General features: G+C 44.7%; 1 protein-coding gene across 1 annotated transcript; it reads left to right on the top strand.

The window, feature by feature from the left end:
- The first annotated feature begins 33957 nt into the window (after positions 1-33957).
- Positions 33958-62835, top strand: LOC121286746 (inactive tyrosine-protein kinase PEAK1-like). The gene is made up of 3 exons (XM_041203775.1): positions 33958-34113; positions 48632-49323; positions 60267-62835. The coding sequence occupies exons 1-3, from the start codon at positions 33972-33974 to the stop codon at positions 61377-61379; spliced, it is 1947 nt and encodes a 648-aa protein (XP_041059709.1). The 5' UTR covers positions 33958-33971; the 3' UTR covers positions 61380-62835.
- Positions 62836-72089: the final 9254 nt, after the last annotated feature.

Raw genomic sequence — 72089 nt, 5'->3', positions numbered from 1 at the left:
CCACGCCAAGGTCCCTTTGTTCCTCAGAACTTCCTAGTGTCATGCTGCTCATTGAATACTTCCTTGTCAGATTACTCCCTCCAAAGTGTATCACCTCACACTTTTTAGGGTTAAATTCCATCTGCCACTTATCTGCCCAATTGACCATCCTGTCTATATCTTCCTGTAGCCCAAGACACTCAACCTCACTATTAACCACCCAGCCAATCTTTGTGTCAGCCGCAAATTTACTAATCCAACCCCCCACATAGTTATCTGCATCGTTTATATAAATGACGAATAATAGGGGACCCAGTACAGATCCCTGTGGCACGCCACTAGACACTGGCTTCTAGTCACTAACGCATCCTTCTGTCATCACCCTCTGCCTCCTACAGCTAAGCCAGTTCTGAATCCACCTTATCAAATTACCATGTATCCCATGTGCATTTGCCTTCTTTATAAGTCTCCCATGTGGGACCTTGTCAAAGGCTTTGCTGAAATCCATATAAACTACATCAACTGCACTCCCCTCATCTACACACCTGGTCACCTCCTCAAAACATTCAATCACATTTGTTAGGCATGACCTCCCTCTAACAAAGTCATGCTGACTATCCCTGATCAAACCTTGCCTCTCCAAGTGGAGATAGATTCTCTCCTTCAGAATTTTCTCCAATAGTTTCCCTACCACTGACGTGAGACTCACTGGTCTGTAGTTCCCTGGCTCATCTCTATAACCCTTCTTTAAATAGCAGAGCCACATTAGCTGTTCTCCAGTCCTCTGGCACCTCCCCCGTGGCCAGAGAGGGATTAAAAATTTGGGTCAGAGCCCCTGTGATCTCCTCCCTTGCCTCCCTCAGCAGTCTGGGACACAAATCATCCGGACCTGGAGATTTGTCCACTTTTAAGCCTGCCAACACCTCCAATACCTTGTCACTCCCTATATCAATTTGCTCAAGAACCTCGCAGTCTCTCTCCCCAATTTCCATACCTTTATCCTCATTCTCTTGGGTGAAGGCAGATGTGAAGTATTCGTTCAACACTCTAGTGATGTCCTCTGGCTCCACCCATAGATTGCCCCCTTGGTCCCTAATGGGCCCTACTCTTGGCCTGGTTATCCTCTCTCCCCATTGATATACTTATAGAATATCTTGGGATTTTCCATACTTTTACCAGCCAGAGCTTTCTCATTTCCCCTCTTTGCTCTCCTAATTGCTTTCTTAAGCTTCACCTTGCACTTTCTGTACTCCACTAATGCCTCTGCTGATTTGCTCCCCTTGTACCTGCTAAAAGCCTCTCTTTTCCTTCTCATCATATCCTGAATACCTCTGGTCATCCATGGTTCTCTGGGCTTGTTACTCCTTCCTATCACCCTAGAGGGAACATGTTGAACCTGTACCCTCCCCATTTCCTTTTTGAACATCCCCCCCACTGATCCTTTGTAGATTTCCCCACAAGTAGCTGTTCCCAGTCTACCTTGGCCAGATTCTGCCTTATTTTACTAAAATCCGCCCTCCCCCAATCCAAAACATTTTTTTGTAACTTGTCTATTGCATTGTCCATAACAAATTTAAACTGTACCATGTTGTGGTCGCTATCACTAAAATGCTCCCCCACCACCACCTCAGCCACCTGTCCGGCTTCATTCCCCAGAATTAGGTCCAGCACTGCGCCATCCCTTGTTGGACCCTCTACATATTGACCTAACAAATTCTCCTGTACACATTTCAAGAAATCCACTCCATCCAAGCCCTTAACACTATGTGTATCCCAATTAATGTTGAGAAAGTTGAAATCACCTAATATAATTACCCTATTGTTATTGTTTTTACACACCTCTGTAAATTGTGCACATTTTTGCTCCTCAATTGCCTGCTGACTATCTGGGGGTCTATAATAAACACCTAACAATGTGGCTGCTCCTTTTTTATTCCTAAGACCTACCCACAAAGTTTCATTCAATGCCCCCACCAAGGTATCATCTCTCCTTACTGCAGTAACTAATAATGCAATGCTGGGAAAAAAAACACCAAATAAAGAGTTCAGTGACTGGGAGAAGCAGCAAGAGAAACAACTGCAGGAAAAGGACAGCGCAGGAAAATCGCCAACAGAATTCAAAGAAAGATCATAGTGAAGGGGAGCCATGGAGAAAATCCTACCTTTAGCAGAACGCTTCAATCACATGGAAGACCTGGACCAAGCCGAGACATGGCAGGTCTCACATCACAGATTTACCAGGTACAGAACAACTTCAGGACTAGCAGGGGAGACTAGAAAAGGAACAGGTCGGCGGTACCTTACTCTATCATAGGCAGTAATGCAGATGACATAATGGTCTGATAAGGCATAACTGAAGACATGGCGATACACAAAGAGGTTATCAAAGCCTGTGATAACTTATTTTAGTCTTCGAAGGAATGTGATTATAGAAAGGGCAAAGTTCAATAAACGTACCAAAGATCAAGAGACTGCATAAATTTCTTTATTAATGATCTGTATCGACTAGCTGAGAATTGCGAATATGGAGACCTGAAAAACAAATTAATTTGGGATAGCATTGTTGTCTTAGAAGAGACTTTATCACATTTTCTGCAGTCGAGGAAGATTTGGCCCTGTCGCAAACTGCAGTTAGCAAGGCAGGCAAAAGTAAGAGAGCAAAATCAGGTATTTATTTGAGGCGACAAAGAGATCACATAGAGAACCACGTCTGACCCAGTGCAGTTTGTAGGACACAGAAGTCGCAGCGCACCTAACCCAAAAAAGGAAAGAGTGAAGAGGGCGAGGTAGCCGCCATTATTTAGTGTTCTCGATGTGATGGGATGAGGCTGCATCAGGGTGAAGAATGTCCCACGTGCCGTTCCTCTAAGAGGAGAGGTCATTTTAAATCAACATGCTGCTGCAAAACTCTCCTAACAAAAAAATTAAAGGAAAAACAACTTACATCAACTAGCATTCAAGAAGTTGAAGACGAAAGAGACAATGGTCAACATAGGTTCCACTGGGAGCTTTTGGAGCACAGGCATTATGGTGAAAGGACATAAAACAAAATTCAAATTAGACACTGGAGCAGGAGTTTCAATCCTTTCAGACACAGAACAGTGGCTAAAGCAAGACTTCCTCCATCCATCAACCATACGACTCTATGGTCCAGGAGACATTCAGCTGAATACACAAACATAGGTATGAACAAGAATATGAATTAGAAGCAGGAGTAGGATAATCAGCCCTTGAAACTGCTCTGCTATTCAATTAGATCATGGCTGATCTGACTGTGGCCTCAACTCCACTTTCCTTCCTACCCCCTATATCCTTTGACTCACTTATCAATCAAGAATCTATCTAATTCAGCCTTAAAAATATTCAATGAATGTGCCTCCACTGCTCTGTTGTGAAGAGAGTTCTGTAGGCTAACAACCCTCTGAGAGGGTCATTACTTAAATTGTCTTAAATGGGAGATCCCTTATTTTTAAACTGTGTCCTGAGTTTTAGTCCTCCCCACAAGGGAAACATCCTCTCAACATCCTGTCAAGTCTCCTCAGGATATTATTTGTTTCAATAAGATCACCTCTCATTCTTCTAAACTCCAACGGATACAGGCCCAAGCTGCCCAAACTTCCCTTATATGATAACCCCCTCATCCCAGGAATAAGTTGTGTGAAACTCCGATGAAGGTCAAGGGACAGCTGACTGCTGAACTTCATTACAAAGAGAGACAAATCACGGAAACTTTGTATGTGACCCAAAACCAAGAGTGTTCCCTGTTAAGTTGAAAAGTGTGCACAGATCAACAACTCACCTATAAAGTATGAGTAAAGGGAGACAAGAAAAACCAACAGAATTCAGGGCAGAATTTCCAAAACTATTCAGAGGTCTGGGGAAGCTGAAAACAGCCTATTGCATCAAATTGAGACCAGATGCAAAAGCAGTGTGCTTGTTTACTGCAAAGAAAGTTCCACGCCCACTTTTACAGAAGGTGAAGCAAGAAATTGAGTCAATGCTGCATCAGGGAGTAATCACACCGAACAACAAGTTGGTTTAAAAACAGAAATGCTGGAAAAATTCAGCAGGTCCAGCAGCATCTGTGGACAGGGAAACAGAGTTAACGTTTTGAGTCCGTATGACTCTTCTCCAGAGCTGAAGAGAGGTTGAAATGTGATTGATTTTATACTTTTGAAAGAGTTGGGGGGGTTGCACAGTGGAACAGGTGGAACAAAATAGGAGGTCAAGGATAGGGGGGAGCTCAGGAGAAGTTTGACGAAAATGCCATGGACACAAGACAAAGGGAGTGTTTAATGTTAGTGTTAAAGATTAAAGAAGGTGACAACAGTGGCATAGAGGAGATGTAGCAGAATGTGTTAATAGCAGAACAAGGATCAGTGCTCTGTGAAAGAAAAGCATAAGAACAAGTTACGGATGGCCCTGTGGGGGGGAGAGTGTTAGGACAAAAATTTTAATAAGATCAAAATGGAGGACAGAGTTCAAGTTGGTGTTCAGGGCTCATTCCAGTACAAAAACAAGGATGTATTAGAATGAATCTGTGTTGGCCTCACATAGCTAAACTGAGCAGGGGAGAGAGACAATGGTATTTGTGGATGAGAGTCTGGCAAAGCTAGAAAAAGCACAATTTTTTTACAAAATTGGATGCAAACAGTGGTTTCTAGCAACTACCTTTGGTTGAGGAATCCAAACCACTGACTACATTCATCACACCGTTTGGGAGATATTGCTTCAATCGACTATCCTTTGGAATTACATCAGCACAAGAGATTTTTCAGAGAATGCTGAAGCATTTTAGAGGGATTGGAAGAGGTCAGCTGCCTCATTGATGACATCTTGCTCTCAGATCCACCACACTGGAGCATGATGCAAAAGTAAGAGCAGTTTTGCAATGTTTGGAAGAAACAGGACTAAGTCTCAATAATAAATGTGAGTTCTCACAACCAACCATCACATTTCTGGGATACATCGTTCATTCATCAGGCATCAGGGCTGATCCCCAAAAGACCAAGGCAATCAAAGATTTTCCACCACCTCACAATGTTGAGGAGCTTCAACGCTTCATGGGGATGGTAAATCAAGTAGGGATGTTCTGCTTAATCTGGCACATGTAAATGAATCACTAATACAATTGCTCAGGCAAGACTATGATTGGCGTTGGGGAGAGCATTAACAAATCTCGTTCCAAAAGTTAAATGAGATGCTCATTTCACCAGACATATTGGCACAATATGACCTGGAACTGCCCACAATAGTTGCTATGGATACATCAGCGACTGGGCTGGGAGCAGTACTCTTTCAGATCCAGAAAGATGGAACACGCAGACCAGTATACTATGCATCTTGAACATTGACGGAAATGCAACTAAGATACGCATAATCCAAAAAGAGGCATTGGCAGCCACATTGGCCTTTGAGAAATTTGCTGACTACATCTTAGGCCTGCAGTTTACCATTGAGACAAACCACAAAACGAACTAACAAAAATGCCACTGAGAGTCCAGACATTTCAGTTGAGGCTCATGAGATTCAATGCCACAACCAACTATGCCCAAGAAAAACAACAAACAGCAGACGCATTGTCATGCATTCCTGTTAAAAAGCCTGAACAAGAGGTCATAAATTGTGTTGAGCATGTACAGTCATATAACTCATTGACCACAAAATTTCGAGCAGCAACAACAGATGCTGATGAAATTCAGAAGTCACAAAAAACAGATGAAGAGTGTGCTAAATTTAGGGAATACTGCATCAATGGATGGCCAGAATATGTTCCAAATAATCTCATCCAGAAGCGATATTTCAAGCCTTGAAGACATTTCAGTATCATGCATGACCTACTGATTTATGATGGGGTATTGCTCATACCTAGAGTCCTCAGACTCAAGATCCTTCAGAGAATACACCAGGGACACCTGGGCATTGGAAAGTGTCATGCCAGAGCGTGAAATTCTGTTTGGTGGCCAGGAATCATTAGAGGAAATGATGTGCAATCCATCACCAGGAGCAAAGAGAACCCCTGAAGGCATCTTTATTTCCATCCAGACCCCAGGAACATCACAGAATAGATCTTTTCGAGCTCAGGGGGAAGATATTCCTCTTAATTGTTGACTATTACTCCAGATGGATTGAGTTTAAACACCTTCATGGTACAATGCCAGAAGCAGCCATTATATCACTAAAAGAATTTTTTGCCAAACATGATATTCCAGATCTAGTTATTTCAGACAATGTCCAACAGTTTGCAAATGAATGTTTTAAGAAGTTCATTGAAGATTATGGTGAGTTGAGAGTGACTGCCCTTGACATCAAGGCAGCATTTGACCGAGTGTGGCATCAAGGAGCCCCAGCAAAACTGGAGTCAATGAGAATCAGGGGGAAAGCTCTCCACTGGCTGGAGTCATACCTAGCACAAAGGAAGATGGTTGTGGTTGTTGGAATTCAATCATCTCAGCTCCAGGACATCACTGCAGGAGTTCCTCAGGGTAATGTCCTCGGCCCAACCATCTTCAACTGCTTCATCAATGACCTTCCTTCCATCATAAGGTCAGAAGTGGGGATGTTCACTGACTGCACAATGTTCAGCACCATTCATGACTCCTCAGATACTGAAACTGTCCATGTCAAAATGCAGCAAGACCTGGACAATATCCAGGCTTGGGCTGACAAGTGGCAAGTAACATTTGCGCCAAACAAGTGCCAGGCAATGACCATCTCCAATAAGAGAGAATCTAACCATTGCCCCTTGACATTCAATGGCATTACCATCATTGAATCCCCTACTATCAACATACTGTGGTTTACCATTGACCAGAAACTGAACTGGACTAGCCATATAAATACTATGGCTACAAGAACAGGTCAGAGGCCAGGAATCCTGCAGTGAGTAACTTACCTCTTGACTCCCCAAAGTCTGTCCACTATCTACAAGATACAGGTCAGGAGTGTGATGGAATACTCCCCACTTGCTGGATGAGTGCAGCTCCCACAACACACAAGGAGCTTGACACCATCCAGGACAAAGTAGCCCATTTGATTGGCACCACATCCACAAACATTCACTCCCTCCACCACTGACACACAGTAGCAGCAGTGTGTACCATCTACAAGATGCACTGCAGGAATTCACCAAGGCTCCTTAGACAGCACCTTCTAAACCCACAACCACTACCATCTAGAAGGACAAGGGCAACAGACATGTGGGAACACCACCGCCTGCAAGTTCCCCTCCAAGCCATTCACCATCCTGACTTGGAAATATATCACTGTTCTTTCACTGTCGCTGGGTCAAAATTCTGGAACTCCCTTCCTACACCACATGTACTGCAGAGGCTCAAGAAGGAAGCTCACCACCACCTTCTCAAGGGAAATTAGGGATGGGCAATAAATTCTGGAATAGCCAACGACACCCACATCCCGTGAAAGAATAAAAAAATAAGTTTGTCCAAATTTTTCCAGGTACCCACAAGCTAATGGAGAGGCCGAAAGAGGAGTAAGAAAGGTCAAAACTTTGTTGAAGAAAATGATGAGATCAACTTAATACTGTTGAGCTACCATTCCACCCACTTCAGAAAGTCTTGTCTCCATCAGAACTGCTGACAGGAAGACAATCACGTACTCAAATTTCTGTTCTTCCACATATGCTTATGGCATGTCTCAAAGCAGCAGATATAGAGAGAGAGTGAGGGAGAAGGAGGGTGAGTATTGTGCAAATAAACCCTGAAACTCTAATCAACGCCATGGAGTGCATGATTTGCCAGACTCCAACCAGGTGAATCAATCTGGATTCGTGACCAGAATTCCGAAGGCCCAGTATTGGAAAAAAGCACAAAATCCACAATCGTATCTTATAGGAACTGAAAATGGAACAGTGAGAAGAAACAGAAGGGCACTTACATTCACAGGAAGAAGACCATCAATAACCAGCCATGTGTTCGGGAAGACAACCTGAACAGAGAACCAATAGTCTCTGATGATTCACATCCTACTCTGCAGGGTTCAAGAGAGAACATGGAGAACTTGAATCCTATCCGACCTCTGAGAAAGCTGAGAACAACTTAGGGGAGATTGGTGAAGCCAGCACAACAGTCCTCTCTGTGAATGAGGGACAGAGGCAGAGGCTTCAGGGGCAGGCTTGGATGATGTAAATAATGTATTTAAGGGAGTCAGAGACTTGGGGGAGGCATTGTATAAAGAGTTAATTTTAAATATGTAATAGATAGTTTACATAATCAGTGACTTAAGATCACAAGACAACATAGAATGCTGAAGGGTAGTTCTATTTAGAGCCTCGTACTAAGTCTTTACTGTCCATAGTTAGTATAACGTTCAACAAAAGGTAAAGTTTACCAACAGCCTTATGTCCAGGAGTATCTGTAAATCCAGACCATAGACAACTCCATCTAAAACCCACAACAATGATAACTGGCTTTTGGCCACAGCAGAACAACACATAGGATGACTAGTTAGTGCCTGGGCCTTAAAGACAGAAGCAGCTTTAAAGAGGGAGGAATAATGAAAGCCTCAGGGGAATATTCAAACTGGAAAGAAATGATCCCAGGAGATCCAAAGCACATCATGGACAGATAAAACTTTTTGAAGTGTAGTCAATGTTATAATGTAGGGAAATGTGGTAGCCAATATGTATAAAGTCGTACAAACAACTTTGCACGTCCAGGTTACCTGTTCTAGTTGCTTGGGGGAGAAATTGGACATGACACTAGTAGTGCACCCTGATCTATTTTAAAACAAACAATGGAATCTCTTATATCCACCTGAGAGTGCAAAGGGGCCTTTGATTTAAAACCTTATCCAAAAGCTGGTATCTATTGAGGTTCTGCACTGAAGTATGAGCCTAGGTTCTTGTTAAAGGCACTACATAAATGCAAATTGTTCTTACATAGAATTACCTAGAGCAAACAGCACACAAATTAGTCATTCAGCCTAACTAGTCTGTCTTGATGTTTCCAGTCCAGACAAGTCATTCCATCTATCTCATCAGCCCTTCAGAATATCATTCTATCCCCTTTTCTCTGTATGTACTTGTCCAGTTTATTTTTGAAAGCATCTAAGCTATTTGCATCTACCACATCCAGAATGTGTTCCATATTCTACCACCTCTCTGAGTAGAGAAGTTTCTCATTTCCCTATTGTAATTATCAATAATTATCTTTTTTGTTGTGGTCCTTAGTTTTGGATTCTCACCCAAGTAGAAACATTCGCCCCCACATCAAACCCTGTCCAAACCATTCATAATTTTCAAGATCTCTTATCAGATCGCCTCTAAGGGTTCTCTGCTGTCAACAAAAAAGCCCAGGGGGAGGATTTTCCCCTTGTCAGGTGGGCTCCACAGGCAGGTCGGGAGCTGTCACGCGATGGTCCGCGATCGGGCCCGGACCATAATTTCACACTGGTCGGCCAATTAACAGCCAGCCAGCCTGGATCACGCGCTGAAACGCTCGCCGCTGCCTGGGTGGGTGGGGGGTGGGGGGAGGAGGAGGGTGAGTGCAGAAGTCAGCACATGCGTGTGGGTGCGCTCAGTGAAAGCTCGCTGAAGGCACGGGGCTGCCTTAAGGGAGCTGAAGATTTTCCACATTAAAAATAAAGTTTTTTTAAAAAAGAAAAACATGTCCCCTCGTGTGACTCATGTCGAAAATGAGTTCCGAAAGCTTTTACTTTATTTTTAATTGTAGCTGTTAGAGAATTATGAATGATTGGCTAAGTTTCTAAAGCTCCAGAACCACTTCTCTCTGAAGGGGGCTGAGTTCACATTTTGATACACAGCTCTAAGAGGTTATTAAAAGATTATTTGTTTTTGATGTGGTTAGTAAGTAGATGTTTGTTTGTTTTTATAACAGATTGACCATTTGAGAGGTTTTAAGTTTTTTGAATGGGTTTTATGAATAAGAGCTTTTTTTAATATGAAGTGCGTTGGAGAGCTAGATTGTTAGAAGTTGTTTTCATCTCCATTTCAAAGACAGCCCCTGAGTTCTACTCATAATGGATACTGCAATGGGTGGCTATGCAGGAGACAAGGAGGGCATGGGTGTGGTATATGGGGTATGAGGAGGCATGGAGAGGGGCATGACAGGGCATACGAAGGATGAGGGTTTAAGGACCTATAACATTCATTATTAAAACTGGGACATGTCTCGTCATCTGCCTTCCTCGATTGCCACCCCGCAGACCCGATTCTATCGCACCCCGCCTTCCCGGGACAAAAATACATCCGACGGGGACCCTTTTAAAGGAGAGGGATCTGCGGGGTTGGCAATCAGTCAGAGATCCTGAATTGTTCTAGGTTTGGGCTGTCTGCCCACAAAAATGAATAATGCCACGTTCACATGTCTCCCAGTTGAATAGCAAACAGCTCACCTTAGCCAAATAACATAAGCTTCGGTGAGCCGGACTTGAAGTTAACAGTTCCTAAGGTCAGAGAATAACTAGCTAAACTACACAGCTTATTAGCACCAAGTACTGGTAATCTTTCTGCTCCTTGTCTCACTCCTACACTTAACTATTAAAGCATTGGGTTCCCACATTACAGCAGTGACTACTTGTCACAAAAGTACTTGTGTGCTGCTTTGCCACAGATTGTCACAAGGCAGGATGTAGACTGGTCACTGGAGGGCACTCTCGGACTTCAAAATGCTAAGAGCTACATGTTTTGACCATCTTTAAAGGGGAAGCGTGCCCACGCCCACTGAGAGATTAGAGAGACTCAGTATGAAGAGAGCCTTACAATTGTTGGTATGGATCTGATTGAGGTTCTGGCCAAGGGAACGTTTGATGACAGCTGAATGAGGCAAGCAACCTTCGTTTACTTCATTGTCTCAGTCCACCTTCAAATTCACTGGGTCAGCAAGACTCAGTCATATTCTTTATCATTTCAGGGCATCTCATGACCACATGTCACACACTTGCAGATGACACGAAATTAGTGGGGTGGTAAATAGTGAGGAGGATATCCTTAGATTACAGGAGGATATAGACGGGCTGGTCAGATGGGCTGATTAGTGGCAAATGGAACTTAATCCAGATAAGTGTGAGGTGATGCACTGGGGCAGGACAAACAAGGCACAGGAATACACGATGAATGCTAGGACCCTGGGAAGTACCAAGGGTCAGAGAGGGACCTTGATGTACGTGTCCACTTAATGTAGCGGGACAGGTAGAAAAGGTGGTTAAGAATGCATATGGGATACCTGCCTTCATTAGCCGAGGCATAGAATATAAGTGCACGGTGGTAGAGGCAGAAACCCTCACAACATTTAATAAGTATTTGGATGTGCACTTGCAATGCCATGGCATCCAGGGCTATGGGCCTAGTGCTGGAAAATGGGATTAGAATAGTTAGGTACTTGTTTGACCAGCACAGACTCAACGGGTCGAAGGGCCTTTTTCTGTGCTGTAGACCTCTGTGACTCTATGACTCTATGATACTCCTAATTGTTCAGGCACCAGCTCAGAGACCTCCATCTAAGGATTCACTTAGCCAGAGCTAGGAAGTGACACCACAAACTGTACAGCAAATCTAAGGAGGAAATAGAAATGGGAGCAGAGGAGCAGGAGGAGCTGAATGGATGCTCAGCCATTGCTCTGCTGCAGGCTCATAGAAACTTGTATAACAGGTGCAATCTGTAGAGGGATTATCCTTATAGTGTATAAATACTTCATACAGCCTTTCAACAATCTTCACAACAGCCTGCATTTAAGGGACTGTGGAAATGCAGGCCAACCTTTATTCAAGTCACGTCAAAGGGATTCATGATGCCTGGTACCCATCAAAAGGTGAGTAGGGACTCCACAGACATCTGCAGGGGAATGCCTGAGAGCAGAGATACAAAATGCAGTCACCGGCCAACCCATCATGCTGGTAGGAACTTCCGGTCCTGCCAATGTGAACAGAGATTTCAATGGCTCAACGGCCCCGCCACAGTGTCAGGAACGGTGGGGGGTGGGAACCGAAAATTCCAGCCATCATCTCTGTCAAGAACAACAGGACTCCAAATTTACAGGACCTAAATCCTGGACTAGAGGTAGAAGGAAAGACTTGTATTTACATCGCATCACTGATGACCTGAGGACATCCTAAAGCACTTTACTGCCAATGAAATATCTTCAAAGTGTAGTTACTATAGGGGATAGGAAGCATAGAAGCCAATTTGCACACAGCAAGCTCTCACAGCAATGTGACAAAGATTAATCTGTTTAGTGATATTGGTAGAGGGATAAATAATGGTCAGCACACTGGGGATAAGTTTCCAGCTCTTCTTTCCTGCTGCTGATTTGAACAAGTTGTGCTGTAGGAGACGAGCAAACATGTGCCACAAAGTTCTGAATAAACCACGGCAATTTTACCCAACTTAAAGAATAGTATTGTCAGCTTCACTGAGCTATTAACATTATCACCTCGTAGGTGAGAAAGTTGTGGAATCAAGTTCCACTCCAAAACTTAATATACATAAAACTGATACTTCAGTGCAATACTGTGGGAGTGCTGCATTGTAGCTAAAACGTTAAACTCTGTCAGCCTGCTCTGATGGGTGTTAAAAATCCCATTCAAAGAAAATTAGGGCCCTCTTCAACTAACACAACTCATCACATGACTCATTCCAACTGCTGGCATGTTGCTGTGTTACAAAATGACAGTTATATTTCCCTACATAACAAGAGTGGCTGCACTTCAAAATGATTCATTGCGTTTTAAGCAATTTTGGGTTACGTGAGAAGATGGTATGTAAATGTGAGTCCTATTTTGGAACCGGCCAAACTCCCATGTTGTCAACAGAGAACAGATTTTCTGTGTACACAGAACAGAAGCAACTAAAATCAGAGGGATATACTGTAGATAAACAGGGTTAATATTAAATGAAATGTTGTGTATTTAAATAATCCAAAACTGGTTCACTCTGAATTCTCAATTGCCTTAAAACGAATGTTCAGTGTAATATTGCCATGAGCTAAAAGTCCATTCACGAAGAACATATATTGAGAAAACTTGACGGAAAATAAACTGTTGAACATAGTACTGTGCAATGAAAATGTAATTTCTAGTGACAATTTTATTAAAGTATAGCAACAGGTTAAACCCTACCTATGCCAGCACAATGTGGTTTACTCAAACATTTCACCAGAAACAGAATTCGAAAGCATTTGCTGGACCATAACTTCCTAATTTTGTTATTTTAGTTCCGCAATTTCTTTCTGCTCAAAAAGGCCAAGATTTTCAGGTTTAACAAAATTACAACAGTCATTTCAAAATAGCTACCTGACACAAGTCAACATATTTGGCATCTGTTGATTTCAAATGCAGACACAGTGCACAAAATTCTAATGAAAAGTTAAATATAACGCCCAATTTATGATTTTAAAAATCATTTCTAGTAGATGCTGAAGGGCTTTGAACAAAGAAGCACACCATTTATGATTTTTTCACTATGCTTTTCCTATAATAATTTTACAAAATATGACACAAAAGCATCACTCTACTTCAGGAAAGGAATTGCAAGTGGCTGGGCAAACATAAATTAAATAATAGATAAAAACAAAAAGCTGCGGATGCTGGAAATCCAAAACAAAAACAGAATTACCTGGAAAAACTCAGCAGGTCTGGCAGCATCGGCAGAGAAGAAAAGAGTTGACGTTTCGAGTCCTCATGACCCTTCAACAGAACCGAGTTCTGTTGAAGGGTCATGAGGACTCGAAACGTCAAAACATAAATTAAAGCCTTGAATAAATTGAACCAACCAAGCAATGAAGAAAGGCTGAAGAAATGAAGAATTTGGAAAACCCCATTCCAAACGTGCAAGCCCAGGCACCCTTCGGTCATCTAGACCTGTAACTGTGCGGTGGAAAGTCGGATTGGCTTGTTGTCAATAGCATGAGAAATTGCTCAGCAAATTGTGGAGGGCAATAGCAGCTCCCAGCCCCAGCTAGCCCACAGGCTGGCTGACAAAGAGCTGAAAGACTTGGCCTGACTTTGAGAGGTGTTCAAGAGAGCTCTGAATCCATCAGGTTGAACGTGTAAAACCCGTGGGAAATGAGGTTGTATTTTGTGGGTAAAAATGGTGCCTGATTGTATTGATTACCTGATCCAAAATCCGGGAAAATCCAAAATTCGGCACAGTCTCAGTCCCAGTGGTGCAGGATTTTGAACATTGTACCTGGTAGTAAGGACCAGATAACCTGTATTTTGTGATGTTGATTGAGGGATAAACATTGGGCAGGACTCAAGGGATAACTCCCAAGCTTTTCTTCAAAATAGTGCCAAAGGGTCTTTAACAGCCACCCCAGCAGTCAGATGGGGCATCAATTTAACATCTCATCTGAAAGATGGCATCTCCAACACGATAGCACTCCCTCGGTGCTGCACTGCAGGCTCAGCCTAGGTTTTTGTGCTTAAGTCCTGGAGTGCGACTTGAACCTGGAACTTTGTGACTCATGATTATACTAGTTAGTTATGGAAGTTACACTGTGCTCTTGCACTTTTAAATGTGAACCATGGAACAATCTGGTAGTCTAAGCATTTGTTTTCTCCTTTGGAAACTTTTGAACATTTCAGCAGCCCTGTTACATTCATATTAACTGTGCGTCAGACAACTGCTCAGGAGTCCCACTCATCAGTAATCTGCTTATTGATGCTACCTGAGTTGTACCAGAACCAGCTGGCTCCAAACCTCATCACATCCTTATTCCAGATATGGGCACCAGAGCTAAAAGCACAGAAGAGGTGAGAGTAGTTTGCATCGACGCTAAAGCAAGTATATGTTACTTTAACATATAGCTGAGAATAGCACTGAGAAAGCCCCCAGTGACTGGAGTTATACCTGACAAGAAGGAAAGATGATCAAGCTGGGCAACCATTGCAGCTCTACAATGTCACTGCAGAAGTTCCGCATGGAAAAATCTTCCACCCAATCATTTTCAGCAACCTCATCAATGAACTTTTTTCCATTGAAACAACACTCAAGAAGCTGAACAGTATCCAAGGCAGAGCCCTTAATCTGGGTACACTTCAACCTTGTATCATGCAATCTGTGGCTTTAATATCACATTTCATTTTGGTTTGCAGTATTTCTGAAATTTCTTAATTATTACATCTAGTATCAGGTCACTCTGCTCCTCAATATTGAAGTTCCTCTAAAAAAAAAACTCAAACCACCATCCTAATAACATATAGGAAAATTAATGCTTTCACCTAATCACTTTTTCCAGCTGTGACCAAATTTGCTATGAACAATTTTAAACCTTGAGTTAAATATTTTCCAAATGCCTGCAAGATTTCCAATCATATGAGTTCTACACTGCCACGTCCCTACTTTACTTTCCTTATATTTTTACCGTGTAAGGTTTTTTTCCTTAAAGATATATTTCTTAATTTTCCTGTCCCTTTCTTTCACCTTTTTCACCAGCCACTTTGAACTGATTTCTCACACTAAGGAATGTTCTAGTAACTGAGTCGCTGAAAAGTAATAACTTTATGCAGATTCCAAAACAATGGCCCAGAATTGGCTGAAAAAATAATAATGTCTGAATGAAACTCCTCGTTCCTAATGCAAAAGTCAGCCAGTAACTTTCAGCGAGGAAGGTGTGGTCCATGAATTGTGAATCGCCACGAGTTACGGGTCAATTTGTGCCATTCCACCATTTCATTCAATGACATCTCGCGCATAATCTTCCTGTAATTTTCATGAAGTCGCTGCATTTGTATATTGCTGTAATTGCCCATTAAATATGCCACAAAAGTGTAAATTCAGTTATTTACGTCATAAGCGCACTATTAATGACATGATAACGGCACTGTGGGTTGTACCTACACCACACGGGCTGTGTCGGTTCAAGGAGGTGGCTGCGCTACCACTTTCTCAAGGGAAATTGGGAATGGGCAGAAAATGTTGGCCTTGGCAGCGACCCTCACATCCCATGAAAGGACACCAAAAATTGTTACCGACTGCCAAACAATGTCTCTGACCTAGAAAGTGAACAATTCAAACAGTGGAGCTTCATTCCTTCAGGTTGTGAAATGTTTTTGGATACTTACAAATTATGAACAGTTTAAATTTAATTTCCTACTTTTCTTTACTGTTTTATTTTCTCTCAGTGTTTCATTTCCTTTGTTTTACATCTCATTTATGTACTTGACTTTCCAATAAGTCCAGCCATTCTAATTCACCACAGAGATAAAAACAAAAAAACTGCGGATGCTGGAAATCCAAAACAAAAACAAAAACAGAATTACCTGGAAAAACTCAGCAGGTCTGGCAGCATCGGTGGAGAAGTTCTGTCAAAGGGTCATGAGGACTCGAAACGTCAACTCTTTTCTTCTCCGCCGTTGCTGCCAGACCTGCTGAGTTTTTCCAGGTAATTCTGTTTTTGTTTTTATTCTAATTCACCCTCCACCTTAGTCCTCCCTGTTTATTTCTGAATCCTTAAATCACATTCGTTAAGGGGAAATGCTGTTTATTCCATTGTTCACCAAAATTTCCAGAGGTCCTTGCTGTGCCATTAACAGTGCACACACCCACTTTGTGAGCAACATATCTTGGAACTGACAGCTGCAGGAAAAGTCTAACAGGGCATGGCGTGAGATACCCCATTCCAGCAAATTCTGGGACACGAACATTCAGACTCAGCTGATAGCATTATACCTCACCCTCTTAACTGCACTATTCTGCTTGAAACCAATCCACTAATTATCTCTAAATTGAAATATGAAGGCTTTATAATAACAGAAGTAAAGAGCAAGTATAAATGCTGAGACTTCAGTCATTGCACAAATATGCCATGCAGCTCAATGTTCCTCCTCTCTTAAAATCAAGACTCATTACACCAACTGCTGGTCTGAGTCTTTCCTGGACCCACAGAACTGAGGAAGTTTAACCTTCCTCATTCTTCCCTTCCTCCTTTAAACTATGGGGGTGAGAAATTGGGTTCAGTAGAGTCCATTCTTCAGGTGCTATTGGCACTCTTAGGATTCCAAAAAGGCATCTACAACATACTTGCGCCCTTCTGATGCAAAGCACCATCTGGGTAATTGGGCCAGTGTATATTTTAATGTCTGTTGGGTGTACACAATGCAAGCAGAACATGACATCACCCAGAATGCTATGCTAATTTTATGTCTTGTGCCTCCATTTTGGATCCCCGCATTACAGCTGATGCACTCTCTTAAACTGGCGCAACTGAAAGTGCATTGAACAACAGGAAGGGACACCCCCTCCCTCCCCCTTCCCGACCATCCCCTCTACCAGCGCTATTTAAAGGGATAACCAGTTGCTCCCAGGCTTGGGTCCATTATTAGGCTTCCTCTTGGAAGTGAGCACAGCTGGGAGAATGAGCAGAGGTCACCAGAGCAGGACAAACTGCTAAAAGAGGGAGGAGGGGGCACGGGGGAGGAAAAGCAGGATGAGGAGGAGTTAAAAGAAGAGACAGAGGAAGGGAAGCTCCAACCTAAACAGCCCTTTCCTTGCAGGGCTGTGTATGAAGAACTAATAACGATAGCCTCAACCCTGACTCTCTGTTCACCAAGGGTGTCACTCCTTACCTTCCCTGTCACTGGCTATACATATCCTCTCAGCCACAATGCAAAAAGAAAAGCCAACTCAAAATATGGATTGTAAGCAAATTTAATCATAAATCGTGCCATACTGCTTATAAATGTAATGTATCTTCTATGTGCCTTTGTATGTCCTGGTGCCTCTATGAAGTGCTACGCCAGTGGCTGAAGCATGGCAGCTGAATTTCAGTGGACTAGGCTGCAGATGGCCTTGCAAGACCTTGCCCCACCTTGGCATGAGCGGCAGCAGGGCTGGCCGACTGGCAACAGCAAGGGCATTGGCAGAGTGCCAGGGTGGGAGGATGAATGCTGTCTCACTGAGAGGCAATAACAGGGTCATGCTGCTTGGAGCCACTGCTACTTCCCCAGCGCACGTCAGCAATCCTAGTAATATGTTGAAGGACAGATTGCGAGACATTTGTGGTACTCTACAAGCCCCGTTGAGCAGTGGCATCTACAACCATGACCGCAGCAGCCTGAACTGGAATGGCAGAAAGCTGTGTTCCTGTGATGATAATCTGACCTTACATGATTGCATACTGAGCTTCCGTTGCAGCAGCTGTTTGTGCTGCACACTGAGACATTAACTTCTGCATCATGTTGGGTCCTTAAGTGTGTTGAGGAGGTGGCCACCAGATCCATGCTCGAAAGGATTGGCTCCAAGCTTTATGCCAAGCTCTGTGCCAAGTTGGTGCCGGACTCCTAACATTGACCACCCTAGTACTCTTCCCAGTGCATCAAACATCCATCAGCCTTCACCTGTGGCCTGCCTAGTGAAGTTCTCATCTGAGTCCTCTGCAGCAAAACCTCACCCTATGAAAATCTGTCACCCATCCTGTGTGCTATCCATTCCTCCTGCCTTGGCTGCAGTGCATTAGTGCTTTGTGTTTCACCATGCGCAGGTCCCATCACAGAAACACGCAGCGTCGGTATCTGAATTGGTGGCTCCGGTAATGAGGTGGTAGTCTGTCTCCATCATCACTGTATTCTTGGTCTACTTCCATTCCCTGGAGTGTTGCAATTCTTAGGTGTTTGAAAGGAAAAAGGTACAAGGGTAAGGTTGTGGTGAAAGGAGTGTGGAAAGTAAGCATGCTTACTCACCAACTTGTAAGTCAGAAGAGATTCTGGGATGTGAGAAAGAAAATTGGGTTCTGAGGGGACTGCATCAGTCAACGCTGTCAATGGCCATGTTCTCAGCAATGGTCCATTGGATAATGGCCACTCCTCCTTGGTCTCCTCCTTGGGTTTTAGAACATGTTGGCACGTTTCTCCCCCTCTGATTAACCCCTGTTTCCTGCTGTAAGAGAGGGGGAAGCGTGTCAGTGAGTGTCAAGAAACCCTTTTGGATAATATGGCTGTCAGGTGGTAGTGTGTGCAAGCTACAAGATGTGTTTCCCTAATCTCCTTTTGCACAGACCCACAGAGCGGGGTGAATTGTGAAACGTCCAACTGTGTCACAATTATTTGTTGCCATTTGAAGTCCATTCCATTGTGTGAGCACAGGGAGATTTTCATGTTAATATAGATTCACAGTGTACTGTACACTTGGCTAGCTTTTAAAAAAAGAGGTGATTTATAAATTTGATCACAGTCTGAGAGAATTAGAACCGAAGAAAGCATGGAACAGAAAATGGCCATTTGGCCTCTCAAGCCAACTCCCACCACAGGCTTTGTACAATTCACCTACCCGAATCTGCATTGCATGGCACTAGAGTGTTTAAGTGTTGCAGAGACCTGGTGCTGCTGCTGTGCTTTTTATACCACCCAACAAAGGTTTCATATTCTCAAACCGCTGTGAGTTAATTTTCCACTACTTGATTTATCTGATAATGTCCTTATGAGCTGTTGGCAAATTAATTGATGCATCCCTCCCAATAGTGAAATGAGCAATCACAGTTGTGGATAGATATTTCATAAACATACATACCATGTGCAATGGACAGTGCAGGCTGTGTAAGATGTAATCATTATTGGTGATCTGGAAATGCGCCCTGAAAGCTGAGATTAAGCTATATTTTAATTAAGTCAACTTTTGCTAGAAACCACTCAACATTTTGCTCATGTAGCTGCTTCAGTGATGAAATGATAACACTTGAGTCTTACTGTTGTCCTTACTGTTTATATACCTGATGATATAACAGCCCTTTTTCCTGGTTAACACCCAAGCACCAACACAAGAACACGAGAGGGCAAGAAACAGAAGCTGCAGTTGCCATTTGACCCTTCGAACCTGCTCTGCCACTCAACAAGATCATGGCTGATCTTCAACCTCAGCTCCACTTCCCACATTATCTCCCTATTCCTTAATTCCCTTAGTACTCAAAATACTATCCACCTCTGTCTTGAATATACTCAACAGCTGAACATCCCTAGCTCTCTGGCATAGAGAATTCTAAAAATTCACACCCTTTGAGTAAAGAAATTTCTCCGCATCTCAGCCCTACTGACTCCTTATTCGGTATCGCATTCTGGATTCTCCAGCCAGGGAATATATTTTCTCAGCAGCTACCCTGTTAAGCCCCTTAAGAATCTTACATGTTTCAAGTAAATCACCTCTCATTCTCGTAAATCCCAAGGGTATAGGCCATAGTTGAAATCCTCCTTACAGGACAATTTGCTCATCCCGGGAATCCCAGCCAAAAAATGTCCCGTTTATTCCTACTCTGTTTTCTGTCCATTAACCAATCCTCTATCCATGCTAATGTATTATCCCAATCCCATGAGTCCTAATTTTGTGTAATAACCTCTTGTGTGGCATTTATTGTATGCTTTTTGAAAATCCAAATAGATTACACCCACAGGTTCCCCCTTATCCTACTAATAAACCCACAGCCACCACCATCGAGAAGGACAAGGACAGCAGATAGATAGGAACACCACCACCTTGTCAATCCTTTCCTGATATGTACACTCACACATCTTTTACCATCATCCTTGTAAATATTTACTGCACCCTTTCCTGTGCCTCTATATCCCTCTTTATAACGTGTCAACCGGAACTGTAAGTATTACTCTAAATGTGGTCTAACAAGGTTTGATACAGGTTTAGCATAACATCTCCAAGTCACTCACCATCCTGATGTGGAAATATGTCGCTGTTCCTTTACTGTCGCTGGGTCAAAATCCTGGAACTCCCTCCCTAACAGCACTGTGGGTGTACCTACACCACATGGACTGCAGCACTTCAAGAAGGCAGCTCACCACCACCTTCTCATAGGCAATTAGGGATGGGCAATAAATGCTGGTTTAGCCAGCAATGCCCATATTTCACAAACAAATAAAAAAATTTTTGCTGGACCCTTGATTCCCCATTATTATCAGAATTTCTTTTGTGTTTTCTACTGTAAAGACAAATGCAAAGTATTTGTTTAATGTCTCTGCCATTTCCTTATTTCCCAACATAATTTCATCTTCCTCCACCTTCAATGGGTCCACATTAACTTTTGCTATCTTCATCCTACTCGCACACCTACAGAAATGTTTACAATCTGTTTTCATGTTTCTCGTTAGTCTACTCTCTTTTTCTCTTTTCTCTTTCCTAATGAATTTCTTGGTCCTCCTTTGCTTAATTCTAAAATCCTCCCAATCCTCGGGCTTATGACTCTATTTAGCAACATTATAAGCCTCTTCTTTTGATCTAATACTATTTTTAACTCCCCTTGTTAGACATGATCAGACCAATTTTTCTGCAAAGTTTCTGTTCCTTAAAGGAATATATATTTTTCAAGTCATGTGTTAATTCTTTAAATGCTAACCATTCCTTGTCGGCCATCATAGCTCTTAATATAGGGCGGGGTTTTCCAGACCCACCACCAGGGGGATCTTCCTGTCTCACCAAACTTAATGGACCTCTGGTTGGCTTTCCCAGCATCCACTGGGGTAGGACCTGCTGCGCCAGGCCAGGAAATCCTGGCCACAGTTTCAAAATTGACCTCAGCCAAATCGGCCCTCATGCCTGCATGGTTTGCTTTGTTTAGATTTAAGATCTCAGTTCTGGACTTCACTAAATAACTTTCAAACTCAATATCGTGGTTGCTCTCCTCTAGATGCCCCGTTACTGCAATTAGCCCTTTCTCGTTGGAGAAGGATTACAAGGTGAGGCCAATTCCTTTATATTATGGCCAACAAATTCCACCTCACCAGCACGGCCAACACTATTTCAAAGAACACATTTCCAACATTATAGGCTTTCTCGCTGGCTGAGGATTTTAATGTCTGTTGCCTAAGAATGTATTACCTGCCAAAAACAGACTTTAGCTAAGAATAGTTACTGAAAAAGAATGATGGCTCTTGACACAACTGTGAAAGCTGGTTGTTCTCCAGCACCTTGACTAAACAGCCTTTCTTCATATGAGAGTAATAAGCAGCCACAAGCTGTTTGACTGGGAAGAGGGGGAAGAAAATGAATACAGCTGAGTTGAATCATGTCAACACCTGAGGAAAGTTATTCCTCTTATCGCACTTGGGTGTAAATATAGGATTATGTAAAATATATGGCACAGAAACAGGCCATTTAGCCCAAGCAGTCCATGCTAGTCTTTATGCTCCACTGGAGCCTCCTCCCATTTTTCTCATCTAATTCTACTATCATAACCAAATATTCCTTTCTCCTCCCACTGCTTGTCTCGCTTCCCCTTAAAAGCATCTTGACTATTCGCTTCAACCACTCCCTCTATTAGAGTTCCACATTCTTACCACTATTTGCGTGAAGAAGTTTCTTCTGAATTCCCTATTGGATTTCTTTGCCAATATCTTATATTGATTGTCTCCAGTTACTCTATTCCCTACAAGAGAAAGGTTTGGGTAGGATTTTGTTCCAGGGACACGGATCCCCCCCATCTACCTGTTTGAGAATTGGCAAGAAATCCCCCATTGCTTCTGAAGGGGAGGCCCAACGCAATTAAGTGCCCGTCAAGCACTTCACTGGCCAGTGTTGGGCACATGATCAAACAGCAGTGGGGCAGGAATCCCATCCCTGAGAGCTGCCGGCTAATCAGAGGCTGGGAGGAGCGGCTGCTGCTGGTATTTCACTGAGGCCCAGCCCCAGGATTGATGCTGGATCCCAGGACACAGGTGAGTGAGGGCGGAATAGTGGTTGTGAAGAAGAGGTCGCTGGAGAGGAGAAGAAGTGGGTTTGGAGGGAAGGGCTGGGTGTGGTTTTCAAAGGCTCTGCACCCACCCTTCCTGGTGCTGGGTCCCTCGATTGGGCACATTGTGGCTGTGAACAAGGAACCCCATCTCCTTTCCTGCAAGCAAACACAACATGGTTCGATGGGCTGCCTTTGGGAGGCACAGGAAAGCTGTGCGGCTCCCACTTCAGCCACCACTAAATTCCAGTGGGCTCAGGAATGATTGCCTTTAACTGCTTCATTAATGAGCCTAACTGCCTTCCCACCACAGCCGACGTGCATCGGACCCTCCCTGTCCCTCACTTAACATTGGGAATCCGATGTTTTCCTAACATTGGGAATCCGATGCGGGTACTCCACTCCAATTCTCCCGGTGACCCTGCCATCATTCCCACCTCAGCAAGTTCCACTAAATCCAGCCCTGTAGCCATTCTATCAAAACACTTCACAATTTTAAAGACCTCTTTTATGTCACCCCTCAGCCTTCTTTTTTTCAAGAGAAAAGAGACCCAGCTTGTCAATCCTTTCCTGATATGTACACTCACACACCTTTTACCACCATCCTTGTAAATATTTACTGCACCCTCTCCTGTGCCTCTATATCCCTCTTTATAACTTGTCAACCAGAACTGTATGTATTACTCTAAATGTGGTCTAACAAGGTTTGATACAGGTTTAGCATAACATCTCTACTTTGCAATTCTATCCCCGTAGAAATAAAGCCTAGTGCTTGCTTTGCTTTTTTTAAAATAGCCTTGCTAATCTGTGGGGTAACTTTTAGTGATTTAGTGTAGGATCACTTAGGCAAACTGGTTGTGAAACCAGTTTGCAATCGTCCGCTCTGCCCATGGATGGTGGGCCACATTTCCTGTCAGAACCTTATTGTGATCCATCTGCATTTCACTATAAGCCCAGCTCGCTGGAATCGAGCCCCCACACGGGATCATCGAAGCCTGTCGGCATGGTTACACGCTGATACGTTTCAGAACAGCATTCATAAAGCGTGCACCCAACAAGCTGCACTTCACTCGGGATTTCAAGGTTTGCTTGCCCACCTTGCTTTGGGCAGCGCTCGCAGTCATCAGCACCAGGCTTCACAGGCAGAACCACATCACTTTTAGGGGGGCAGAAGGGCAGGTCTCTACTTACCAGGCCAACTGTAAGTTGGGGGTGGCTTTTCAATGGCTACAGGGCTAGGGTTTGCTTGGGGAAAGGGGGAGAAATGGCCTCAGGCAAGGGAAGAGGCTGCAGGACGAGGGTTGTACTGGAGAAGCGGGGGGAGTCCCAGGGTGTGTGGTGTGGGGGGCTCAAGTTGATCTGTGCCAGTGGCATCAAGATGGTGAGGATTGAGATAGCAGTCTCCAGAGGAGATGAGGCCATTGGAGATGTGAGGGTGTGTGTGAGAGAGTGAGTGGTGATGTCCCTTGAGCTGGCAGTGAGTGAGATGCCAGTGAATGTGTGATCGCCTTGTGAGTGTGAGAGTTTAGAGTGATGAGATGGTTTCCATATCCTGGTGGCATGGATGAGATCATTCATCCTCTATCTATGTTGGATGGCCAACCTCTTCTGTGCAGCATTGGCACTGACCACCACTGCCATCGCCTACCAAGCCGGAGTGGTGAGATTGCTGGACCTTCTGCGGCTAAAGTGGGGGTAGAAGACATCACAACGATCCTCTACGATGTCCAAAGGCATTCCAGGGATGCATCACTGAATTGGGGGCTGCAGTCTTCTTGCTTTTGGGGGCCATGTCTTCTGTGTAGCAGTCCTGGGCTGGGAGAATTGAGTGGTGTGCGTGCAGCTGCTCTTTAAATATGGCACTCGGCATGAAGAAGCGGTGAGGTGAGGGGGTGCTGGGCAAGTGAGAGCCCGCCCACCATCGAAACGGCATGTTTCCCGGGAACGCACGATTAATGGGACAATACGGTGTGAAAAGCCGCCACTGCGGCCGGTAGATAAAACGTCCTTTTTTCCGCCCACTACTGCACTTTGTGCAAATCTGGGGCGATTCCACCACTAGTCTCCCTTTTTGTAACAGAGGTCTCTAAATTCCCCTGCTTGACATGGGATTCTCAGGTCAGATGTTGCAGCCGTCTGTGCTTTCAGGTCAGGTTTCACTGAGCAAACCTTAATAGTTAAAATGATTCAATTGCACAGACAACAGCAAATTTTCGGAGCATTGCAGGAGTTAACTCTGTGCGTCATGCCTCGGAGCTTGTGATCCACTTATCTGGTTCTCACAGTTACACTTCCATTCAGCACTGACTCTATCAACCTCTTGTATTTCACTCCACAGTCATACGAGATCTAAGCTGCTTCTGATCAAAAGCGGAACTCATATACAGTGAGGAAGTGCTGCAAGTGTTGAGAGATCTGAAGCAACAGAAAAAAAACATGAAGTACTATACCAGGCAGGTTCAGTTTCTAAAAGAAAAAGCATAGTGTTTCGAAGGAGACCCTTCATCCAAAAGGACAAAGTCTCCTGCCAGAAGCATTAACTTCTTTCAGATGCTGACTTGCCTCCAGCGTTTCTGTTTGAACTCACGTCCAGTTTGTGTCTTAGAAGGCTGCTGCAGAGGAAATGTGAAAACCCAAAACGTAAAAGTTCTAACTGCTTCAGAAATAAATTCTTTAGCAACTTCAAAATTCGAATGGGTTTAGCAGTCTGGGAACATGATGCTTTTGCATGTGCTGCTTGGCAGCTGGTGCTCTTTGCAGAGTGTGGTCAGTGTTTCTCTGTGTTGCAGAAATGGAAGCCACCTGGCATTTTCAGATAACAATTTAATAACCTCATACAGGAAGCTTAAGTCAGCTCTGGTTTGTGATGCTTTCCTATCACCTATGTGCTTGCTGATCAGATAACTGCAGAGCAAACCTCAACAAAATCCAGCAACTACTCTGCTACTAACTCCCTAATAAAGAACTGAGAGCTGAGAGTGCTCTGCACATGGTACTTTTTGAGTACCATCTAAACATGCAATTAGAATATTTATATGACACCACATCACTGACTATATTATTCAATTACGCTGATAGAGTAGCAATTTTATTTGAATCCCAGCAGGAGCAGTGGGCAATTTGCTAAGACTTCAACATCCAAATGTATCTGTATATTCATATTTAAAAGATGGAACTTGCATTTAGAACCTGTTTTCATGCCCTCAGCACGTCCCATCACAGCCGACACATTGCTTTTGAAGCGCTTTCGCTATTGTTGCGTAGGCAAAGATGGCAGCCAACTTTCACCCAGAGCAATCTTATCTGCAGCCGTGAGATGAGTTAATGGGTTAATCTTAGTTTTGACGGTTTTGTTAGAGGGATGGCTGTTGGCCAGGACATGAGAAAACTCTGTGGTCCCCTTCATAAGGGGCAGAATGTTCCGTTTGATTTGGGGGGGGGAGGTGGGCCCCACACATCCGCACGTAAAATGATGCATGGTGAAGTCGGGCAAGGGTCCTGATGTCACCGCCCGCCATCGCGATGTTTCACTGGGCGGGGGCGCGATGAAGTCCGACACACCCCCGCCATTAATTAACGTGCCACTTAAGGCCCTTTAGTCTTCAATCGACGCCAATTTTCGGTGCCCGTGCGATTTTCGGGTCAGCGTGTGGGCGCAACAGGCAGGCGGGTGGGAGACGTTTGTATAAACCTCATCCACGGGAGGGATAAGAGTGTTCATTGGGGTCGTGAACTTGCTCTGTGAAGTATTTATTGTTGAAAGTATTTGAAACTTGCCTGTGTGATCTGCAGTACTTCAGAACGCATCCCAGCTGCTTCTTCTGGACTCTTAACCTTCAGGTCAGCACACTGCAGTGAGGAATCTTTTCCGGGCCTGCATGTTTCAAAAATCCTTCCCTTAGCCTGGATATAGAAGCTGATCTGTCCACTGGAGGCAGCTCCTCTGAGGAGGAAGGGAGGGCTAGAATAAGGAGGAGGACAGGAGTGCACATTCAGCCTCCAGGGGAGCCACCTTTGGGTGTCCAGGCGCAGGCACAAAGGGAGCTGCGCCAAGTAGTCCAAGGTGGAAGGGGCTGCAGAAGATGCCACTATCCTGCTGCCAGAGTTTACAGGCGGCGAAGCAGCTACCTCAGTATGACTGAGGTGCAGTGTCGAAGGAGGCTCCGTCTCTCAAGGGAGACAGTCAACTATATCTGTCAGATGATTGGCCCTGAGATCTCCGCTAACTGTGTGGGTGGACACCCCATGCCAGTGGCTCTAAAGGTCACAGTTGCCCTCAACTTCTATACCTCTGGTTCCTTCCAGGGGTCGGTGGGTGATCTTTGCGGTGTCTCCCAATCAGCTGTCCACACTTGTGTCAAGCAGGTTACAGACGCTCTGTTCAGACGTGGATTGACCTTCATCCACTTCCATTTGAACCAGGCAAGCCAGATACAGTGAGCCAGAGACTTCGTGGCCATTGCTGGCTTCCCCCGCGCCCAGGGTGCTATAGACTGTACACATGTGGCCATCAAGGCGCCAGCAGGTGAGCCCGGTGCCTTTGTCAACAGGAAGGGCTTCCACTCCATGAACGTGCAGATAGTGTGTGACCACAGGATGCTGATTCTACAAGTCTGTGCAAGGTACCCAGGCAGCTCCCACGACACCTACATCCTCAGACACTCCCAGGTGCCAGGGCTCTTCAGTGCTCCAGCCCGGCTGGATGGATGGCTGCTGGGTGACAAGGGCTATCCCCTCAGAAGGTGGCTCATGACACCTCTCCACCATCCAAGAACAGAAGCTGAGCAGCGGTACAATAGGAGCCAGGGCTCCACAAGGGCGGTGGTGGAGAGAACCATCGGTCTGCTCAAGATGTGATTCCGATGTCTGGACTGTTCAGGGGGCACACTCCAGTACCCCCCAGATTGTATCCTGGTGATAGTGGTTGCATGTTGCACTCTCCACAATCTTGCACTGGAAAGGGGGGACACAGTGGACGATGAAGATGTAGACACAGTGTCTGCGGCTGCACACGATGAGTCCAGCAGTGAGTCCGAGGATGAGCACTCACAGGGAAATGCTGAGGGGCTAGACGCTGACCTGGGCATACTCCAGGGAGGCAGGGACACCCGGGAGGCTTTAATCCAATGAACCTTCAGCTAGCACAGCACAGATGGACCTCCAGGCCAAACCTGGGCTGTAGGCTCCATACTCGACATCTCAGTGCAAAATCTGCCAGGTCAGCAGCACTGACTAAGGGCCTTGTAAATAAAGCTGAGTGTACAACAAATCACTCATTACACTTTTGTCAACCATACACATGCAGAGGAAACGAGGCACCCTCAGCCACCTTCACTCATTTGCATTTAATATGTGAAGCAAAAGAACTTAGCACAAAAGAGAAAACAATAGTGTTAACAATGAAAAAGAAATCATAAAGACCTCATCTCGGGCCAACACAAAAGCCCCAGTGATAAACCCGTGGTGTGCCTAAGGTGTTTTATGTTTACATTTCCGGGTGCTATGGCCTGGCGCTGCCCCCTCGCTGGGAGTGGTATCTGAGCCAGCCTGCTGACTCTGCTGTCCTGTTGGCCTCGATGACCTTGGCAGTCGTCCTCTGGCCTGTGGAGCCAGTGCCAGCCCTGCCTGGGAGGGAGCTGCCAGTTCCGCAGCTGGCATCCCCCCAGTCATCACAGCCTCACCAGATGATACGGTCACTGGGAGAGGGGCAGAGGAGCTGCAGCCCTCATCTGGAGCGCCCTGAGAGGAGCCCACAGAGACGACAGGCAGCTGCTGTGCCAACATGAGGTCACATTGGACCTCCCTGCTCACCATGGTGGATGGGCACTGAGCTGGGGAGCTTGGTGCCCAGACCATCTCTCACACTGGCACTGACCAGCTGAGGTCAATGCTGATGTGAGGGCTTGCTGGTCCAAGCGCAACCGCTGGAAGCCCTGATGGGTCTCCTGGAGGAGCCTCTCCACGAGAGTCACCACTCTCTCCATGGAAGACACTTGGCACTTGGACATGTGGCTCGTTGCTTTGGTGAGCGTCCATGTAGACTCTTCCACCACGGACACTAAGCCAAGCATAGCCTCATGTATCTCCCCCAGATGCTCCCACACACCCAGCCTCATTTCCTGTAGCTGCTGTGTCGCGGACGACTCCAGAGGGATATCATCAGGTACCGACTGAGCATGTGCCTGGTCCCCTGCAGTCCACCGACTGTTGGCTCCATGGGCACTCTCTGTCCCTGCCAGCTCCTCCAGCGACTGTGAAGTTCCCTCACCGCTGTGCCCCAGGACACTAGCTGATGTTCTAATTCCCACCAAGGTGTTAGTATCTGCGCTGGTGCTTGCCTGGCAGAGATGGTGTGAGGCTGGTGAGATTTCAGGGCCCTCAGGTGTGAGAGGGGGCATCTGCTGCTCCTCCTCCCAGCCCTGCTCCAATGATGCTGACAGGAAGAACAAGGACATTGGATCAGTTAACGTGGAGACAATGTCAATGTGCATCCCTGTCCCCCGGATCGTTATGCGCTCATCCTTCCATAAACAATGGTCAAGCCATGTTGTAAACTTCAATCACTGAACATTCAGCACTGCCATGGCTGCTGGGAGAACAATGGTGACCTCACTGCTGGGCACACATACCTGCCCATGGCACCCCAGCCTCACCCACACCAGTGGACCTGGGCACATGGCTCCTTTCCAGATCCAGGGCCTCCTGCTCGAAGCAGCTGAGAATCGCTAACTGTGCCGGCCCTCCACCAGTCCTCACCCGCTCAGCGGCATTATGTACATTCTTCTCCTGAGAAGGAGAGAAGAGCATTGATTAGTGCAACTTGTACCTGGACTCTCTTCACGCACGGCCCACCCCAACCAGAGGGGGACATTGCAGGTCTCCAGTGTCTCCTCACCCCGCTGCTGCCAAACACTCACACAAAGATGCTCGGCCAGTCCCCAATCCCCCACCCCCTTGGCCAAATGCAGCCTACGTCACATTAGGCACCACATGGTCTAATCTGCCATAACCAGGAGGCACAAGCACATGGAGCGCAGAGGACAGCAGATTGATCGGTGCCAACGCCACCTTGAAGCTCCCCTCCCAGCATCTCATCACCCTGACTGTGACATGTCCTGGAGTTCCAGCTCTGTGCCCAGATGCAGCTCCTCCAGGTTGTCCCCAAAACATAATGTGGGTCTCAGTGTACCACATGCTGCGGGGGCAGAACCCATCTCTTCACCACCCTCTCAGGGTGACCTCAGCATGGGTAATATCTGCTGGCCCACCCAGCGAAAGACACATGCCGTCAATCATTTAATGCTGTCACTACACTCAGAGTTGGTGGGGGGTGTGGCCGTAGAGGGTAAGGCTACCTGCTGGGTCAAATGCCAAATGCCAACATGGTGCTCACCCTTCCTGAGTGCAACAAATCGTTGAAGCGCTTGTGACGCTGGATCCAGGTGCGCCACATCACGTCACAGGAGCTCACCACCTCCACCACCTCCTCCCAGGCATGTTGGGGGCGGGCCTCTTCCTCCCATCCTGGGGGACCAACACCTCCCACCGTGCTGCCACCTCCTCGAGGAGGGCAGCAAGGCAGTCATCAGAAAAACGAGGGGACGCACTGGCCCCCAACTGGCCTACCCTCCAGCCTGGCCTGCTCACCCGAAGCCCTCAGCTGCGGCCTGGAACTGGCCATTGTGAGCAGCCTACAGGAGGCTGCCAGGCCTTCAGTTAAACAGACTGCCGGGTCGCCATTGGACCCGGGTGTCAGTGCACGCCCACCACAGCCCGCACACTCCCGCTCTCCACGGGGGTTGGGAGGTACGCTAGATTCGCCTTAATTGGTCCTCCCGCGTAAAGTAGCAGCACGGACTCGATCATGGGGAGCGATCGGGTCTGTTGCCGCCTGCGCCCGCTCCCACAGTAAATGAAACACTCACAATTATTTCATGGGCAGGGTTTTCAGCTTGGCCTGCTCGTCGAGGCGTAAGATTACATGGGGTGATGTCGGGCGTGTGTCCTGACGTTACTGCGCATCGTTTCGATTTTCAGTTCAGCGAGCATGCTGTCAAGTCGGCTGCGCACCCGCCAAACTGTCAAAGGCCTATTCAGGCCATTTAAAAACTAATTAAACTAAGAAACCGGCTGCCCGTCCAACCTTAAGGTTGTCAGGGAGACAGGCGAGGAGTCCAGGCGGCCTTCACATTTTTCATGAAGCCTCATCCACGGGCGGGAAGAGGTTTCATGAAGTGTTCACAAGTTGAATAAAAATTTTTATAAAAATTCATTGACATGTCCCAGCTCATGTGACACTGTCACCAGAGGGGACATGTCTTAAAATATTTTCTTTCCTTTATTTAAAATTTTAAAACTTAAGTGAATCTCCCTGAGGAACAGGGGTGCCTCAGGGGGATTTCTGCACTGTTTTGGGCGCAGGCCCCGACTCAGTGAATCCCCTGCGCCTGCACAGGGAGCGCTCAGCGCTTCCAGGCGAGCATCACGCTGGGGGCGCTTTAATTGGCCCACCCACATATAATGGCGGCGTGGACCCAATCAGAGGCGCCGATCAGGTCTGTGCACGTCCCCACCCCCCCCACTCTTGCACAAACCCCCTGCCACCGCCACCCCCCCCCCCCCCCCCACCACCACCAACGGGGGGAGAACTCTCCCCCATGTGTGTGGCTATCTATTTTACTAAGTTAGGCTGGAGAGCAGCCAAGCATGACTTAATGTTTGGACTAAAGTGCAAGTTTAGAACCTTTGTTTGTCTTGGCTATTTTCTTCCTCACAGTATTATCCCCCCTCCCCATTGACAGAACCATTGCCCAGTATGGTAGGGAAAATCTCAGTCAAAGCTTATCATCGGGGTAGCTTGTCAACTTTCAGTTCGACAGCTCACTCTCCGCTTCCTTCAAAGTGCAATTGCTGACCCAATTAAGAATTCTTGGGAACTTAAATAGAGGAGCAGTGATGCTCTTTTTGCAAAATTCCAGTATTTTGAACTAGAGGAGCATGAGGGGCTGAGCTGTTTGAGATACAGTAGAGCGGGGGAGGGGGATTCGGAATTTGTTTAAAATCATTGAATTATTGAGTTTTGTTCAAACTTATAATCAAAAATTGGTTTGAGCCAAGGCATATGGGTGGGTTTGACATGTGGGTGGGTTTGACATGTGGGTGGGTTTGACATATGGGTGAGTTTGACATGTGGGTGGGTTTGACATGTGGGTGGGTTTGACATGTGGGTGGGTTTGACATATGGGTGGGTTTGACATGTGGGTGGGTTTGACATATGGGTGAGTTTGACATGTGGGTGGGTTTGACATGTGGGTGGGTTTGACATATGGGTGAGTTTGACATGTGGGTGGGTTTGACAAATGGGAGGGTTTGACAAATGGGTGGGTTTGACATATGGGTGGGTTTGACATGTGGGTGGGTTTGACATATGGTTGGGTTTGACATATGGGTGGGTTTGACATGTGGGTGGGTTTGACAAATGGGTGGGTTTGACATGTGGGTGGGTTTGACATATGGGTGGGTTTGACATGTGGGTGGGTTTGACATATGGGTGGGTTTGACATGTGGGTGGGTTTGACATATGGGTGGGTTTGACAAATGGGTGGGTTTGACATGTGGGTGGGTTTGACATATGGGTGGGTTTGACATGTGGGTGGGTTTGACATGTGGGTGGGTTTGACATATGGGTGGGTTTGACATGTGGGTGGGTTTGACATGTGGGTGGGTTTGACATGTGGGTGGGTTTGACATATGGGCTATAATCAACTATTTTTTTACATTGCAAATCCTGCCTGACCTAAACTCTGTTCTTTGCTGATCCAATGTTAGGAAGCATTTCCCCTGATCACAGTGTGGTTGGGTGATCTTCTCATGAACAGCTCCATGCTAGAAGCAACAACAGGGACAAGCTGAAATAGTTTCATCCAATAGGATGCAGTGCACATGGGCCAGAATTTATGCTAAGAGTTGCTAGGGATGAAAATTTTGGTAGGTTCCAACTTATAGTGGGTGGGCAGCGACCAAAAGCCTGATATGGCAGCATTTTGCTATAGGGAATGTCACACCTCTCCCAATTCTGGAGCCAGGAAGGATGGCAAAGTGAGCAGGACAATCGCGAATCACCAACCATTCAATCCACAGCATCTCTGGGGGGTGGCATCAGAATTCAAAGGGCAGCTCCTAATGGGCATGCTTATATCTTGTACCTTATCGAATGCATAATGCTGTATTTCAAGCAATAGAAAAACAAATTCCCACCAAAAAGTAATTAAAAATTCCAGAAATACAGTAAAATGTCTACGAAAACATGGTACAGCAACCATTAGAAAAAAAATTAAAGGCTGTTTCTGTTTAAAAGCTCCATATACCGTTCCAGATGGATATTGAAAGTAAAAAAGAGCAACTGGTAGAAAATGGGCTCTGGGCCTGTTTCCAATTTTTTAATCCCCCATCCTGGGTGTGAAAATGCCCTCAGTGCACAGCACCAAAGACTTTGCTCCAATACATTACCCAATACAATGAAAAGTTTTGAATATTAAAAGATTAGTGCTAATTGGGCGAAGTCACCACAGGGACGTGTGGCATTACAAAGCAAAGTTGAGACCTTTCGTTGTTTTATTATCAGAGAAAATTTGTTTCCTTCCTGACACGACTGTACCTGATCTGTAAGTGTTTCACATTGTAACTGATAGAAAAGTGCATATAAATTCCATTCATTGCCAGATTGTGGTTAGAGAACGTAAGTGCCAGAAAGTATATTCTTCTTAAGTTGTACTTCTTAACCACTTTAGTAATATGCAAATACAGCCTGTTCAGGTTCGAAAGGGATAGTCTGCCTAAAGTGTGGATCCTGAAATGCCAGAAAGTGAAATACTCTTCCCAAAGTGAACAGTGTGAACAATTGTAAATGTAGAAACCCCTTTAGTATCCTAAGCAGTCTCTAATGTCATCAGGTTGAAACTGAAGCTCAGTTACTTGTGTGGTATTGTGGTTTAACAGACAAAAATTGCATATCCGCTGCACAAGAGTATTAGATTGTGTTACTTATTTATGTGTCTATTTATATGTTTAGGGATGAAAAGCCAAATCTGATTATAAGAAGAAATTCATCAATTACTCATTTTGTGCGGCTAGTTGGTTTTTGCACTATAGCAGAAACCGGAACACTTCCCTGCTTACTGGTGGCCACTAATGTCATTTAACAATTCATCGGTACATGTTTGTTGTATCTTACAAGGTAGCTTGCATCAGAACTTCCTGATTTAAGAAAGCCTGGTCAGTTTTAACGAGAGAGAGAGAAAAAAAACTACTGCCTTATTTTGTCACACAGGCAAAGGTTTGCAGCCAGGATGAGTGGAAGCGCCTCTGATGTGGACTCAAGCAGTACCTGCTCACAACATCAGACTTCAACCTCGGGAGACTCAGCAATATTCAACTCAGGAGAATCCAACAGTAGCATAGACTCAGACACCAGGAGCTATGTCAATCTGGGTAAGCTTTGAATTAAAAATACAAGTTTTGTGCAGCGTGATCTATATTTTTAGCATCAGTACAGAGCTGGATAATAAGGTGGATCACGGAAGAAAGATAAGGCTGAAGAAAAGCTGAAATATGATTTTCAATTTAATAAACTTCTGTCCTCTAATTGCTCCCTACTTTATCTACAGTGTTTTTCAATATTACAGTATCATTTGGCTTAAGAGTGTAGGTTATCAGCTAAAACATAGAAATAAACAATATTTATCCATTAATTTTTCAACACCTGAACCCAGTTACATAAATTGTCAAGTAGTCTGTAACTAATCAGAAATAATTAATTAATAGAAAATAACTAATTGACTGTTCATCTAGTAAGACAGTTGTCTCTGTTGTACGCTGTGCCACATGAAATTGAGAACCAAATGCAGAGATTTTTTTTATGATTCGTTCATGGGGTGTGGGTTTCGCTGGCTGAGCCAGCATTTATCGCCCATCCCTCGTTGCCCTTGAGAAGGTGGTGGTGAGCTACCTTCTTGAACCGCTGCAGTCCATTTGGTGGAGGTACACCCACAGAGCTGTTAGGAAGGGAGTTGCAGGATCTTACTCTATAGAGGACCCCTGGTACTATACAAAGTAAACTAGTGCAGAAGCAGTCTGGGCTGAATTTTACACTCCCCCGCTGATAGGTTTGATGGTGGGCGGTTGGGCAGGACATGTAAAATACAGCGGGTGGCTACTCTCGGTCTACCCACTTGACCCTGCCCCCCACTACAATTATAGCAGCGGCGAGGATAGCATCGCCAATGGCCTCGATTGCCTCACTGAAGGGCAGGCTGCCCAGTGGAATCCTCGCCATTACTATAATTGTAGTGGGGGCAAGGGCAAGCGGTTAGGTGGAGGCTAGCGACCTGCTGTATTTCACGTGCTCCCCCTACCCACCGCCTTCAAACCCGTCGATGTGGGAGCGTAAAATCCAGCCCAGGCTGTTTCTGCACTAGTTTACTTTGTGTACTACCCGGGGTCCTCTAAAGGGCCTCCAACCACCAACAGGAGGGGCCCAATCCAAGCCGCCAGCCCAACAGGTTACCCTGCACGGGCTCTAGGCAGCCGGGTGGCCCCTCCTTAACTGGGCCCCGAGATCATTGGAGGGTCGCCCCCAAGACGTAACAACCCTCCCCCTCACCCATTGCCCTCCTGCCGTTACTTCTCAAACCCCTGACCCACCTTCTTTTGCCACCCCCCCCCCCCCTCACTGACCCCCAAAACACCTACAAAGTTTCGATGCATTGCAGCTCGCCTCCTCATCACCTGAATACAGTACCAGCAGTGGCCACCGCTCTGCCAATGGGGCTACCAATATATCAAGAGCTTCCAGCCTGTGACCAGCCAGCAGCTCTCTAAGGCAGGATTTCTTGTCCCTGAGGAGCTGAAATCCCACATTTTAGGCCTTTAAATTACTGCAGGGTGGCCATTCTCCCCCTGAGCGGTTTCTCTACTGACTTTTTGACCAGGGAGGCAGGGACCATGGTGTCCCATAAAGATCAGCCCATGGGTTTTTTCAGGTTGATGATAATCAAGCAATGGTTGTTTTCCCTCAGGCACTTCCTCATTCACCTGCAGCCTAACATTTACTGTTCCAACAAATGAATTGTTTTGTATTCCTAATGAGCTATTTGATGATTATAACTCCATTTTAACCTGGGCGTCCTGGGTGGAAGTCAAATCAACTTTATCATTAATAGCCTGCCACTTTGGCTAAGGGCTTTACTGTGCAGGTTCTATGTCAATAAATGAGGAACCTTTTGGGGTTGAGAAAACCCTGTTACTATGGATAAGTGGCTGTGAGCAAAAGCTGGAGAAATGCAATTCTTTTGTGATAGCACCAGACAATTCGTTTTTTAAAATCTTCACCTCAAGACGAAAATGGTGAAGGACCCATCCAGCAAGCACATTTTCATTATGTGAAGATAATGAAAATCAGAATTGGGCCACATGGCAATGGGTGAGGGGGAGGGTTGTTACGTCTTGGGGGGGGCACCCTCCAATGATCTCGGGGCCCAGTTAAGGAGGGGCCACCCGGCTGCCTAAAGCCTGTGCAGGGTAACCTGTTGGGCTGGGGGCTTGGCTTGGGCCTCTCCTGTTGGTGGTTGGAGACCCTTTAGAGGACCCCTGTTGTATTGGTTGGTCTACTTGTGCACTCAGCATTTTCAGGTGTACATCAGCCAAACCAGGAATCGCTGAAGGCTGCCACGTAAAAAAAATAAGTTTCAACTTCTTGACTTACATTAATGTGGCATTAAGAGGAGAAGAGGTGCTGCTCCTGATTCCTCATTAAAGCCCTGGCCTCCTTCCTGTGAGCGCTCACCTTCCCCCTGTATCCCCCCAACCCACCCTACCCCACCCTCCTAATTGCTTCCCTCCCTTCCAGAGTCACCGTACATGGCAGATTCGTAACCCTTCCAGGAGATACCCTGGGGCCATGACTGACATTTGCAGTTCCTTATGCTTATGAGGTTGGCAGACCAATCTGCTGTGCTCCTGCTACGAGGTCCATTCGGGGTGTACCGCACTTGCTACACTGGGATCATGCCCCGAGTAGGACACAAGCTAATTTTTAGGTCTTCTAATTCAATCACTCATATTATTCTCTGTTCCTATAGTTCTGCTGACAAGTTCATCCTATTATTTTATTTCTTAATAGCAGCCACCAATCACACGAAAATGTGTTTGCTTTATCCTGCTGGTAGACAGAAGAATAAGAAAACAAAATGGTGTCAGTTTTATTAAAATGATATCATGCAAAAAGGACACAATGATGTGCTTCCATTTAATATATGTCATTTTTATCATGAATATACTGTCCTTTTGGGAGTTTTACTTCTTATCATAACTTTGGGTGCAGCTAAAAGACAGCCACTGAGATATGCATAGAGACTATTTTTTATGCATATGTTTCTCCACGTCTGAGTCAGAAGGTTGTGGGTTCAATTTTCGTCCACAGACACCCTAGGCTCACACTCCAGCATAATACCCAGGGAGCACTGCATTGCTGTGAGCGCTCACCTTCCCCCTGTATCCCCCCAACCCTCTCAGTAAAAGGCACCCCATGGCATTATTTGATGAAGGACAGGTGAAAACAACCCTATGTTGTGGCCAATATTTGCCCCCCAGCCAATATCACAAAACAAGATTATCTGGATATTTATCTCATTTCTGAGTAGAGTGTTGCATATAAATTAACTGCTGTGTCTTGTACATTACAACAGCGCTGTTCAAAAGTACTTAATTCAGAGAATCACATAGAAACTTGCAGCACAGAGGAGGTCACTGTGTAGTGTCTGTGCTGTTACTTTGAAAGGATAAGTGTGCGTAGCCCCAGATCCCCATTTTTGCCATAAGCCCAAAAGTTACTTATCTATAAATACCTGTCCAAATTCCTTTTAAAATTATTTGTGGAATCAACTTCCACCACCTTTTCAGGTCTCAGTGTTTCAGATCCCAACAGCTCTCTGATTGAAAAAAAATGGATTAATTGAATGTAAAGTGCTTTGAGGCTTCATGACGTTGTGAAAGGAGCTACAGGTACTTAAATGCAGGTTGTTTCCTTTTTCCATTGTCACTAATTTAGATTTATTTTTATACAGAGATGCCTGAAATCAGAGTTAGCCTTGACTCAGTGGCAGCATTCTGGTTTTCCTACTGTCAATAGACAGTGCCAGGTAGCTCAGTTGGCTGAACATAGACCTGACCTGTTCAAATCCTGAGTTCACACAACCGATAAGGTGAAATGTGCATTTTAATAAATGGGAGGAGAGCAGGAAGCTATATAGACCACCTGCAGCATGCTCAACACACTGTCACAGGTACCATATATCAATGTTCCTGGCTGCTGGCAACAGAACTGGGGATCAGTGCTGTGCCAACATCCAACATTTCATCCACTCAATACTTGCTAAACCCATACTTTTGTGTAGTTTTGGGGAAGGAATCATTTCTCTTTCCTCCAAGCTTCTCAAAAAGATGCAATCTGGTTAAGGCACTTACTTCCCTGGAAGGGAGAGCAGAAGGAATAGGAGCAGGAGTAGACTGCATGGCTGGTCCAGCCTGTTCTGCCACTCAGTACAACCATGCCTGATCTGGGGTTTCAACTCCACTCTCCGGCCTGCTCACTGCATGCAACATAAACACATTCAGCAAGGCTAAAGCAAATGGCACACTTGGGAGGAGAGAGTCATGTACTGACATTTGAAAGCCATCAAAAAATGTCTGAGATAAAGTGAAAAAAAAAATCATCTGTGGACACAAGAAAGATGCTAATACAATTACACCATGTATCAGATGGCAACAAGTACAGGAATCTATTGCTTAAATTGTAAGCAGTTGCTTCACTTTTCCTGCTTTGTGCAATACTGTGGACAGAAGCAACCAGTCAAAATGGAGTAAACATTAAAGAAGGCAGTAAAAACAACAAAAAGCTAAAAGGGCTGAAAAATAAAGACAAATAGAGTGAAAAATATATATAAAAATTGTTAGATCAAATGCAGCTTGAAAAACCATAGAAGAATAAAAAGCAATTTGTAAGGGAGAGATCTGCCTTGGTGCTAGTAAAGTTAAAGCTTCTTCAAAGAGGTAGGTTGTAAATAGAAGGGAGAGGTGTAGGGACAAAGGGGCTTAGAGAGGGAATTCCAGAGTTTGGGGTCTAGATATCTACAGACACCAGGGTGGAGCAAAGTAAATTATGGGACCCACAAGAGGCCAGAATTGAAATGCATTAAGATAACTAGAGATGGGCTTTGTCAGTATCACCCACGTCACAAAAGCAAATATAAAACTGACACCAGGAGCTAAACGTTTTTAAAGAGGAAATGCGCACAGATGTAAAATGGTCAACAGCACAGCTATGAAGAAGCAGCTACTTTTACATACCTACACAATTAACTTTTTCTTTAAGCACACAGATGTTCACAAGTGACTGTCACCAGTTATGTTGACTTCATTTTGGGATATGGAGGTCCTTCCCTCCCTAACAGCACTGTGGGTGTACCTACACCACATGGACTGCAACGGTTCAAGAAGGTGGCACACCCCCACCTTCTCAAGGGCAATTAGGGATGGGCAATAAATGCTGACCTAGCCAGCAATGCCCACATCCCATGAAAGAATATTTTAAAAACTGGAAATATCATGGTTGGTGACATAGTACCATCCTCTCTCTCTCAAACTAATATTGCATCAAAAGCCTTTAAATGGCTGCTTGGTTATGACAAGTCTAAGTGGAGCAGTGAATTAGCTGTTTTCAATTTGTTTTGGAATTAAAATGTAAATAATGGAAATAAAAGTTTGTATGGCACAAATATTTTTGCAAAATGAATTTGGGAAAGTCCCTTACAGATGTGGACACACGGCAACAAACTGTGGCAATCTCATTCAGGAAGGTCACTCGTGGGGATTGTAAATGTCCCTCTAATATAGTTTTAACTCTTTTTCTGAGTGTTGGCTAGGGCATGGTGTAGTGGCAAAGTGGGCAGTGCTTCACTCTGTAGCTGGCTTTGCTACATTGACCTGACGCTGCTTGATACTAACACTGGCTCCCTGAATGACAGTGTCTTAGTCCTTAACATCCATCACCTTGATGAGCCCAAACATTCACCAGAAAGAGGATTGGATACAGGCTTGCTACTTTGAGTCTATAAAAGGCAAAAACATCAAGAGCTTACTAAGTCCAATGCCGGTAGAGAAATCTCTCACTCAATTTTACTCATTGTTTTACTGAAATAGTTTAATTATGATAAAACCTATTATTGCAATTGAATGTTAATATTCACATTAAAATTCTTTGTATTTTACTTGGGCAGTTTTAACTAAAAATATATTTTTAATTATTTTGAATGTTTAAGTCAAATTAAGGCCGTTTATTTAATCAGATAATATTGTGTCTTGTAGCATTGCCGCTTTAGAGATATGATCTGTTTCAAAGAATTTATAAGTTACTACCACTCACGAGTATATTTTGAAATACGACTGTAAAAAGAAATTTGAAATGTACATTTTATCAGTAATATGAAGGCTAAGTGAGGACAAAAAGGTCCTTATTAAAGATGTAAGCCAGAAATGTAATTTGTGGGTGCTTGGCTTTGATCAGATAGGTGTCTGACACCAGCAGAAAGCCATCACTGTGTTTAAAAAGCTAGAAGCCAAACTCCTGAAAAATACACAAAATGGAGCTTTTGAATGCCCAGTGTGGGTTGAACATCTTTCCCATCACAATATAGCCCATTTACCCCAGCTCAAGGAGCTTAAGGATAGATAAAGCCATGATTTAGGAACTCCCAAGTTTGTGCAATGATATGGCTTGATTTGATCAGACAGGGTGATTGACGAAGTCAGTCCTCAGTCTTGTTCTTCAAATAAACCAATGTGGATTATAGGATTATCGAATTTCCAGTAGGTAGAGGGGCAGAACAGTGACACAAACCAAAGCAGGAAGGCATCACAATTTGGATGGAACCCAGGTTTCTCTTCTTGCACTTTAAGCTAGACTTTGTGATTTTGAAATTGGAGGGTGTTTCATAGGTCCACCTCTGTTAAGACAAGGTTTAGGACCATTACTGGGGTATTGATTCTTAACGAAGTGACAATGGGTGGCTGGGTTAAAGCACTTATAAATATTTTTTGGTGCCCCCTTGCAGAGCAGCGTGATGCCAACTTCTTGATGGGGCAGCATCTTCTTTGCAGATGCACGCACCTACCCAAAATTTTTAAATGACCTGATCTGCATGGTTTAAGACATGATCAGTCACAGGACATAACGGCAGAGAAAAGTCCTGCTCCACTCCACTTCCATTCCCTTAAAAATGTCTGCTCACACTTTAGCTCATATTTTTAAATGGGAATCTTTTGTCCTCACATAACCTTCCTAAATGACATGACTGATAGAACCATATCACTGCATTGTGCAGACTCACAGATACACATTACTGACAACCAGCCATACATGATCCATCAAATTATTGCTAGGGAATGAGATCACTTTATTGGTGGAAAAGCTAGAAGCAGGAAGAAAGGTCTTAAACTAGACTGCTATGAGCTGGTTTAATTCAGATGATTTTTGAACAAATTCTATAAATTTGACTCAAGTGCATAACTTAAATACGTATATATATATATACATCTGCACATTAGTAATAGGAAAATGTTTAGTTTCTCAGTCAAGGCCTAAAGAAGGGCAGTTTTCAGAATATATGTTATTAGCGGGTAACCAGATGCACATCCACGTAAACCATGGGTATATTGCCCACTGAGTCCAATGGAAAAGCAGATAAGGCTGGGAATGAAATGGGCAGTCGATTTGTTTTGTCCGCTTTGCAGAAGCACCAAAGAACAATTTCACCCCTCTGCCGACAGAAAATAATAGGTTAACGGTCAAGAAAGTAATTATTTTACAACCCTATTGCCAAAGTGCACTTTAACATCATGGTTTGTGGTTTGTGCCCTTTTTATGTAAGAACACAAGAATTTTTGAGGAACACAGAAAGGCCATGAGTCCCAGAAAACCAATTTCTTTTTGATATTTCTTAACCCAAACTTCCTGCCTCCTCACCATATTGGTAAATCCCTCCCTTCCCCAGAAATATGTCTAATCACTCCTTAAACTTACTTACAATGTCTGCTTCCATGAGCTTACTTAGTGGCGTATTCCATGGGCTAGGATTTTCCCAGCTCTGGGATGGTGAGCTGGAAGTAGGAGCAGCTTGGAAAATAGCAGGGAGCTACATCAGGATGGCTCCCTGGCTCAGTCCCTTCACAGGGAAGTTTCCCAGTTGTGGTACCAGATGGGGAGCCTGAACAGAGGTGGGCAGCCAATTTAAAAAAATTAAAGGTCACATTAAGGGAGATTTTGCTAGGCCATCAATCGGCAACAGGCCACCCTCTGCCACTTGGGGAGGCTGCCATCTTCATGGGGACAGCCTCCCTGTGGTCATCCAAAGGGCCAATGGAGCTGGAGGCTCCAAGCCCCCAAAGGGAGGGCTGTAGGCAGAGAAGACCACCCCTGTGGCCCCAATGGCCACCCAGAGGGGCCTGCCTGCCCGGGCCCTCTGATTTTTAATTTTTAACTTACCTGTTCGAGGGCCCTTCCATATTGAGGCACCCTCTCGATCGCCAACCTGCCTCAGCAGTGCCCACATTTCCTGCTGGGGTTGCCAAGGCTTCAGAGCTGCCATCCTTCTGATTGGACCTGCAACATAGAAACATAGAAACCAGGAGCAGGAGTAGGCCATTCGGCCCTTCGAGCCTGCTCCGCTATTCATTATGATCATGGCTGACCATCCAACTCAATAGCCTGCTCCCGCTTTCTCTCCATATCCATTGATCCATTTCGCCCCAAGAGCTATATCTAACTCCTTCTTGAAAACATACAATGTTTTGGCCTCAACTACTTTTTCTGATAGTGAATTCCACAGGCTCACCACTCGCTGGGTGAAGAAATTTCACCTCATCTCAGTCCTAAATGATCTACCCCATATCCTTAGACTGTGACCCCTGGTTCTGGACTCCCCCCACCATCGGGAACATCCTTCCTGCATCTACTCTGTCTAGGCCTGTTAAAATGTTATAGGTTTCTATGAGGTCCCCCCTCATTGTTCTGAACTCCAGTGAATATAATCCTAACCAACTCAATCTCTCCTCATATGTCAGTCCTGCCATCCCAGGAATCAGTCTAGTGAACTTTTGCTGCACTCCCTCTATAGCAAGAACATCCTTCCTCAGAGATGGAGACCGAAACTACACACAGTATGGTCTCACCAAGGCCCTGTATAATTGGAGCAAGACATCCCTGCTCCTGTACTCAAATCCTCTCGCACTTGAAGGCCAACATACCATTTGCCTTCTTTACCACCTGCTGCACCTGCATGTTTACCTTCAGTGACTGGTGTACAAGGATACCCAGGTCTCGTTGCCCTTTCTTAATTTATAGCCATTCAGGTAATAATACCTTAATACCAGCCTCTGTCCTTAATTGGATGGCAAGCCTGGAGACAGCCAATTAGGAGGCCACCTCTGGCAAAAGAGCCAATCCTTATGCAGGCAAGTGCAGGCTCGGGACCCCCATTTGGTCCTGATCATCCAACTCAATAGCCTGCTCCCGCTTTCTCCCCATATCCTTTGATCCCTGAGTGTCCTGTAGCCCAAGATAAAGTTCAGCTCTACAACTCTATTACCCTGTAAAAACAATCTGCTTTAACTGCACTTCTAAACCACTAGTGTTAACTGTGTTCCTCTCACCATAGTGTACCTTTCTCCACATTGATCCACATTGAATTGTATTTGCTATGAGGTGGTTGGCTTTATGACCAGATCCTCTGACGGTCGCTGAATGGTTCTGCATTATTCGCTCTCCCTTTTCTTTTGTTATCATCTGTAAACGTGGAAATTTTGACTATAATTTCATCCAATTCACTACTACCATGTGTTAAAAATATCAAGTGCATCATAAATAGTCCCTGGAGTATATAAACTGAAACATTACTTTCTGTGTGTCCATAGATCTCTGAAGGTGGAGGGGCATGGTAGTGGGGCGGTGAAAAAGGCCTATGGGACACTTGCCTTTATCAATCGAGGCATAGATTACAAAAGTAGGGAGGTCATGTTGGAGTTGTATAGAACCTTGGTGAGGCCACAGCTGGAGTACTGGGTGCAGTTCTGGTCACCACATTATAGGAAGGATGTGATTGCACTGGAGGGGGTGCAGAGGAGATTCACCAGGATGTTGCCTGGGATGAAACATTTAAGTTATGAAGAGAAGTTGGATAGATTTAGGTTGTTTTCGCTGGAGCAGAGAAGACTGAGGGGCGACCTGATCGAGGTGTACAAGATTATGAGGGGCATGGACAGGGTGGATAGGGAGCAGCTGTTCCCCTTAGTTGAAGGGTCAGTCACAAGGGGACACAAGTTCAAGGTGAGGGGTAGGAGGTTTAGGGGGGACGTGAGGAAAAACTTTTTTACCCAGAGGGTGGTGACGGTCTGGAATGCCATGCCTGGGAGGGTGGTGGTGGTGGAGGCAGGTTGCCTCACATCCTTTAAAAAGCACCTGGATGAGCACTTGGCACGTCATAACATTCAAGGCTATGGGCCAAGTGCTGGTAAATGGGATTAGGTAAGTAGGTCAGGTGTTTCTCATGTGCAGAGTCGATGGGCTGAAGGGCCTCTTCTGCACTGTGTGATTCTGTGATTCTGTGACTGCCAGTTAGGTCACTCGCAGCCCAGTGGCACATGTGGGGCGTCCACTCTTCCCACTTGTAATTGAAAACTGCAATTGGGGTTCTACAACCGGTGTAGGGACTCTGTTTGGCATCTTTAAACAGCCCCCTCTTTGTTTGAGAGTAGGTTACTAACTCCTATACTGGCTACTGGCCTGTCTGTAAATTGCACCATGTGGGCCCTGATCATTATTGTAGTAACCGAGATTCTCCCTCTCCCACTTCACCGCCCCCAACCTCCCTCCCCAACACCGCTCCATGCCCCACCCCTGCTGCCGACCTAAATTTTCGATTGCGATCTGCCTGTCTTTGAGGCAAGAGACCAGACGGCTGGCAGCTGAAAGTTTTCAATTTTTTGAGGGTGTTACACAACAACAGTTTCAAGACATATAACTAGACTTCTGCCAGAGTGCAAACTCACACCACAAACCATAACCCCACAACTGCTTTCTGGAAACAGAACGTGCAAATGGATTTTTTTAAAGGTTATTTTTACAGCAATGTGGATATTTTACTGAATGAGGACAAAATAGACTCAGATTGAGCTGCAGAAGAAACTGTGTTGCTGTATCTGTTTTAGTTGCATACTTGAACTCAAAATGTGATTTGATCCTAAACAAACTTCAAACAAATGCACAATAATATTAATGCATTAAAGCATGCAGCTATATTAAACACTAGTGCAGTACATGCAGCTTATTACCTCAGTGACATGCAATAAAGTTAAAACTTGCACTTTTCAAAGTATATGAAGGCTTGGGCTGACATTTGGCCCAAGTAACATTTGTGACACACAAGTGTCAGGCAATGACCATCTTCAGCAAGACAGAATCTAACCGTCACCCCATAGCATTCAATGGCATTACCATCGCTGAATCGCCCAGTATCAACATCCTGGGGGTTACCATTGACCAGAAACTGAACTGGACTAGCCATATAAATACTGTGGCTACAAGTGTAGGTCAGAGACAAGGAATCCTGTGATGAGTAACTCACCTCCTGACTCCCCAAAGCCTGTCCACCATTACAAGGCACAAGGCAGGAGTGTGATGGAATACTCCCCACTTGCCTGGATGAGTGCAGCTCCCACAACACTCAAGAAACTTGACACCATCCATGACAAAGCAGCCTGCTTGATTGGCACCCCATCCACAAACATTCACTCCCTCCACCACCGACGCAGTGTAGCAGCATTGTGTACCATCTACAAGATGCACTGCAGGAAATCACCAAGGCTCCTTAGGCAAAACCTTCCAAACGCATGACCACTACCACCTAGAAGGACCAAGGGCAGCAGATAGATGGGAACACCACTAGCTGGAAGTTCCCCTCCAAGTCACTCGCCATCCTGACTTGGAAATATATCCTTTCCTTTACTGTAACTGGGTCAAAATCCTGGAACTCCCTTCCTAACAGCACTGTGGGTGTACCTACACCACATGGACTGTAGCAGTTCAAGAAGGCAGCTCACCACCACCATCTCAAGAACAATTGGGATGGGCAATAAATGCTGGACCAGCCAGCGAAGCCCACAGCCCGTGAATGAATAAAGAAAAGAAATATGGCCAATGGCACGCCCTTGCAGAACTAAATAAAAGCACGCTAACCTTATCATATCACTTGGTTAATAAGTGTTATGCTTGACCATTTTTGCTGTAGAAACTTCATTCCTGCACTACCACTGCTTATCTGGTTTAAACTGAACAATATTGAATAATCGGCAAGCAATTAAATTGTGCAGCAATCACTTGGAAAAACACAAGCACAGATGTCAAACAGGGAAGGAGTGCTATAGTTTTCAGATTAACAACAATAGGTTTTTGATCAAGAATACTAGCTGCATGAGATGGCTGATCTTATCTAGAAAATGTTGCTTCTGACTGGCAAAGAAAACTGTCATATCTGATGAAATCTGAAAGAATGTTCATCACTGGCCATAAATGGTTGCCAGTGAAAAAGAGTCATTTCATGATCCAAGAGTAGATACAGTCATTGAGCATCACCCTGATCTCATAGAATTAATTCACAAGCTCCATTGATTTAAGAGCACAGCCCAAACCATGTTAGATTCCAAACAAGCCCAAATTTGGATTACTCCAAAAAGACAACACTTACTTGGAGTGATCTGACAGAAATCAGCTTCAGCTGTGGTTATTCTGTAAAACAAAAATGTTAAAAAGATTATATATGCAAAACAAATGGATAAATACATTGTTCACCAAAAGTAAACGGCATAAATGTCATTAGTATTGTGAGATTCCTAAACTCAAACAGTGTTGGGGCAGAGTTGTACTTACGAAAAATCGGCAAAGTCAGGGACCACCCAGAGGGAAAAAACAGTTTAGACCAGTACTCTTATAACCCAGTTTTTACTGGTGTTCCCTTTTAAGGTACGCAAGACCAGTTCTGACCAGTATTTTTATTTCCCAGTTTTTACTGCTTTTTTTTCCTTTCTGGGTAAAGTTGTGGTTGATAACTGTTGGATCCAGTGCCCTTGGTTTGTTGGGGGCTAAAGGATCCAGGTTGCATGCTTGTTTCAGGGTGACCGAGTTTGTCAACAGAGACGGAGAATATCAGGAGATCGGTGTTGGAATAAATACAGACTGTTTATTGCAAAATAAACTCAGCAGCTACGCTTGTGAACTCACAAAACTCCATCTTCACTCTTCAGTGTCCAACTCAAGACTCTCCCATAGAAGTAGCCCGTACTACTCTGCTATTGGGTAACAGTCTCACAGACTCCCCAAATTTCTCAAACTCCCCAAGTCAGACTCCCCAAAGTCTGTCCATCATCTACAAGGCAAAAATCAGGAGTGTCTTAGAATACTCCCCACTTGCCTGGATGAGTGCAGCTCCCACAACACTCAAGAAGCTTGACACTGTCCAAGACAAAGCAGCCCACTTGATTTGCACCACATCCACAAACATTCAATCCCTCCACCACCAATGCAAAGTAGCAGTAGCATGTACCATCTGCAAGATGCACTGCAGGAATTCACCAAGGCTCTTTCGACAGCACCTTCCAAACCCATGACCACTGCCATCTAAAAGGACAAGGGCAGCAGATGGATGGGAACACCACCACCTGGAAGTTCCCCTCCAAGTCACTCGCCACCCTGACTTGGAAATATATCGCCTTTCCTTCACTTTCGCTGGGTCAAAAACCTGGAATTCCCTTCCTAATAGCACTCTGGATGTATCTGCACCACATGGACTGCAGCAATTCAAGAAGGCAGCTCACCACCACCTTCTCAAGGGCAATTAGAGATGGGCAATAAATGCTGACCCAACCAGTGACACCCATATCCCGTGAATGAATAAAAAAAAGACAAAAAACTTGTGACTCCAGACTCATGGCAATTCTTAACTGTCCTCTGAAATAGCCTAGCAAACCACTCAGTTAAAGGGGAATTAGGGATGGGCAACAAATGCTGGTCTTGCCAGTGATGCCCACATCCCATGAAAGGTTAAAGAAAAGATCTCAAACTATTGTACATCAAAGAACCCAGACTAGCTGGCATTAATCCAGTTAAGACACACACACAGACACAGACCCTACTACAATTCCAATTTAAAAATCATCTCCAATAACGTTATAGACATTAAAATCCCTTCATGACAATTTTTATTCTACAGCATACTTGACAGTAAAGCTCTATAATTGTGATCCCTGCCAAAAACAAAAACATCAACTCTGTAGCATGTACTGAGCAATAATTATTAAAATTAAAGATAGATATATATATATATATATATTATGGATAGATTGGTGATGAGATAAATTGGAGAAATTGGGACTGTTTTCCTTGAAGAGATGGTTGAGAGGTGATTTAATAGAGATATTCAAAATCACAAGGAGAATGGACGGAGCAGATAGGGAAAAATGTTCCTATTGACGGAAGGATTAGAAACAAGACAGCCCAGATTTAAGGTAATTAGCAAAAGAAACAATGGCGACATGAGGAAAAACTTTCACGCAGCAAGTGGCTGGGAATGCACTGCCTGAGAGTGTGGTGGAGGCAGGTTCACTCGAGGTATTCAAAGAGGGAATTGGATTGCTATCCAAAAAGGGAAGAATGTGCAGAGTTAAGGGGAGAACATGGGGTAGTGGCATTAGGTAAATTGTCCCTGAGGAGAATGACAGGCCAAATGGCCTCCTTCTGTGCTGTAATGATTCTGTGATAGCTCTGTAAAGACAACTAGATTAACTGTCTAGATTAACAGTAGGAGGTTTATTCTCGTAAAATAACTGTCTTCTTTTTGCTTTGTAGCAGAAGTCCGATCCAATACGACACCCGCAAAGACTCTCAACAGTGTGAGTGAAAAATTAATGGCCTCCCAAGGAAAGCCGGCTGACGAGATGTCCCCTGACAATTCACAGCCGCCCCCTCTTCCAAAGAAGACACTCAGCAGAACAAACTCAGCTCCTGGTGGAAGTCAGCTTGGTTTAACGAGAAGTCTTCCATGCTCCCCTGGCATTCAAATAAGCAACCCACTATATGGTATCTATGAAGGGAAGACAAGTATGAGCACCCCTTGCAGTCCAATGAACGCTGATGAAAAATTCAATCTCCCAGGTCATTTTGGTAGTAGGAGGACAGGGATGATAAAATCTCGGAGTCTGGATGGATCTGCCAGTTACTATCATAGCAGCAATCCTCAGATAGATATAGGGAAATTGAACTTTTGCATTTCCGATCTGGAACTACGGAATTGGTTTAACTTCGAAAATCAGGTGGATATTTTCAGAACGCTCGCCAATCGATGCATGACATCTCTGAGATGCATTTGTGCAAAATACAGCGCATTCTTCATGAATGACAAGAAAGCCAAGATAAGGTTTAGCGAGAAGGACTGGCCGGATCTCAAGCTCCCAAGTGACAAGGCCAGTTGTGACTCCAGAGATGCCATTTACTACAGAGTCCAGTACACGCAACAGCCACAGGATGAGTTTGCTTTAAAGGTAAAGGTTTTTTTTTAATAGAAGGAAAGAAGAAATAACTTGCATTTAAATTGCACATTCAAAGTCTCAGGACATCCCCAGAACACCTTACAACCATAGAATTACCTTTTAAGGATGACCATTATTGAACGGTAGGAAAATGGGGCAGCCAACTAGCCACACTCCAAAGTCCCACAGAGAACAATGAGGTAGACGATGATTTGATGATATTGATTGAGGGAGAAATGTTGTTCCAGACATCAGGAAAAATTCCTTGCTCTTTGTGAAATTATGCCCTGGGATCTTTCATGTCAACCTGAGAGTGCAGACAGGGCCAAATAGTTTAACATTGCATCCAAAAGATGGCACTTTTGTGAGGAGCCAGAGAATCCCAAGTAAAACTGCACAATCGAGTTTTCTGCAGTTGAAACGTGGCATGGTCTGGGATAAACAAATAATGCAAACTAAAACTGAGGTGTACAGCTTTCAAAGGGACAACACAAAGGCAATGAGGGAAGGTTAAACAGATTGATAAAAAGGACTACTCAAGAAAAAAGTTCAAAGCAAATGGAACACCTTAAAAGGCTACATGCAGACTAATAAGCACAGACTAAAGAAACGTGCTTCCACATTACTGAGGCAATACAAAGCAAAATAGGTGGATAAGATGAGCCTGTGGGTAGCTAGAAGGTAGTAATAGATACGCTGCAGACTTGTGATTGTTTAAAAGGATATTACAATGGTGTTAGGGATGAGGGTTGGGTGGAGGCTGAATTGTCTGTTTCTGTGCTCTAAAGTTAATGTAGAAAATAAAACTGGAAAGAATAGAAAGCCCTTAAACAATGTTTTTAAATAGCAGTGGGCAAGGAGGAAAAGAAAGGTGGAAAAGGCACATAGGTGTAGTTGTCCGCTTGCAGGCCAGTTCTGAGCTTCCCCAGATATGGAGTGAGATCCATGGCCAGAAATAAAGTCACAATCACTCCTTTCAAACTGCATGTGAGATTTTTCTTCTGTTGGAACCAATTCCCTGGAATCCTTCCTGCAATATGATTGGGGAGGGTTTCACTGCATTTTACATAACTACTTCATACAAGTTCAAAATACGCCCCAGAATTAGTTAGATCAATGCATCTATTCCTGATTCTTTTCTATATGTTAACTTGCTGTTAAGTGCAAAGTGGGAAAATCGTAAAAAGCATCATTACAATTTTGGGCGGGTTTTTCCGGTCAGCGAGTGGGGGTGGGGCCCGCTCACTGATGCGGGGATACATCGGCTGGGCATCCCGGCATCATTCAGATTTTCAGCTATGCAAGGGCGCAGCCGAATCGGCTGTGCGCCCGCCGAACTGTCAACGGCCTATTAAGGCCGTTAAAAAAACTAATTAACTGGGTTGATGGAGCTGCCCATCCAGTCTTAGGGTCGGCCGGCAGGCCAGGAGCTCAGGTAGGCCTCGGAAAAAGCCTGAAACCTCATCCATGGGCGGGATGAGGTTTCATGAGGGCTTTTAAATGTTTATCAAATGTTTAAATAAAAGTTAAGGACATGTCTCAACACATGTGGCACTGCCGCAGTAGGGGACATGTCGGGGAGATTTTTTATTACCTTTCTGCCAACTTTCTATTCGGAGCCGATTACCCTGAGGCAGCGCTTTGCCTCAGGGAGATTTGTGCGCTCTTTCGTACATGAGCACACTCGGCTGAGCGAATCCACCCAACCCCCCACTCCAGCCTCCCACACCCCCTGCCCACACAGGGAGCACATAGTGTTTCCTGGTGGACATCACACTGAGCGGGCCTTAATTGGCCCACCCAAGTAAAATGGCAGTGCCCCCCCGACCGGGGGCACCGATCGGAAGGCCGGCCACTGGCACTTCCCCCTTCCCCCCGACGGGGGGAAAATATTCCCCAAATTGTTACAGATAGCATATGGAGGACTTTGAGTTGTACTTTTTCAGTGTAACGAAGTAGATCAAGCTTCTGTCCATTTGTCTGTATTTTAATCTGTACCAATACTTACTTATTCATTATCAGAAAGATCAGAAATGGTCAAAAATCCGCCACATCTTATTCTATGAATCTTATTCACAGGAATACTGAGCCTAAAAGCAAAACGATACAGATGGTGGAAATATTGAAGGGACATTCACCTGAAACATTACATCTGAAATAGTTAGCACATTTGGACTGGGATTCGACAGGCGCGCTTTCATTAGTTACTGCGTGTAAAACCTGGTAGCTGAAAAGCGGTTTATTTTTATGCACTGACTGTGGTACTGGTAAACTGTTCCACAATTTTTAGCCAACTGTCACTGTCATTCATCTGGTTCTATGACAAACAAAGTGGCCTAAATTCCTCCATGGTGCAGCTGTCCATAACATCATTTGGGCTTTCTTCCAAGACAGGTGCATAACAAGCCATGGTGCTGTCATCTGTTGAACCCACCCTCCATCACTGTAAGGATAGCCACAAAGCATTTAAACATTTTGATGGGTATTTGCATACTTAAGACACCAAGGGGCAAGATTTTGTGGATCGCAGCGTTTCCCAGCCCACCCTGCCCAAAGAGTGGGAAGGGAATGCATCCCTGTCAATCACAGAAGCCCCACAGTCATTGTTCCATGGAGCATTAGTTGGCTGGAGACAGGACTTCCATCCCTCACTCAGCAGGAACTCCCATCTCAGAGACAGCACTGGCCAGGAAAGGGACTGAATGCAGTCCCCAAATTCTAAGCCCCAGAGCCCAGGACCAGGCAAATGTGGGGGGGTTCTCATGACAGGGAGTAGAGTGCAGATCTTGATGGAGAGCGGGGGAGGGAGCATCCGTGGTTTCAGACCTGAGGTGGGTGAGGGGAGCCGGTGGAAAGACAGCCTTTCAGGGCAGTGCCTCCCCCCCACCCCCCACCAACTTTCTGCCCAGGGCCTGAGCAGAGTGACCTGCCTGGCTCCCTCTCCTCCCCTCAACCCCTCCTGCGAGCCCCAAAATTGAGACCGGGCGGGATGCGACCCTTATTGACCACTTAAGGGTCTTGATTGGGGCAAGGGCGGGTGGACCACCGTAGGCCTCATCCAGCCCCTGTAAAAGTGCAGACATGTCAGGGGCAGACTGGAGAGCAGCAGGAGGGTCACATGGGAAATTTTAGCCTATATCTGCAAACCCACCAGCTGGGGACCATAAAATTCTACTCCGACTGTCCATCAAACAGTAAATTACTCTTGTTTTGTAGTAAGTATCGAGGAAGTAAAGGCATCACTAGAGCAAATCTGAAAGTGGGTTTACATTATATTGATGAGATACGAAACCGCCTGTTGTGATCCACACGGATGGATCTATTCTCCCAATAGCAGGAAATTACACACAACGTACTCAGGTCAGCCACATCATCCCATGTACAGCATTTGTTTAAATAAGCTCTAATCAGCATTCATTCCAAACAATCACTGTACTTGCTGAGCCACGTGCAAACCAGAGTCCTAAAACCCTGTGAGACCTCGGCACTCCTCCTATTCTGGCCTCATGCACATTCCCAAATTGCATTGCCAAGCCAGTGACGGCCATGCCTGCAGCAGTCCAAGGCCCTAAGTTCTGGAATTTCCTCCCTAAATCTCTCTGCCTCTCTTCTCTCTTCTCCTTTAAGAATATGAGAGTAAACTAGCAAGAAATGTAAAAACAGATTATGAGGGCTTTTACAAGTGTGTAAAAAGGAAGAGATTAGTGTAAGCAAAGAGGGTCTCTTGAAGGCAGAGACAGGAGAAACTATATCGGGGAATAAGGAAATGGCAGAGATGTTAAACAAATATTTTATGTCTGTCTTCATTGTGGAATACATAAAGAATATATCGAGGAACAGAAGGTCTAATGAGAGTGAGGATCTTAAAATGATTAACATTAGTAAAGAAAAGGTACTGGAGAAATTATTGGGACTAAAAGCCAACAAGTCCCCTACATCCTAGGGTTTTAAAAGAGGTGGTTGAAGAAATAGTGGATACTTTGGTTTTGATCTTCCAGAGTTCCCTCGATTCTAGAACAATCCTTGCAGATTGGAGGATAACAAATGCAAGCCCACTGTGCAGGAAAGGAGGGAGAAAGAAAATATATAACTAAGCCTGCTGGCCTGACATCAGTGGTAGGGAAAATGCTAGAATCGATAATTAATATATTCTATTAAAGGTTTTGAGTGCATAACTATCAGGGGAGACAACTGGGAACCAGTGGATACAGTATGGAAATGTAGGCCACTCTCCAAATTTTCCCCTTCCGTCCACAACGAAGTCTGCCGTTGGCGAGATCAGAAAATTCCGGCTCATATTTGGATAAGGTGCTCCACAGGAAGTTATACAAGACTGGAAGTAGTTCAGAGAAAGTTCACTAGGCAGATTCCTGGGATGAAGCGGTTGTCTTCCGAAAGATTGAGTCGGTTGGGCCTATCCTCATTGGAGTTTAGAAGAATAAAAGGTAATCTTATTGAAACATATAAGATGCTGAGAGCCTTTGACAGCTGCTAAGAGGATGTTTCCCTATCATGGGGGAATCTAAAACTGGAGGCACAGTTTAAAAATAATGGGTCGCCCATTAATACGGAGATAAGAAGAAATTTCTTCTCTTACAGGTCCATTAGTCTTCAGAATTGCCTTCCCCAGGGAGTAGTGGAGGCTGGCTCATTGAATATATTCAGGGCTGAGTTAGACAGATTTTTGGGAGTCAGTGATTATAGGGGGGCAGGCAGGAAAGTGGAGTTAAGGCCACAATCTAATCAGCCATAGCCATACTGAATGGTGGAACAGGCTTGATAGGCCAGTTGGGCTACTTATGCTCCTATTGCTTATGATTTTATGATGGTATTAGGGCTCATTGGATTGGAGATAACCTACTAATATGGATTGAGGACTGGTTAACAGACAGAAAACGGATGGGCGGAAATGTCCCGATCCCGTTGGTGGCGGCCGTCATGTTGGGTGTGAGTGGACAATATGGCGAGCAGGCCAGAAATCAGTTTCACGCTGTCCCGAAACCAGTTTGCGATCGCTCCCTCCACCCGTCAACTGCAGGCCACGTTTCCCACTGCTGCTCGCCAGGGGCCTATTTTCAATACTTTAGCATCTCATTATAAACCCTGCTCGCCAGAATCATCCCCCGTCGCTGGATCATCCAGGCAAAACGCCAATGTGTTTCACAATTGTACACAAGCGACATGCACCTGGCGAGCTGCACTTCACTCGGGACTTTGAGCCTTGTTTGCCTCCCTTGCTTCAGGCAGCACTCGCAGTCATCAGCGCCAGGATTCACAGGCAGGACCACATCACTTTTAGTGGGGCTCACGGGCAGGTCTCTACCCACTAGACCAGCCGTAAGATGGGGTTGGCTTTTCAATGGCTGCAGAGCTAGGGCTTGCTAGGGGAAGGGGGAGAAGTGACCTCAGGCAAGGGAAGAGGCTGCAGAGCAACGGCTGTGCTGGAGAAGGGGGATAGCCCAGGGTGTGTTTGGAGGACCATGTTGATCTATGCAGATGGCCTCAAGATGATGAGAGCTGAGGAGGCAGTCTCCAGAGGAGATGAGGCCAGATGGAGATGTGAGGGTGTGTGTGAGAGAGTGAGTGGTGATGTCCCTTGAGCTGGCAGTGAGTGAGATGCCAATGAATGTGTGATGGGCTTGTGAGTTTGTGAGTGTAGAGTGAAGAGACGGTGGCCTTATCTTAACGGCACAGATGAGATCATTCGTCCTCTTTCTTCACTGGATGGCCCACATCTTTTGTACAGCATTGGCACTGACCACCACTGCCACCTCCCAAGCCGGATTGGTGAGATTGTTGGGCCTCCTGCAGCCAGAGCAGGAGTGGAGGACATCACAGTGAGCCTCCAAAAGGCATTCCAGTGATGGGTCAGTGAACTTTCTTGGCTTTCGGGGCCATGTTTTCACTGGAGCAGTCCTGGGCTGCAAGCATTGAGAACTGTGTGGGCGGCTGCAATTTAAATATGGCCCCCAGAGTGAGGAAACGGCATGGCGACCAATTCAGAGGCTGCCCACCAGCAAGACGGCCTGTTTTGCCTGCAGAACTGCATAACTAATAAAGCAGGAAGTGGACGATACAACGTGTAAACCCACCCTCGCAGACGGTGGGTAAAACACCACTTTTCACACCCACTACCGCACCTAGTGCAAATCTGGGATGATTCCACCTAGAGAGTCAGAATAAATAGATGATTTTCCAAATGGCAAGTTGTAACTAGTGGAGTGCCTCAAGGATTACAGGCTTCGGTTATTTATAATCAATGATGTAGGAGAGTGGACCGAGTGCAATATATCAAAGTGTGCTGATAAAACAGAGTTAGGTGAGAAAGGAAGCTGTAACGGACAGAAGACAGTGTAAAAGGATGTAGGCTGGTTAAGCAATTGGGCAAGAAGGTAGCAGATGGTGTTAAACGTGGGGAAGTGTGAAATTATCCACTTCCCCCATTCCAGCCACTCCTCTAATCCAAAACCCTTTTAGCAGATATTCTCTCCTCATTAATTTCTTTGCTGCAGTAGCTGATGTTAACATCCCATTGATTCTTCCTCACCCACACGGCCATAAAAGACTTAGTCCAACTACCTCAATGTGGAACTGCAGCTGATAAAATAATGATACCCCCCTGGGGCAATAAAATACATTCCTTTTGGGGGCTGTTCTGGTGGGCTAATTGGTAAAGGTACTGCTTGATGTATAGCACTAGGCCATACGAGCCAGAGGTTTACAGCCTGATTCCTGCCCTGCGGTGACTTAACTGGGGCCACAACAATTGGCTGCAGTGCCACATTGCCAGTTGTAGGATTACATCAAAGTGAGCAATTTTTCTGCTGTGCGATGTCAGACTTTCTATCAGAGTAATATTGATATATTCTTTCATCCTTTACTTTGCATTCAGATGGCTGCTATCCTACCATTCACACCTCCTCTAGACACGTATGTTGTTTCTTTACTCGTCCCATTAGCACTCCCTTTTGCCTTTGCACCCTGCAACCTTTGGTCATTTAATTTCTCCTGGCCTTCACCCTATTACAGACCTTTCCTTTTGTTTTTCTTCCCACCTTCCTAACCACCCCCCCACCACCCACCCCCCGCCCTCCACCTTCACTTGCTCAAACCCTATTACATTTCTAACTTTTTTCAGTCCTGATCACGTTTATAAGAAATAGGAGCGGGAGTAGATCATTCGACCCATCGAGCCTGGCTCTGCCATTCAGGGAGATCAGGGCTAATATGCCTGTGGCCTTAACTTTACTTTCTTACCTGTCCTTCATACCCTTGACTCCCTAAGAGAACTAAAATCCAACTCAGCCTTGGATACATTCAATGACGCAGCCTCTGCTGCTCTCTGGGGAAGAGAACTCCAAAGGCTAACAACTCTCAAAGAGAAGAAACTCTTCCATATCTCGGTCTTAAATGGGAGACCCCTTATGTTGAAACTGTGCCCCCTTGTTCTAGGCTGGGTGGGATCTTCTGGTCCTGCCGATGTGAATGGAGATTTCAATGGCTTGCCCAAATCATCGTGGGGGAACCCGCTGGAGGGGGGCGCTGGGGAATTCTGGCCCTAGATTCCCCTCACAAGGGGAAACAGCCTCTCAGCATCTATCCTATCAAGCTCCCTCAGAATCATCTATGTTTCAGCAAGATCACTTCTCATTTTTCTAAACTCCAGTGAACACAGGCCCAACCTGCTCAACCTTTCCTCATAAGACAATTCCTTCATCCCAGGAATCTGCCTAGTGAAACTCCATTGAGCTGCTTCCAACGCAAGTATATCCTCCTGGACCAAACCTGTACACAGTACTCTAGGTGTAGCCTCACCAAGACCCTGTACAGTTATAGAAAGACTTCCCTCCTTTAATGCTCCATTCCCCTTACAATAAAGGTCAAAGAGCTGAAGCATTGGCCGGGATTTTCTGGTCCTGCCCTCAGCAAGACCGGAAATTCCCACCGAAGGTCATCGGACATTTTGCTGGTTCTTCAAATTTTCCATCCCAACCACAATGTGTCCCACCACAGGCAGGACTGGAAAATCCCAGCCGTGAACTCTGTTTCTCTCGCCACAGGTGCTGCCAGACCAGCTAGGTGTTTCCAGCATTTTTAAAAATTATTTTAGATCCCCAGCAGCATTTTGCTTTCGTAATAACGGTTTACTATTTGAATATTCTATTAAGAGTTGTGAAATATTTTGTAATCAGCCTTAGGAAGTTGAAGAAATGTCGATTTAGCTCTTGGGGCTTGAACACATGTACATCAAGTACAAAAAAAAAGGGCACTCAATACTTTTAGATTAAAGTGCATCAAAAGACAAATCTTTAAGAATCTTGCTTCTATATTTACAGGTGTAAAAAGCCCCTAAAACAATTCTATTTAGAAAATGCACTACTGCAGCCCTGAAGTTTGCAGTCAAGCCAGAGAAATAATTCAGTTTATGCAGCAGTTGTGAGTAGTCACTGTGCCTAATGAAAGAGGTTAAGTTAAAAATTTAATAAGTTAAAAATTCAATAAGTTAAAAATTCAAACCGCATGAGAATGTTGTTTGTGGAAATTTTTTTTTTTTAGTAACAGTAACTACCAGGCCACCAACAAGAAAACAGTTTTGTCCTCATTGGTATAGATATCCACAATAGTTATTAATAGAATTTTGGGAAAACTCTCAAATGATAGAGCGATTCTAAATATTTTGTCCTCAGTTTATATTTAGTTTACATGACAGACTGAATCACTTAACCACTCGAAAGAAACCCTCTTATAATTGACGTGGTGATTTTGGTTTTCCAGCGTTAGCTTTCTCTAAGCGCACATTTAGTGAGCGATATGAGCAGCCAAGTTTCTTCTCGTCAGTTCCTACCATTTAGGAAAAATATCACCAATATTCTGGTGGCCTATAGTGAGGGAAGTAATTGTAGCGGTGATGTTACGGGGCAAATGTGAGCTCCAATCCCTCCATGGCAGTTTTAGAACTGAATCCAGTTTTCAAAATCTGCAAATATAAAGCTGGTAGCAGTAAGGCTAATTCACTTAATGTCCTTTAGAGCAGGAAACCTGCTGTGCTTAGATGGTCTGGCTAAGTCCCACAATAACATGGGGCAGAATTTCCCCCCACTCCCCCCCCACTGGGGGGGAAGTTCGGGGGCGGGCACATGGACGTGTGCCTCTGATCGGCGCCCCCAATTGGGGACACAGTGCTATTTCATTTGGGCGGGACAATTAACACTATGCAATCCCTGTGCAGGTGGCGGGGAGGATTCCCTGAGCCGAGAGTGTGCTCTTCCGCGCATGCGAGGGAACGAGTGCACTCATCTCCCTGAGGCTAAGCGCTGCCTCAGGGAGATCGGCATCAAAAATGTTAAATACAGAAAAATAAAATTTCCCTAACACTGTCACATGAGTTGGGACATGTCCATCACTTTTATTAAATTTTTAAAAACCCACATGAAACCTCATTCCGCCCGTGGATGAGGTTTTCACACTTTCTCTGAAGCCCGCCAGGGCTCCCAGCCTGCCTGATAACCTTAAGGTTGGAAGGGCAGGTCCTTTAACTAGCTCAATTATTTTGTCAATGGCCTCATTTGACCATTGACAGGTCGGCGGGCACACAGCTGAGCCCCCACTGACCTGAAAATTGAAAGTTCCGCCCGACATCATCCCGCGTCATTTTACACGTCGGCGAGTGGGCCCTGCCCCCATGCTCACCGACCAGGAAATCCTGTCCATGGTTAACTCTGATCTAACCTCTGAAGCAGCCTAGGAAGCCACCTCACAAGGCACCTAATGATGGGCAATACATGATGGTCTTGCCACTGAGACCACATCTCGAAAATGAATGATAAATGATCACAATGGGCGGTATTTTATATGCCCTCCCTTGTGGCGGGTTTGGAGGCAGAGGAAGGCATTTAATTGGTTGGGATGGTAGTGCTGGGGTGCCTGTCACCTTCCCGCCTCCACCCTGGTTAAGTCCATGGCAGGAAGGCCAGTGTTGAGCCTTCCCACCCCACCGCCAATTGAGGTCCTTAAGGGGCAATTAATGCCCAATTCACTGGTATCAACCCAGTGGCGGGCGGGCCTGTCACCATACAGGGATCCTGACATGTAAACCTGTGTAGGTTCCTTGTGGTCTCCCAGGGGGATCATTTGTTCAAAGGCGCTTAGTGCCTAGATGAGGAACCTGGCATCAGGAAGGAGCGGACCCAGTGAGAGCCACACCCTTCCCTTGCTGCTGATCCCCCTCCAATTGCTTCCCCCACCGTGACCTCCACCCTGCGAAACACCTCCTGCCATCACTTACCTTTGGACTAGGTCACTCCACGATCCTGAGCCTCCGGTGGGTTTTGTTCTGGCAGGCGGCCATCGTTTCCCCAGTGGCACTGCTGAGCAAAGCAGCTTCGGATTGGCCAGCAGCTCTTGGCAGGTGGGGTTTCCCGCCTCTGGGGTCCTGATCCAGTGGAAGGCCAATGGGTGACTTCTCAAATGCCTGATTGGCGCGTAATAGCAGCAGGTCTTCCCAGAGGAGGCAACATGGTCCTCTCAGCTGTGGCAGGATCTGCAACAAAGAAGAATAGAATTTTCTGCAATTACTAGCCAAATTTTGTTGCCTTTGTCCAAAATGTCACACACAGCTGGAAAGTTGAATCAGTCAGTAGTTTCATCATTAAACAATGTCAAATAGAAATGCTCAAAATCAAAATGGAATGGTGTCTATAAAGGGGGGAGTGGTAATATCAGGTTTCTAATGGTTTAGCAACAGCTGAATTTACAAGCATCACAAGCACACTTTACTTACCTGGTTCAGTTTGGGACACTATCCCTGAGTGCCAATTCTTATTTCAGTGATACTTCTATCTTCATGTGTCCATGGAACTAAATCCCCTAATTTCATACTGAGAGTAACATTAACCGTAATATTATAAAATATTCTTTCTTAATTACAAATTCCCTTTTATCTTTATCAAATGCAGGTCATCAAAACTCCGAAGCAAGAATCTCTGCAGATGGAACCTTGTGGCCTTTCAGTGCAGGAAGGCCTCCCAGTCCACTTCAATGTACAAGAGGTGTGTGGGCACTTTGTTGCCACAATTCCAACAAAGTTCTTACCCCCTGAAGGTGCAGCCTTGAGTTCCGGTGATTCAGAGACAGAAAAGAACGGTTCAGGGCCAGAAGCTGTGGCAGAAGCCTCCAAAACTCAACCAAATGACAAAACAAGCCAAAGGCCTCAGTTTGTGATCATCACTCAGGATGTCCCCTACCAAACGATGGCAGATTTTGTAAAAGAGTCAGCAGCTCTTCACGAGTCCCAGGCAGATGAATATGAACGTCATGTAAGTCTTCTTCTTCTTCAGTTGTGTCTAGGGTTGGAACACCTTAAAGATCATAACATTACACATTGTGACCTCCGCCTAGAAAACTTGCTGTTGGTTAAGGTGGCTGAGCCAAGACACAAACAGGAATGCAATAATTTTCAGCTGCCGAGGCTTATTATTAGCAACTTCTCCAAAGCTAAACAAAAAAATACAGCCACCGATCAAAAACTGCACCCAGATCAGGTCCGGTTAGCACCTGAAATGATATCAACATCCCAGTACAAGAAGGTTGATGAGTTTCAATTAGGCATTTTGATCTATGAAGTTCTACACATGTCAAATCCATTTGAGAGCATTTCAAGCCAGAAGGAATACGAAGAGTACAATATAGAAAAGCTGCCTCAGATTCCCCAGTTATCTGCTTATTCTAAAGGGCTTCAGCATCTTGCCCACTTACTCTTACGTGCAGATCCTAATAAAAGAATACATATCCATCAAGCAAAAAGCATCTTACAGACCTTACTGTGGGGTCCATGCCCCAATGTGTTCAGCGTGAACACTGGATTCAAAGACCCACCTTATTTCCTGAAAAACTGGTTGGATGTCAAACGCACTTTGCTTATGCTGAAGTTTGGAGAAAGATTTCTTGATGATGTGAGCCAAGCAAAGCTGGAAGACTGGCTTTGCTGCCAGTACTTTGCATTTGTTAATCCTGATTCAATGTTTCATGCACTAGAAAGGTTACAGATTCTATTGGAAGAAGGGTGTTAAATAAGAAATTGAAATCAAGACAAGTATGCATTGACTAATGCAGTTTCTACTGCATATAATAGAACAAAACCAGAACCATAACAACAGAACAATAACAACAGCATATATTTATACTGTATCAGGTTGTATAACATATTATGGTCAGATGAATTTGATTAAGCTGCCTCAAGCTTTATTTACACATGTATGTTCTATGAAACTGGAATTGACTGGTTGTATTGGGAGTGATGAAACATAACTATCATGACTCTAACCTAATATAAAAACAAAAAAACTGCGGATGCTGGAAATCCAAAACAAAAACAAAAACAGAATTACCTGGAAAAACTCAGCAGGTCTGGCAGCATCGGCAGAGAAGAAAAGAGTTGACGTTTCGAGTCCTCATGACCCTTCGACACTCTAACCTGTTAAGTGGTTCTCAAGACTTTCTAGCCTTTCCCGTCTGTTTAGTATGTTAAATACATCTTGTATGGTATTGGTCCATATCAGTCTCAATTTTCAGTAGTCTGGGCTGTTAGTTGATCTCAGTTACAGTTATACTCAGGGCACTATAAAGGGGCTCAGGAGGATAGGATAAAACCGGGTGATGTCCCCAGTGTTCCCGGTGCTGATTGCTATCACAAAATTCTGCTGTAAATTCAGTGCGTGTGTATTAGGCAAGGCCAGTAGCAGACCTGGCCATGATGCCTTCTACAGCCAGCTAGCCAACCAAAATTCACTCTATGGACACACATGTGAAAAATGATGAATTACACAGCTGGGGAATAAGGGAATTGCCAGCTGCTGACTTAACCAAATGCCAGAATGAACGTACGGGCATTCAGCAGAAGAGAGAAGAAAAGAAGTACATTACATTCCAAATACTCAGGTTCATTAGCATAAACTTAAGTATATCTTTGATTGAGGCCACAAAATTTGTTCAGGCCTTCTGCCAATGTCATAAGACAATGGAGCAAATCTCCCTCTCACTGCATGTCCACCTAATGTATGCTCCAACATAACCCACTTGTAAATATTAGCTTTAACCAGGGAGCATTAGGCGGGATTTATGTCCACCACCATTGCTTCCTACCACCCATCACTAACAATGCAAGCTAATAAAAACAGTTTTACATAATTGTCAAGTCTTCTCATGATCTCTATAATTTCCACTATATCTTGTTGCACCTGGATAATAACTATAGCCAGATATTTGCACAAAAAATGCACAATAAGCAAAATACCAGTAACCCCGACACAACCAATCACAACAAAGTGAAAATAACTGATGATAAAGTCTTGATCAAAAGACTTGTCTAGCTCATTGTGCAGTTCCTCAACTTGTAGTTTCAAACATTGTTTAATTTTTTTTTCTATGCATTCATGGGATGTGAGCATCACTGGTGAGGCCAACATTTGCTGCCCCTTCCTAAATTCCCTTGAGAAGATGGTGGTGAGCCACCTCCTTGAACCACTGCAGCCCATGTGCTGTAGGAAGGCCCACGATGATGTTAGGAAGGGAGGTCTGTATTTTGACCCAGCAACAGTGAAGAAACAGCAAATAGTTCCAAGTCAGGGTGGTGTGTGGCTTGGAGGGATACTTGCAGATTGTTCCCATGCCTCTGCTGCCCTTGTTCTTCTAGGTGTTAAAGGTGCATCTTGTATATGGTACACACTGCTGCCAATGTTCACTGGTGATGGAGGGAGTGAATGTTCAAGGTGGTGTATGGGGTGCCGATCAAGCAGGCTGCTTTGCTTTGGATGGTATTGAGCTTTCTGGGTGTGGTTGGAGCTGCACTCATCCAAGCAAGTGAAGAATAGTCAATCACACTCCTGATTTGTGCCTTTGTAGATGGTAGAAAGACTTTGGGAGTCAGAAGGTGGGTTATTCTCTGCAGAGTTCCCAGCCGTTGCCCTTGTGCTCCTTCTGGCCCACAAGGAGTTGTAACAAAACCCATTTCTAAAGGCTAATCATGACCTCTTCCCTTCATGGTTATGCTGTCAGCCTGCAGACAGTGTGGGACTCCTTTTTACTATGTCATTAGTTATTTTATTGTTTACTATTATATTGCAGGCATTGTTGCAGCAGCTCCAGGTTCAAAACAATTCCTATTTCTTATTATTTTAAATTAGATGAGGTAACAAGTTTAAAAATCCCAGTTGTTGATTAGAGTAGAAATGTCATTAACAACTGAATTCCCAATCAGACAATGCGCCTGGTTCCTCAACACTTTCACACGCTAAGATCTGTTCAGCTAACCGTAGTATGGAGTGCACTACCTGAAAAGGTAATGGAAACTGATTCAATAATAATGTTAAGGGAATAGGATATTTACCTGAGAAAATTACAGGGCTATGGAGAAAGAGCAGGGGAGTGGGACCAAATAGCTAGCTCTTTCAAAGAGCTGACACAGGCATGATGGATCAAATGGCCTCCTCCTGTGCCATTTATGATTCTATAATTCTCGAATGATAATGCCACACAGCTCCATTGTAAATGTGGATACCAAATTTTCCACAGTAACAAACTCTTTTAGCAGCATTATACAATAATCGTAATCAGAAGATTTTACTCTCAAGTGATTGCAGAGTGGAGAATTTGGTTTCTGCTGAATATTCAGTACTCACCTGCCCTGAAATATTAAGGCCCGCACCTTGAGGAGTCTCAATAATCTTAATCCAACCCTGAAATTCTCTTGAAGTTAGATGACAGATGAGCTAATGTGAATTACATGGAAAGGCATCAGGCATCAGAAGTCAATAATAGCTCTAAATCAACTTCGATTTGAAACTTTCCTAGAATGTTCCACTGGTATAACAATTTTCCATTCAGTCTCTGTTTCATTAATTGTGCTATATATATATAAGATTGTTGATGTTCACTTTTTTCATCTATTTCAAATAAAAGTCACAAGTATCAATGATTTAAGAATATTTTATAATTTTATTTGATTTTTGCTTCAGTATATATTGGGGGGGGGAGAAGGAAACTAGCTATTGCCTCAGAATTCTCTCTGGATCTTAGTTATATTAAATCTAATTTTAAAAATAATATCTGAATGACTTATTGTACCGCATCAGCAGCTGCACAACAGCCCTGCTTCAGTCACGGTTAATCCAGCCACACTACACTTTAATCTAAGATATGTGGACCTCTGCTCGCTGCCCTGTCACCCTATTTGGGGCATATCTCAGAATTCTGTTCACTCTGGGGATGCATCGCTGGCCCTGGCTATATTTGTGACCACAGTCTCATTTGCATACAAGAGGAGGGCTCCCTGGCATACCCCCACCCCCGGATTGTGCCAGTATGGGAGGGGAAAATTGTAGTGCCAAGCCTCAGCAGGAGAAGAATGGTTGACTTAGGTTAACAACGTTGTAAGATCACGTTAACAAGATCCATGTACCAGACACATTGCAAAGTCAACTTTAGGGTCCCACCCTCAGATCACTGAATGCCAGGACATAAAGGACAGTCCAGGGAACATGGGAACATAGGAACACAGGACCCAGGAGTAGGAGTAGGCCATTCAGCCCCTCAAGCTTGCTCCGCTATTCGATAAGATCAGGGCTGATGTGACTGTGGTCTCAACTCCACTTTCCTGTCTGACCCCATAACCCTTGACTCTCTTGTCTATCAAAAATCTAAACCAGTCTTGAACAAATTCAATGGCCCAGCCTCCACTGTTTACTGAGGAAGAGAATTCCATAGACTAACGGCCTTCTGAGAGAAAAAAATTCTCCTCATCTCTGTTGTAAAAGGGAGACGTCTTATTTTTAAGCTGTGCCCACTAGTTCTAGTCTCCCCCACAAGTGGAAACATCCTCCTGGTATCCACCCTACCACGACCTCTCCAGATATTATATGTGTCAATAAGGTCGCCCTTCATTCTTCTAAACTCCAATAGGTATAGGCCTAACCTGTTCAACTTTTCTTCATAATATAAGTCCTTCATCCCAGGAATGAGTCAAGTGAACCTTCTCTGAATTGCTTCTAATGTAGTTATATCTTTTTTCAAATAAGGAGACTAAAACTATACTCATGACTCCAGATGTGGTCTCACCAAGGCCCTGTACAGCTGCAGTAAAACTTCCTTACTTTTATATTCCATTCTCCTTGCAACAAATGCCAACATTCCATTTGCCTTCCTAATCACTTGCTGCACCTACATACTAACTTTTTATGATTCATGTTCATCATTTGTTGGGTGCAAGCATCCTTCATTCAAGTCTTTAACAGGAACCCAGCCATGTGACAGGATGCAGATCCCCCACCAACCCCCAACCTCTGCACCCACCAGGGGAAAACCACTGGAATCGGGGACACCATGGAGCACAACCAATTTGCTTTCTGCCACTACTTATCCTCAGATCGCCTGAAAATCAGTAGGGACAGAGAGAGAGAGAAAGACAAAATTGTGGCATTCACTCCAGTCAAGAAGATAAATCATTGATTCAAATATTTTTATATCATAAATGTGATATTTGGATATTGGATGGTGAGAACGCTATAACCACAATAGTAACTCTGGTATAAATACAACAAAAAGCCAGTCTTTGTCTGTACCACGTTAGCTGATCTCAGCCAGGTTAAAATGGGGCCTCATCATTGACCTCATCATCTCTAGACAATGGCAAAATAAAATCATCCAGGGTTTCATTTCCTAATCACTGTTCGTGGGCAACAGGAGGAAAGCACGGGTATTGGGTGAGGCTAATCTGTGATTCGCTCTTTGATTGAACAGTCTGACATTCACTGTTCAGGAACGCAGATGAAGAATAAACATTGAGTCATGGTCCCAGAGATCTACCAGCATCTACAGAGCTATACCCAAGCACAAGTTAGTCCCTTACACAGAGGAAAATGGGAGAACATTGGAGTGAAGTAAATGCTAAGCCTGTATGCTTATATTAGTAATCAAGCAGATAGCAAATAAAGCCAACCTTTGTGTAACCCAGCAAATGGAAAACAGCCTCGATGGAAAAAGTCTACTCTGTTGTTTTGGCTGGCTTTGGGTGGGTCAGTATTAAAATATATGTGCAATTATGGTCATTCTAGGTGACTTGTTGCTACTCACAATGACACAATGATGTTGTGGTGGAGGGTCTAAGGTTTCCCACTTCTCAAAATTTGTCTGACACCTAAGTAACCAACATGGGCAGCATTTGACTGTGGGACTGAGCGTTATCTACATTACTAATGTTTTTCCATTTTAAATAAAACTCATTGTGTGGCTACAATTATAACCTCCCAAAAAATAGCAGGACTTTGTAGTTTCCCATCCCCAATTTTGTGGAGAAGTGTTTTATTTGATAGCTGGATCCCACATTCAGGTTGCCATCCCTCCAGGATTTTCCCGGAGTCTCCAGGAATTAAGAGTCAGCACAGACACAATGGGCCAAATGGCCTCTCTCTGTGCTTTAACATTCTATGATTCCATAATTAATCTCCCAGAGACTGCAGTCAAAAACCCAATAGAAAACAATAGGCCTTTTAGAAAATAAATTTCTATGCTTTCTTTGAACAATTGTTAATTAAGTATAAAAATATTGGAGACAGGGAATGGTGACTTTCCAATTGGTTTGCAAACACAGTAAGCTGGGGGGATGGACATGTGACCAATGGTGGGTGAGTGGAGATGCCAGGATTTGAGGTGGGAGATCATGTGATAAAACCTCTTGGATTAAGTCCAAAATGGAGTTGGCAACCCTATGTCTAATAGGAGTTTGTTAAACTAGGCCCATGCAGCAAAAAAAGCAAGGAAAGGGGGGTCATTTTGACTGGGAGTAAGTGAGCTGAGGCAGAGGGAGCATCAAATGTGCTCAATGGTATCAGATTGAGGTCCAAGCTATATTTACTTCCAGGCCTCACTTTTTTTTCCCAAAAATATCCTTTATTTATAAAATTGGTAAAGCTACAATGCATAGTTCAAATTTGACTTTACATAAAGTGCAATACAGGTCAGTTTCTTTCAATACTATACATGAGGTTCCTCGCTACACTTACTAGGCTATATTCACAGTGTACGCTTACATCTCATGTCAAACATTTTTTGGTGCATACAGTCCAAGGCTTTTTACATGGTTTCCAACCTCTCGGTGTACTATGGTGGGAGTGTCTTATGCAGTGCCATTCCTCTTTGAGCCTTTGCGCTCAGCCCCAAGCTTTAATGTATGCTCGTATTCCTGGACCTTAGAATGTGCCAGTCTGTAGTCAGCTGTTCCAGGCCTCATGTGCATTCTGTCAACCACCTACTCACCCAAAAGCGCATGGAAACAGCTAACAGGCTGACTTCAGATAGGTCAATATCGTGTAGCTCAATGTTGTCACTGTCACAAGGTAAGCCATGGGGGTGCAAGGGGAAGCCATTTTCGGAGTGGGAGTGAGGGGAGCACAAAGCAGCAGATATCCAGACTTTCCTTGTGGGGTCTAGAGGAGTACCCCTGTTTATCCTGGCCATATTAAGTAAAGTTTTTGAATGACCTTATGTGTCCTTTTCTTCTTCCCCATTTACCCCTTTGACCAAGTGTTTGGTCACATGACCTAATGTTTCCTTGGTCTCAATTTTTTTCTGACTGCACTACTGTGATGTTCCCTGGGATGTTTTACTTCTTAAAAGTGCGGTATAAATGTAAGCTATTGTACTTGTTGTTTCTGTCCAGAGGTATTCGGGCAATTCAAACTCCACTGCAGCAGATTACCATTAATCCCAGCAGATTCTATTGTACAGTTCCTTACCAAAGGCTTTCTGAAAATCCAGGCAGATGTTGTCTAGTGGATCCTCAGCCACTAACCTGATGAGTTCTTCAAAAGATTGAATTAAATTAGTAAAATGAAAGAAAAATTAAAATATAGCGCCTTTCATAACCTTAGGACATCCCAAAGTGCTTTACAGACAGTTAAGTGCTTTTGAACTATAGTCACCGTTGTGATACTGATTGGATTCTTTTTAAGCAACAGCTGGATTGGTTTCTGGCTGAGGCGGAGAGCACCTCCCACAGAAGGTAGGTACCGGAAGGAATGATCAGTACCAGAGCGATCTTGTTTTGATTGCCTTAGGAGTAGGGAGGGTGGTTTGGAGAAGAAATTCCCAGATTCTTTTCCCCCAAATTAACCGGGGCTTTTATCTGTTTTTTCACCTCTCCCAGGAGATCACATGTTTTGGGGTTGAGATGGAGAGTGTATTTATTAAGATACACAAAGCACCACAATTGTGTGGGATAGGCTAGATGGACCAGAGGGTCTTTTACTGTCCGTCATTGCTCATTTGCTTGTCTTAATCACAGCAGCCAATTTGCACACAGCAAACAAACAGCAAAGTAATAATGAGTGGATTACCTGTTTTATTGATGTTGCTTGAGGCAAGACTCAACCTCAGTTTTTGGAATCTATGTTGGGTGTCCCTAATTTGGGCATCTCTTCTATATCTTATTCACATGCTGCAAAGCAAACTGGGTAACTGTCACTGAAATCTGGAATTATTGTCACACTTACGTCTGCATACAAAATTGTGCTCCCAAAACAAGCTTCTAACAAACGGCAGATGCAATTGCATGTTCATTGGTTCACACATCATGTTGGGATGCACCACGGACATTAGGGGAACCGTTGTCTATGTTTCTCAAACTTACAATATCTCTAGGCTCTTTACTACAAGCAGGAAAGAGATCACACAACATGAAGAAGTTAAGGCACATGGGATGAGGGCCTTGCAATGTTCAGACTGCTACTAAGGAGACCTTGGACTTCAATCTCATCCAGATCCAACATGCAGGAAGTTGGATGAGAAGATCCGATTGTGCTTAGTCGTCTGTAGAGGATTTATAACATATGCCAATGGCCATGATGAGGAAGATCCCAGGAGCAGGAGCTTGTGTGCAGTTGGCACCGATGACACTGCTTTCACTCACATCTGTCCCATCCTGCTGAAATGACTCAAGATGTGGCAGGAAGTAAGCAGGACTAGGGAATCACCACAGCATCAGACATATCAAAACCAGTTGCAAAGTCAGATCATGATTGGGGACATGGAAATACAGAGCAATATCCATCTCAGGAGGCATTCCCAATGGGAAGCTGCTTCACTTAAGTCTCACTGAGGTATCACCTACAAGGAGTGCTAAGAAATTGTGTAACTCTATGAATGCTTCCCTGACAAAGGCAGGTTTTCTCAGGTATATGCATTATACCTGAACATATTAAACTTAATTTGTCATTGTTCTACCCACTTACTTATTTCCTCCTACTCATTTTGTGATTTCTAAGCAGCATCATTAGATTGGACTGACCATCGTAGTTCGATATCATCTACAAATTTTACAAGTTTGTTCTGAGTTTCTGAATCCAATTCATTGATGTGAATTAGAAATCAAAGTAGACCCTACATCGATTCTGGAACATCCAATATCTAGACATAAATCCTTTAATGTGTGCCCCTGTAGCCTATTTCTTAACCATTCTTAAGATTTACCATTGATCCACACAGCTATAAACTTAACTAATGGACTTCCCTGTGAAAATTGGTCAAATTACGTTTGGATGTCTAGGTACACAACATATCATATTACACTTCATTTGGAGCAGTGAGTAAGGGATAGTAATTCAGTCCTGACATCTAACAGATGCCAGGTCTCGGTTCCTTATGACTACAGAGCTAAGAACACCATATGAGAAAGATGTAAATGTGGGTGAATGATAAAGAGAAGGTTGCAGAGGAAGGGAGAAAGTAAAGTTAGGATAGAGAAGATGTGATGCTGGTAATACAAAACACTTGTATACGCAAAGTAAAGGAACACAGAATAAGACAGATGGCAATGGTCACAAAGGGGAAAGGGCAGGGTGGAAACAGAGACCACAACCAGCCAGATGATTCTTAGTGAGCGTACAAATAACAATGGGCAGGAGTAGGTGGGTCCGGATACGGCCGCAAGACCAACCGCTGCCCACGATCGGGCTCCAACCACAAATTCACACTGGCTGGCCAATTAACGGCCAGCCAGGGTGAAACGTGCGCTAAGAGCCTTGGCGTTGCCAGGGTGGGGGGGGGTGGAGGGGGTTGCTGGCGGAGTGCGAGTGCTGAAGTGTGCGCACACGACGGGGGGGGGGCGCTCAGTGAAAGCTCCCTGGAGGCACAGGGCTGTCTCAGGGAGCTGAAGAATTTTAAATACAAAAATAAACTTTTTACAAATGATATAAACACTTCCCCCACATGTGACTCAGTCACGTGAAGAGGAACATGTAAAAAGAGGATGTTAAAAAATTTTTACTGTTTTTTTTTGGTAACCATCGAAGACCTCATCGTGCCCGGATGAGGTTTTGTGAAAATGCAAAGGCCTTCTGGCCTACTTGCCCACCTGATGGTTGAGCTGGCAACAAGAAATGCTAAACAAAAACAGAATTATCTGGAAAAACTCAGCAGGTCTGGCAGCATCGGTGGAGAAGAAAAGAGTTGACGTTTCGAGTCCACATGACCCTTCAACAGAACTGTGAGGTTCTATTGAAGTTCTGTGGAAGGGTCATGAGGACTCGAAACTCTTTTCTTCTCCGCCGATGCTGCCAGACCTGCTGAGTTTTTCCAGGTAATTCTGTTTTTGTTTTGGATTTCCAGCATCCGCAGTTTTTTGTTTTTAACAAAAAATGCTATGTTATTAATTTCTTAAGGGCCTCAATAGGCCTCTGAATTATCGGTGGGCGCGCTGCTGCCAACTGAAAGATCGCCAGAGTGCGCGATGATGTCTGGACGCTCGGCCAATGTCATCTCGCACTATTTCACTCCCGTTCAGGTCTGACACGGGCCCACCCGCCAGACAAAACAATTCTGCCTAGTGTTTGTCTTAAGAAATCAGTGTTGGTCTCTAGTTCCATCTACAGGCATGATTCAGTTGTGGAGTATTTCCTTTAAGAAGCTGCTGAATTGCTGTTTCTGACATTTATTGATACAAATTCAAATGTTTCATTTCGAATCCCTTAAAATCGGGGTGTTTGGAGGTTTGTGCACTCTCTCCAATACCTCGACTTGGCCTCTGCAGGCTCCTGATCTCCACATGCTCGGTGCCTTCCAGTGTGTGTGTGTGTGTGTGTGTGTGTGTGTGTGTGTGTGTGTGTGTGTGTGTGTGTGTGTGTGTGTGTGTGTGTGTGTGTGTGTGTGTGTGTGTGTGTGTGTGTGTGTGTGATGGTCCTACTAGGTAATGCATCTGTGTCTTCCTTAATACATGTCCAGACAGCAACCTGTTTATACTGCACATCGTCCAGTGATAGTCCAGAAGCACCTCACTGGCCTGAATTTTTCAGTTGGCGGGCAGGCTCAGCAGGAGCGGGCAGGGGTGGTCAAGGAGCCAACTGCTGCCCGCAATCAACTCCGCGCCACCATTTTACATGGGTAGGCCAACTAAGGCCTGCCCAGTGTAAGATGCGAGCTGTAGCACTTAGCGCTACCTGTGAGGGCTGGGGTGGGGGGGAGGAGGGAGAGTCGGGGCGTGAAAGAGCGCTTCAATCTCCCTGAGGCAGCCACACGCACAGTTCTCAGTGATTGCAGCCCAGGATTGCTCCAGGGAAGACATTACCCCAAAAGCCAAGAGGAGTGCAGCAGCCCCCCCTCCCAGTTCAGTGATGTATCCCTGGAATGCCTTTTGGACACCATGGGGGCTCACCGCGATGTCCTCTACCACAGCTCTGGCCTCAGGAAGCCCATCAGTCTCACCACTCTGGCTTGGGAGGCAGTGGCAGTGGTGA

This window comes from Carcharodon carcharias, chromosome 14 (assembly GCF_017639515.1).
Source record: "Carcharodon carcharias isolate sCarCar2 chromosome 14, sCarCar2.pri, whole genome shotgun sequence".
Classification (NCBI taxonomy): domain Eukaryota; kingdom Metazoa; phylum Chordata; class Chondrichthyes; order Lamniformes; family Lamnidae; genus Carcharodon; species Carcharodon carcharias.
This window is presented reverse-complemented; position numbering and strand designations above follow the sequence as displayed.

Bases quoted from the DNA above. Each gene is read 5' to 3' on its own strand.
- LOC121286746 (XM_041203775.1), top strand. From the start codon at position 33,972: ATGAGTGGAAGCGCCTCTGATGTGGACTCAAGCAGTACCTGCTCACAA. The intron at 34,114-48,631 runs GTAAGCTTTGAA...TTTGCTTTGTAG, and splicing joins CAGGAGCTATGTCAATCTGG to CAGAAGTCCGATCCAATACG. The intron at 49,324-60,266 runs GTAAAGGTTTTT...TATCAAATGCAG, and splicing joins AGGATGAGTTTGCTTTAAAG to GTCATCAAAACTCCGAAGCA.